The 72089-nt window shown below is 37.8% G+C and overlaps 2 protein-coding genes and 1 non-coding gene across 3 annotated transcripts; 2 read left to right on the forward strand and 1 right to left on the reverse strand.

Annotated features, from left to right (window-relative positions):
* The first annotated feature begins 25063 nt into the window (after positions 1–25063).
* Positions 25064–26751, forward strand: LOC132603498 (uncharacterized). The gene has a single exon (XM_060316598.1). The coding sequence runs from the start codon at positions 25139–25141 to the stop codon at positions 26327–26329; it is 1191 nt and encodes a 396-aa protein (XP_060172581.1). The 5' UTR covers positions 25064–25138; the 3' UTR covers positions 26330–26751.
* Positions 26752–41186: 14435 nt separating this feature from the next.
* Positions 41187–41675, reverse strand: LOC132601554 (uncharacterized). The gene has a single exon (XM_060314633.1). The coding sequence runs from the start codon at positions 41673–41675 to the stop codon at positions 41187–41189; it is 489 nt and encodes a 162-aa protein (XP_060170616.1).
* Positions 41676–48604: 6929 nt separating this feature from the next.
* On the forward strand, positions 48605–48708 carry LOC132604787 (small nucleolar RNA R71). Its single transcript, XR_009568887.1, has one exon. It is a non-coding gene; the product is annotated as a small nucleolar RNA R71 (small nucleolar RNA).
* Positions 48709–72089: the final 23381 nt, after the last annotated feature.

The raw sequence follows: 72089 nt of genomic DNA on the forward strand, positions 1-72089 counted from the left end.
TGTCATACCTTACTTAGCTCTAGGACATGCCAAAAGAAAGAAAGGGTAAGCCTTACATATCTGTGCCACGCCTTATGAGCTACGCTTATTTATCCAAACTTGTTAGTCTACATTCAAGAAAGTTGACATAATCATTAGATTCATCGGCATATACTAGTCTTATTCTTTCAAATGAATTCATTTATATTCTGCCGAAATTTCGGCAGCATTTCCCCTGTAAATACACCATCCCCGAGAATCTAACTCGGTCAATTTCACAACAACAAATCCGAGAATGGAACTCGGCCACATTATCAACAATAATACCAACAATTACATTCAATCCAACCGCATACGATCAAGCCAATATGGTTGCTCACATATTCAAGTATTAATCCAAAACCATTCGAACGATACTCACGAATACTTCAAGCAACTCACACAATATTTTAAACGGCCTAGCCAACTTACAACATAGTTCGAAATCTTCCAACTTCAGCAAGGACAACAACAACACATTTTCCTTATTCTAGATTCATAAACTATATCAAAATTCACATGTTACAATACCGTCCATACAATTATAAGAATTCATGCTAGTGTCGCATTGACCTCTTCAACAATCCTACAACGATTACAACTTCATTTCAAGCCATCAAACTTTCATTCTCATCGTAGAATCCACATCAACAACAACTAGAATATCAAATGAAATCAATTCACCATAACTTACCAAAACAACCCCTTATTCGGCCACAACAACAACATACATATTTTCATGAATTTTCATCTATTTCTATACATTACAACAACAATCTAAATACTAAGTAAAATTAATCCATTCTTTCTACACCACACCACTTCCATTCGGCCAACACATATACACACATATTTCATGAATTTAATCCTTTTCTACACACTTCAACATACATAAATCATCCATAACATATAAAAGGAAATTAATTCTTACCTTTTTCCTTCAACTTCTTCACTTGACCATGGTTATGAACTTGCAAGAATAGATGTTTTTCTTGCTCCAATAGGTACTCCACTTTGCTAGGGACCTTCCAATTAGTAGGAAAATAATTTTTGAACAAATTTTTCTCAAGGTTCTTGTTGGGGTGAACATTGCCGAATGGCCTTCAACTTGGGGCTTCTCCAAGTTTCTTGATTTTTTTTAAGGAAAGAAGATGAGAAATGTGTCTTATTTATCCTTCTTTTTCCATCATCTATCCTTATTTGTTTTTAAGTCCCTCAAATAAAAGTTATGGACACATGGGTCTTCTCCCCTTTTCTAGAATTTTCTTAAAATAACAAATACATCCACTTGTCTTGTTGTATAAACTTTAGTCCCTTAAGTAAGAACATGGACACATGGCTATGGGTGGGGCCCACTTTTTATGTCACATGGCCAAAGTGACATTTCAAGAATTTTCTTGAACACTTTGTGAAATTCCCATTTTACCCCTAGCCTTTCCACAATATTACCATAAACTCTTTTGTGAATTTCCATTTTTACCCTTAACCTTTCTCAATATTTCCATCCCAATAATACTCATAATAACTTGTATTTTAGAATAACTTTGGAAAATGGTCTTGCCCTTAACTTCTCGCAATTATCTCGAATTATCCGAACGTACAAAATGCAGGATATAACAATCACATCATATATATATATATATATATATATATATATATACCGTACCCGACCCTCTAGTGAGGGACTCGGTGAACAATGCAGTGAAACTGTGCACGAAAACATACCCGGCCCTGGACTCGGTGAAAGATATATTGAGGCATGCACGAGCAGAGTAGTGAGCAACCATATGCAAACTAAGTCATATCTGAGACTCGATAGAATAATCAAAATGAACTATCATTTGAAAATCAAGACAATAATCATATCAAGTACCCTTCGAATGTCACAATGGATTATATCAAAATAGGACGCCTGAAATCATAGACACGTATCAAGACATAATAAAATAAGTCCTGGGAATCAAGAACATTAACCATCCTAGTGTCTCTAAGAATAGGAGCTTCTTTGGAGTCATATACACGTCGTCTGTTTGTTTCATCAAGATCATGCCAAAAATAAAGAAGGGTTAGCTTTACATACCTTTGGTGCTTAATCCGTAACTTGATATGTATACGTTGCCCAAGATATCTCAACCTATATTAAGACGTCAAGACTATGGTTAAGCTACGAAAAGGCATAAAACATACTTCAATGTTAGTAGCTTATTTCAAGACAATTGGGCAGCATTTCCCCTGTATCACTCACTTTCCTCACATTTACGTCAACTATACAACAACCAACATAGCAACAACCAAAGCACGTCTAAGTTATTGCATTAAGAACTAGTCGAAACAAGATCCGAGGATACCCCAAAACATCCCACATAATATAACAATGCCCAATACACCTCACATATCTAAAATATTCACTCAACAAGCCACCTACGCTTCGCATACGATATTTTATACGTTTGTTTCTTATCAATTAGTGATTCACATTAACAACAACACAGCAATGGCCTCAACTCCTATATGCAAATTTTTTTTTATCTTAACATTAATAAGTCCTAAAGCAGCCCATCAATTATAACAACACAATACGAGCCTTAACTACACTTAGTCCTCCAATTTCACAAGAACAACAACACATATACCCACTTATAACTATATTTCCATTCCTTTCCACACAACCAAATCATTCTCGAATACAATACAATTATAACCTTAAGCATCAAATTCTTTCACTTTCATCACACGATCAATGACAACCATAATGACAACAACATCAAAATTAATTCACCATTTTTAAGTTAGAACAGCCCCCACACACGGCCCAAACAACAACTTAGCATCATCACACACAATTCTTTACATCCAATTCCACATTTACCAATTTATACAAAGTCCAAACCACCTCTAAAACATGTTAGAGAGAATTAAATCTTACCTTAACAAGCTTGGCTCCTTAACGTTGCTAATCACTTGGATGTTTACCATACCTTAGAACTTTAATTTTTCTCCCCTCCAACCTCAAGCTCGGCTAGGAGCAGCCATAGCCGAACACTCTCCCTCTCTAGCTTAACTTTGCCTCTCTCTCTCTAAGTTAATTTTTGGTTGAAGATGACAATGTGCTAAATGACTAATCTTAGTCATTAACATGCTATTTATAGGCATCCTAATAACCCTACATATGCCCACCATAATGAATCATCATTTTATTATATTTGTTTATTTATTTATTTTTAACTAAAGAATTCGGTGGGGCCCACTTAATTGTCTAATTAACTAACTTAATTAATATTAGTTAATCACTAATCCCTACTTAACAATCTAATCATAGTTAATTACTCCCTAATCTCCATCAATATTTCTATACTAATTGGAATTTACAAACAAGTCGTGCCATATTAAAAATCGGGATTGATAGTCCTTGTCTCATATCCCAAAATAATCTCGTCCTTAAACTTATGTCGATTAGCTTACGAATAATCCAACGTACAAAAATACGGGATATAATAGGTGGGTCGTGACAAATTCCTCCATAATCATAGTCATAGTTCACTATTGCTTTCACTCATATACATTGTTTATCCCATGTTCTTAATATCATTTATAACGTGATCATAATCATAACATATCAAGAATCATGACTCAATCCAAGCTACTACTCAAAAATGACACTATTCCCACATTCATGACCCATTTTCTATCTCCTTCTACAATCCAAGTCTTTCAACCTCTCAATACCTTAAATAACATGGAAAGACCATAAACCTTACCTTAGATGGCGTAGGAATAATCCTTGGGTGGAAATACTTCACTTGAGCCAAAACCCTAGTTCACCTCCAATGCAATTTCTTGACTTGGATGATCTCTAATGAGTTTCTTACACTTGGTTTTCTTAGTTTGATGAAGTTGATCATAAATTTCTCTTGAGTTCTTATGGATGAAGTGTGGAGAGAGTTCTAGAGAGTTCTTGAAGTGTTGGGTGAAAATGAAATGAAATAATGAACTTGGTCCCCTTTTTAATAACTTAAAAATCTGATCCGTTGGAAGAATATACGGACACTTATACGGTCTGTGTAAACTTATACGGTCCGTATAAGTGACCGTGAAATCACCGCTTCAACATCTCGCTTCTGTGACCATTATACGGTCCGTATAATTTTATACGGTCCGTATAAGTGACCGTATAATCCCATCAGTGAGGGACCTTCACTGTGATGATTCTGCGGACCATTATACGGACCGTATGACATTATATGGACCATATAATCGGCCGTGTAACCCATCTTTTCTCTGATCTTGTTCTCGTCACTTCGTTTGATCTCCAATCCTTGTGGAACCTTCTTGATACTTGTTTAACACCTCATTAACGATCTAAGGGACGTTATAATTCTTCTCCAAGACACTATTAAATCATCATTAACTTATTACTCGTAAATCCTTTCCGATATACATCGTATGCCTTGCCCTCTCTTGGCAAACTTTCTCCTCTTACTCTGAATGTCCTTGGTAATCTCAATTAGGGTCATCAAATGTCATTTCTCACTTATTGCAATACCGTATATGTTACACCTCAGAAAATTTTCCATTCATGCACAGTGAATAGACTGACGAAGGGCGCGACGTATTCGATGTTTTGATGAGTAAAAAATAACATTTGATGATTCTAAATGAGATTTCAAAGACATGTGAAGTAGGAGACGGAAGTTGTTGAGGAAGGCAAGGCATGCGTTATGTATCGGAAAGGAGTTACGAGTAACGAGTTAATGATGATTTAATGATGCTTTGGAGAAAAGTTATTGTCATGACCCAACCCGATGAGCCATGACTAGTGGCCGAGCTGGATACTCATATACGAACCTGTTAGATATAGTCAGACTGAAACTAAGGACAGTATGGAAACTTGTAAAAGCAAACTATAGACTCATAACGCCATATATCATAATGAATCTGTCTCTTGAGGAGTCACAGCTAACCAAAACATAACATAATATGCAAGCCGACAAGGCTGCCACCATATACGGAAATACCCAAAATGAACCATATCGACATAGCTGACCAGAACCTATGTACAACCCACACATGTCTACAGACCTCTAAGAGTATAATAGTGAAATATGACGGGACAGGGCCCCGCCGTACCCCTGGATATGCATAAGTCTATATCAAAGGATCTGTACCAAAATGACTTAGGCTCCGGAAAAATGGAGCTCTCTAAACAGCTGAGCAGAAGTCCTAGACTGGAAGATCACCAAACTGAGTGTCTGTACCTGCGGGCATGAAACGCAACCCCCGAAGAAAGGGGGTCAGTACGAGAAATGTACTGAGTATATAAAGCATAAAATACCATAAAGAAGATCAAGACTGAATAAAAGATAACAGAAGGAAAGTATGATAATCAAAGATACCAATGCACCTGTGCCTTACGAGATGAGAATCATGCATTTCTATATCATATACCATACCCGGCCCATTATGGGACTCTGTGAATGAAGGCATATACATATATACCGTACCCAACCATCTTGTGAAGGTCTCGGTGAAATAATCATATATATATACCGTACCCGGCCCTCTAGTGAAGGTCTCGGTGAAATAATCATATATATACCGTACCCGGCCCTCTAGTGAGGGACTCAGTGAACAATGCAATGAAACTGTGCACGAATACATACCCGGCCCGGGACTCGGTGAATGATATATTAACGACATGCACGAGCAGAATATCATGAGCAACCATATGCAAACTAAATCATCATCTGAGACTCAATAGAATAATTAGAATGAACTAACACTTGAGAATCAAGACAACAGTCACGTCAAGTACCACAGAGAACTAGAATTCATTGGAGTCATAATGCAAGTGAGACTCATAAAATTATTTCTGAACTCCTTGAATAACCTGGGAGCACCCTTGAATGTCACTATGGATTATATCAAAATAGGACTTCAGGAATCATAGACACATATCAAGACATAATGAAATAGCTTCTAGAAATCAAGAACATTAGCCATTCTAGTATCTCTAAGAATAGGAGCTTCTTTGGAATTTATACGTTCATCGTCTGTTTGTCTCATATAGACCATGCCAAAAAAAAGTGATAGCTTTACATACATGACAATCTACCTAATCACCCAACGTCTACTCCCCGAGTCGGTATGTCTACAATCACGACGATAATATCATGATTAGACCATTTACACCACTTACTATCTAATTTGTATACGAACGGAACTTAATGAAATTTGGGCAGCATTTTCTCTATAAACTGGACAATCCCGAAAATCCAATTCAATTAAATCATCAACAACATCAACAACAATATCAACCATTAATATACATCATAACTCAGCTAATCCCATCCATTTAATTCAACTAAAACAGCCCCCGATCCATAAATCTCAACAAAACAACAAACGAGCTTATAACGCTATTTTCTCCGTTCTAATCCGTTAAAACTCTAAATAATCTTATTAACAATGAAAAAGGGACCTTAATCTTACCTTAAGTATGCAGCAACCACGTCAATACTCTTCCTTTTGGCTGATTTTTAGCTCAAATTGAAGGCAACGCGACGTACAACGCTTTTCTCTTCATGAGCTTCGGGATTCGGGGCTCGGATTTTGATCAAAATGGCTTTCTTAGCCTAGAAGTTCTCTCCCTCTCTCTCTAATGTTTTGGAAGCTCCTAGATGCAAATGACCAGCCCTCAAATGAATTTTCCATATATATTAATGTTAATGGGCCTCATGGGCCGAAATATACTCATGGGCCGAAATGCAAATGTTTGGGTCGGGTCTCAACTTGCTGCCCCGCCAGCCAAACTTGCATCGTCCATAACTCCTTATCCCGATATCATTTTGGCGAGAGGTTTGTTGCGTTGGAAGCTAGACTCGATGAACTTCATTTTAGGCTCTTGAAACACCTTAAAAATCCTCATATACTAGGAGATATTCCTCCAACAATATGGGCTAAAAATCTGGTTCGAGATTTTACTGAAGGCTTTCCGATTCATTTTGTTTAACTTCTAATCCTCTTCCAACCCTCATGTAACCTCTTATACATATATATAAATACTTATATACATCTATAAGAATCCATACATGTGTCTCGAAGGGTCCGGAGAATCACAATAACCTTAAACACAGATAGAGAACTCACAAAGCTTCGACGAAACTCCAATCGCAAAAGTATATTCATATCTTTTGTCCATCTTCTATATCATTACTAATAATCTCAAATACTTTAAAAGGGCACCCACATTACCTCGTATACGTACTCATGACACTATTTCAAATCCTTAAGGTTGCCATGTCACCTCGGGATACTTAAGGCAACAATATATATATTGCGATATTCTTACTAACTCGATTAACTTCCCTTGAACTTTCTTAACTCATTCATTTTGTCTTAAGTCAAGTAGCACGGACACTTACGGGGTGTAACAACATAAATACTTATAACCTCAAAATAATCTTATCCTTGAACTTATGTCGATTAACTTACGAATAATCCAACGCACAAAGGTATGGGATATAACAGTTATAACATCCCATAGATTGTTAATGAGGTGATAAACAAGTGTTAAGAAGGTTCCATAAGGATTGGAGGTCAAACGAGTCGACGAGAACGAAATCGGAATAGCTGGGCATTATACGGCCCAACATACTGGCCGTATAAATTATACTGGCCGTATGTTAGGCCGTATAGTTAGCCCAGATGGGCAACCTTCACTGGACCAAACATACGGCCCGTATAAAAGATACGGACCGTATGTTGGTCCGTAGAAACTGGTCGGGTCAGATTTTGTGTATTAATAAGGGATCCAAGTTCATTTCATTTCATTTCCCCTTCACTCTTGTTCTCTCTAAAACATCTCTCTACATTTCTCCCAAAAGAATTCAAGGGATATTAGTGATCAACTACATCAAACCAAGGAAATCAAGTGTAAGAAAACCCATTAAAGTTCATCCAAGGCAAGGAATCCAAGTGAAGGTGAAACTAGGGTTTTGCTCAAGTGAGGAGTTTCCACCCAAGTTTCATTCGTACACCATCTAAGGTATGATTTATGGTATTTACATGTTGTTTAAGGTATTTGAAAGTTGAAACACTTGGATTGTAAAAGAATATAGAAAAAAATGGGTCATGAAAGTGAGAATAGTGTCATTTTGAGTGATAGCTTGAATTGAGTCATGATTCTTGATGTGTTGTGATATGGTTATGTTATGAATGATATTAAGGGTATGGGGTAAGCATTATATGTGAGAAAACATACTAGTATACTATGACTATGATTATGGATGAATTGAAGTTGAATTGTGAAATGAGGGTAATGTAGATGAATGACGATTGTTGGTTGTGATATTGTGAACATTATTATAAATGTTTTGGAGTTGATATGCAATATGGGGAAGGTTGTATAAACAAAGGAAATGCTGGCCAATTTTCTCTAGCTTTAGTAAGCACGTTCATGTAATCGATAAGCTAATATGAATGTGAATTCTCTTCAAGGTAGAGACGTGAGCATTGAAGGAGAACAATCAAGCGATGAAAATTGTTAAACGAAAGAGGTATGTAACGCTAGTCCTTCCTTTCTAAGGCATGAATCTTATTGTATGAATCCTCCTATCTTCCCATGATTTTCCAACATATCGGGAATTATGAATCTACGAGTATAAAGAGCTTCTTATGAGATAAAGATGAAGAATATGTCATGAATATGATAATAATGATGATAAGTTTAAGCCTAGAGATTCAAAAGAAAGAAATGATGTCTATGAAGTTAATGACCCTATTTACGACCCCTTGATGTTGTTCATGGTGTACACTCACCTTAAATTGTTAGTTCCTTCAAGGTGAGATACGATGAATATGATTACTCCATAATGTAATCGAGGGTTCTCGACCTTATGTCACCCCGACATTGTTATAGATTGTCTATAAGCTCTAATGCATGTCCTATGACCAATGTTCCGAAAAGGTTACGAGTCTATGTTCATAGGGGGTTCCATATGAGATAAAGGTAAGAGATATGCCACAGATTCGATGATGGTAATGATGAGCCTAAGTTAGAGATTATAAAGTCTATCATGCGATATGTTTACGAAGTTCATGCTACGAATATGATACGATTTTCATAGATTGTCTTTAAATTGAAATGCATGCTCTATGAAAAGTTATGATAAGTTTATGAGATATATGTGATGATAACGACGACGATGTTGATAGTGATGATGATAATGATGACGATGATAATAGTGATGACGCTAAAGATATTTATGGGTTTTATGTATATGTGCCTATGTATGGCTATTATGAAACTTGGAGCTTATATGGCCGGGTAGAATATATATATATATATATATATATATATATAAATACAATGATGCGCGCGCACCACTGCAGTTGGGTACGGATACCATTGAGACTTGGTAGGGCCAGGCACGGATACCACTGAGCCTTGGTAGGGCCAGGAACGGATATCACTAAGCCTTGGTAGGGCCAGGCACGGACAACACTGAGCCTTGGTAGGGCCAGGCACGTATAACACCAAGCTTTATTATAGCTGGGCACGTAAGATACCAAACCTATATAGTCGGGTACGATACTACTATAATTATATATATGAAATATGTATGAAAAGCCCGGAAGATATGTATGTGATATTGTCGAGCCACTACGTGACCGAATACGGATAACGTTTAATGTGTATGAGCAGATAGGATATTATGATATATGTATGATACGATGATGTATGCGCTATGATGATACATGTACTGTGATTATATATACGATATAGGCATGAAAGGTATCCCCCCTTGAAAGTTATGCAGGTTATATTTTCATCTTATGTCTTATGATTTCTCCATTATGTTCATTGCATTCATGCCTTACATACTCAGTACAATATTCATACTGACGTCCGTTTTATTTGGACACTGTGTTCATGCCCACAGGTAGACGGGGAGGCGACCCAGATTTACAGAAGCCGATAAGCAGACTTTTGAGAGCACTCCATTATTCCGGAGGTGCCATTGATTTACTGTTTAGTGCACATATATGATTTGGGCACGATGGGGTCCTGTCCCGTCCATATGCCTAGTACTCTAGTAGAGGCTCGTAGATACGTATGTGTGGGTACAATGGTCTCACGATGTTATTATTGTATGTATATTGTTTTGATAGCCGAAGGACTTATGTGTATAAAAGTATTTATGTTTCGAAATGAAAAATTGTTTTCCTATGATTTGAGCATTAGATTAATGAATGAGCTCTTGATGTGTACGTTGGGTAACGGTATGAGTGGTGCTTGGTGGTTAGCCCCGGGTACCCATCATGGCCCCTAGTCGGGTCGTGACAAAAGTGGTATCAGAGCAGTTCAGTCCTAGGAAGTCTCTACGAGCCGTGTCTAGTAGAGTCTTGTTTATGGTGTGTTGCGCACCACATCTATAAACAGGAGGCTACACGGCATTTAGGATGGTTACTCTTCTTTCATCTCTAAGATCGTGAGATAGAGCTAAGCCATAGGAAATGAGATTCCTTATACTAACCCCCTGATTGCAGCAGAAGAACTGTATTGACCGAAGAAAGAGATTGATGATGTTGAAGTTACGGAGGTAAGCCCCTTCGTTGAGGCTACGTTATCGAAATATGTATTTATATGATAATGAATTGATTGTCATAGAGGTAAGTCAGTGTTCATATGACGGAGAAATTGATTAAATGTTTCTCTTGATGATAAGTTCAGTTCTAAGTCGAGGACTAAGTAAATTGAATGAATCAGAACAAAGGTAAGCGACGGTACGAAAGATGTGTGACGAGTAAGATAATAATATTGAGGTATAATTGAAATATAAAGCTGAAGGATGCGAGGGAAAGTAAATAGGAAGGGATAACAGGGCAGATCGCTAAAGGATCAGGTACATTTCGAAGTGCGATATATGAGGTAAGTTTCGACATTTTTGAGATTTTACTTGAAAGTGGGAGCCCTGTGTGGCTGAGATATGTCGTATATATCTATATATATTGGCCCTGTGAGGCATTGTTGGTACTTGCTGTGTGCAGGTTTTGAGATAGTAAGAAATTTAGAGGAAACTCTACCGAAATTTTCCTAGAGTCTAAAGGAGATAAGATATAAGCTTGTGGTATGCCCTAACGGGAAAAGATGTTGTGCAAAAAGTAATGGCAGGACGAGATTAAGTTAGGAGTATCGTTAACAACTACAAGAGATTAGTTAAATACTATTGAATTGATAGTAACAGTAGTTATAAGATCGACATTGATACGGTAAAGAGAAATGCTTGGTAGTACTAAAACGTGACATAGAAGAGAAAGGGTAACCCTAATAGAGTGTGATACTGAAGTATTGATTGGATGGATAAGTACAAGTAAAATACGACAAGTTCATTAGCAAAATAGAGTAACAACATGATTGAGACAGAGGTGTGAAGTACAAAGGGGTATAACGAATGAAGATACCTTGAAAAGATGACTTATATGGTAAGTGTAATGGGGCTGATTAGAAAAGAGTAACAGGTTGAATATGCTTACTTCGCAAGGTTTATTCTATTTTACGAGCAGGATTGTGAACGAGGTAAAGAAGTGGCACTCTATAGCGTTGACTATGACCAAGATATAATGAGAACATGGCAAGAACTGTAATACAATGTAAGTAAAGTATAGTGAGGGAATGACTAAAGACATGACCTGTTCTATATGAATAAAGAATGAAGGCAAGTGTGAACCAGCAAGCGAGCCATGGGGCAGTAGATGAGAAAGCTTATAAGATCTTGTTAGAAAAATTCAGCATAGAGGTTTCGCAATGACAGAAATTATAGCAAGCGAATTTGAAAAAGAAACTAGAGAAAAGTGATATGGCAGAGTAGTAGTAGTAGTTTGTGATTGATATTATCAAGAGTATAAGTGACATATTTAGCTGGATGTAAAAGATCAAGACTACAGAAAGATGAATAACGAAATAGGATGATTGTTAGAAAAAGGATCAGCGCAATCAGGATGAGAGGGGATGATCAGAATGAACAGAATAAGTTTTGAAAGCGAAGAATGGATTGTACAAAGGTAGTATATTCTAAAAGATAAAGCGGTACTAAGTTAAGAATAGGGTTCCTCGTGCGAAGAATAAAGGATTGATCATAAAACAGGAGGAAATAAGATAAATTGAGGGGGAAGGAATGTAAAGGAATAAGAATGGGAATAGAAAGAAAAGGAAAATGCGCTGCAAAGTATGCGCGCTTAAGAAGTAGTCGTGTTATGGTTAAAGGAAGATGCATCTCCTGTGAATATCCTATACCAAGTTAGAACGGGTAAAGTATATGAAGTAATGAGCTGAAGAGAAAAAGATGATCATGAGTTATGAGTTTACCGTACGACGATAAAGCGATAGAGTAAAGCTATCATCAACGATAAATACAATACGATTATGTATGCTTTTGAAATCAACATTGAGTGCAACACAAGGGTAAAAGAGTATGAGGCATAAGGGGTAGTAGTTGCGCATGAGACTTAGGCCCTGGAAAATAAGGATGACGTTACAAGTGAACTTTGAGCACCGCAGAAGAGGGCAAGTGACATTACATGGATGGTATGGATAACTAGACATACTACTATTGTGAGCATCCCTATGGGATGAAAGTTGTTAATTGAAGCGGATTCAGACATTGACTCATAATTACCAGGTGAGCTAAGTAAAATACATCCTTGTTTGGATTGCTAAGTCAGTTGTATTACTTGATTACGAAACTGCAATATGAGTGTGTTAAGACTTCATACATGAATTATCGTAGCTATAAATTATGGGAAACGACATAAATGAGATGCAGTATAGTAAGGGATATATGAATTCAAGATTTGAAGGTGAGGCAGCGGATTTGAGAATGGTACAAGTAAAACCCTTAAAGGGGGAAGGGAGTAAAGAGAATAGAAGTGTAGAGATTGAAATGATGGACCCTAAGGTGTGATAGATATAGACTCTAAAACAAAGAATGAGAGTTACGCAGAAATGAGTCTAATAACTAGTAAATAAAACGAACACGAATTGAGCAAGCATCTGAGACTGTACGGGAAATCATTCATAAAGACCTTGAACCACGTGACATTGAGAGCGAATGACTCGAGGGATATTGTAAAGGATAGCGATGCTATACTAGAGGGGAGGCAAAGGCACTGATGTTAGAGTCGTTGTTAATGATATTGCTATTTATAAGGGACAATTAAGAAAGTGACCCTAGGTTTTCTATAGTAGAACATAAGATATGATAATCAAGGGAAAAATAAAGGAAGGAAGAGAGCATGACGAGATAAGTTATTACAGATAGAAAAAAGAGTTTAGCTATATGTAATCACCGAGCCTAGCCATGGTCGGGCACGCGAAACACCGAACCTTCGTGGTTGGGCATGCTATGTAAATGATATTTATATGAATATGACTATGGATACGATATGTAAATGAGTACGATTATGAATACAGATACGGATATGGATACATGTATATGTATAGATGTGTATGTACACGAATCACGCAAGAACGATTATGTAATTTGCATGTATTTGTGCGTCGCCAATGAAACCAAGTGGATACTTAAAAAGAGGAGTAAGAGGTAAGTAAGAATAGTGTGGTCATGATACTTCGGGTCAGTTAAAGGAAAATATATGGTGAATTGAGTTGAAATGTTGAGTTGGGATTATCGTTAGGGATAAATAGGATAATTACTGGGACTATGATAAAAGTTCATGCTATATGCTTCCTATGGTAGCCCTGGGGGTGCGACAACTTACGAATGTAATAATATCATTGAATGATGAGGGGCACGACATGATAGATGAGTCCTAGTTAGAATTGATTCGTTATAAGATCATCATAACAAGTATACTTGTACAGGGTCGATTCAACATTCGAGGATGAATGTTCCCAAAGGGGGAAGAATGTTACACCTCGAAATTTTTTTCGCTCATGCATAGTGAATAGACTGATGAAGGGCACGACGTATTCATTGTTTTAATGAGTAAGAAATAACATTTGATGATTCTAAATGAGATTTCAAAGACATGTGAAGTAGGAGACGGAAGTTGTTGAGGAAGGCAGGGCATACGTTATGTATCGGAAAGGATTTACGAGTAACGAGTTAATGATGATTTAATGATGCTTTGGAGAAGATTTATAACGTCCCTTAGAATGTTAATGAGGTGATAAACAAGTATTAAAAAGGTTCCATAAGGATTGGAGGTCAAACGAGTCAACGAGAACGAAATCGGAATAGCTGGGCAATATACGGCCCAACATACTTGCCGTATAAATTATACTGGCCGTATGTTAGGTCGTATATTTAGCCCAGATGGGCAACCTTCACTGGACCAAACATACGGCCCGTATAAAAGATACGGACCGTATGTTGGTCCGTAGAAACTGGTCGGGTCAGATTTTGTGTATTAATAGGGGATCCAAGTTCATTTCATTTCATTTCCCCTTCACTCCCGTTCTCTCTAAAACATCTCTATACACTTCTCCCACAAGAATTCAAGGGATATTAGTGATCAACTACATCAAACCAAGGAAATCAAGTGTATGAAAACCCATTAAAGTTCATCCAATGCAAGGAATCCAAGTGAAGGTGAAACTAGGGTTTTGCTCAAGTGAGGAGTTTCCACCCAAGGTTCATTCCTACACCATATAAGGTAAGATTTATGGTATTTCCATGTTGTTTAAGGTATTTGAAAGTTGAAACACTTGGATTGTAAAAGAATATAGAAAAACAATAGGTCATGAAAGTGAGAATAGTGTCATTTTGAGTGATAGCTTGAATTGAGTCATGATTCTTGATGTGTTACGATATGGTTCTGTTATAAATGATATTAAGGGTATGGGGTAAGCATTATATGTGAGAAAACGTACTAGTATACTATGACTATGATTATGGATGAATTGAAGTGGAATTGTGAAATGAGGGTAGTGTAGATGAATGAAGATTGTTGGTTGTGATATTGGGAACGTTATTATAAAAGTTTGGGAGTTGATATGCAATATGGGGAAGGTTGTATAAACAAAGGAAATGCTTCCCAATTTTCTCTAGCTTTAGTAAACACGTTCATGTAATCGATTAGCTAATATGAATGCGAATTCTCTTCAAGGTAGAGACGTGAGCATTGAAGGAGAACAATCAAGCGATGGAAATTGTTACACGAAAGAGGTATGTAACGCTAGTCCTTCCTTTCTAAGGCATGACTCTTATGGTAAGCATCCTCCTATCTTCCCATGATTTTCCAACATATCGGGAATTATGAATCTACGAGTATAAAGAGCTTCTTATGAGATAAAGATGAAGAATATGTCATGAATATGATAATAATGATGATAAGTTTAAGCCTAGAGATTCTAAAGCAAGAAATGATGTCTATGAAGTTAATGAACCTATTTACGACCCCTTGATGTTGTTCATGGTGTACACTCACCTTAAATTGTTAGTTCCTTCAAGGTGAGATACGATGAATATGATTACTCCATAATGTAATCGGGAGTTCTCGACCTTATGTCACCCCGACATTGTTATAGATTGTCTATAAGCTCTAATGCGTGTCCTATGACCAATGTTCCGAAAAGGTTACGAGTCTATGTTAGGGGTTCCATATGAGATAAAGGTAAGAGCTATGCCACAGATACGATGATGGTAATGATGAGCCTAAGTTAGAGATTATAAAGTCTATCATGCGATATGTTTACGAAGTTCATGCTACGAATATGATACGATTTTCATAGATTGTCTTTAAATTCAAATGCATGCTCTATGAAAAGTTATGATAAGTTTATGAGATATATGTGATGATAACGACGACGATGTTGATAGTGATGATGATAATGATGACGATGATAATAGTGATGACGCTAAAGATATTTATGGGCTTTTATGTATATGTGCCTATGTATGGCTATTATGAAACCTCGAGCTTATATGGCCGGGTAGAATATATATATATACGATGATGCGCGCGCACCACTGTAGTTGGGTACGGATACCACTGAGCCTTGGTAGGGCCAGGCACGGATACCACTGAGCCTTGGTAGGGCCAGGCACGGACAATACTGAGCCTTGGTAGGGCCAGGCACGTGTAACACCAAACTTTATTATAGCTGGGCACGTAAGATACCGAACCTATATAGTCGGGTACGATACTACTATGATTATATATATGAGATATGTATGAAAAGCCCGGAAGATATGTATGTGATACTGTCGAGCCACTACGTGGCCGAATACGGATAACGTTTAATGTGTATGAGCAGATAGGGTATTATGATATATGTATGATACGATGATGTATGCGCTATGATGATACATGTACTGTGATTATATATACAATATATGCATGAAAGGTATCCACCCTTGAAAGTTATGCAGGTTATATTTTCATCTTATGTCTTATGATTTCTCCATTACGTTCATTGCATTCATTCCTTACATACTCAGTACAATATTCGTACTGACGTCCGTTTTCTTTGGACGCTGTGTTCATGTCCACAGGTAGACGGGGAGGCGACCCAGATTTACAGAAGCCGACAAGCAGACTTTTGAGAGCACTCCATTATTTCGGAGGTGCCATTGATTTACTGTTTAGTTTACATATATGATTTGGGCACGACGGGGTCCTGTTTCGTCCATATGTCTAGTACTCTAATAGAGGCTCGTAGATACGTATGTGTGGGGAGCATGGTCTCACGATGTTATTATTGTATATATATTGTTTTGATAGCCGAAGGGCTTATGTGTTTTTAAGTATTTATGTTTCCAAATGAAAAATGGTTTTTCTATGATTTGAGCATTAGATTAATGAATGAACGCTTGATGTGTACGTTGGGTAACGGCACGAGCGGTGCTCGGTGGTTAGCCCCGGGTACCCGTCATGGCCCCTAGTCAGGTCGTGACAGTATACTTCGTGCCTTTCGTTAGTCTGTTCACATTGCATCAACGGGGAAATTTTCGAGGTGTAACAGTGATAGGCTGATAGGACGCAAATATAAGAATATGGAAGTATCAAATGTAATGCAATGCAATGCAAATGCGATGCGAAGGCCAAATTCACACTGTACATACATGCTAACTGATGTCATTGCTCAGTAGTCATGACCTGCAGGGGACCCATGGCGTCCATGTACCACTCGTTCCGAATTCACTCCTCGGACCCGAGTCACATTCAAGACCACATCCTCACCCCCGGTCAAATGTGCCTTTGCATATATGTAAATATGCCTACCTTTACATTGCAGCCAATGATCGACTGTCAAATAATACCTCGTATTCACCCTAACTCGGCCATACAAACCGAATAACACAACTGGCACTTACTCAGACTTTCTTCTCCATGTATTACATCATAACCACATGCAATGTATGCAACGATGCTAATGAATGAAAACAATGTCATGAAATATGCCCTTAGCGGCATACACTATTATGCCATCTCTTCAACTCGCCCAATGCAGCCATTTTACATTAACAAGAATGAACAACCACATGGATATTGCAGTTTACTCAACAATTAATACGGAGACTAAATATACTTGGGAATAAATACTCTAGCTTCGGAATAGCCCTTCCTAACCAAGACAAATAATCACTTCCTATTCCGTAACGCATAAACATCAACAATAGTAGCACTCAATACTCAATTATATACTCGTTGTACCCTAGTTACAATTTACACATAACTTCCTGTTAAATTATGAATATATCCATCCAAACTCTGTGTCCGAAGACCTAATCATGCAATCTCCCATCAACTCTATATGTATATATGATTCACTGATCAAAGTTCAACTCAAGTAAACCGTAACCTACCTCGATGACGAACATCTATTTGAATTTCCATGAAATACTCGCCCTCCTAGCCCTTATCCGAATCCATGAGAGATGATAGTTGTAGGGAAAGATGTGGAGAATGTTGGAGAAGCCTCTTCTTCTTGGTGTCAAGGGTTTTTTCTTCTTGTGAAACCTAATAGCAGCCTTGGAGTGTCTTTTATTAAAAAGGAGGGTGAAATATAAAACTAAGTATAGAAAACACGTCCACTGGTCCGTGACATATGCTGCGGGGGACATCGGTTTGCTACAGCGAGACCGCTGCGGTGGAACTCTGGTCGCTATAGAGGACCATGTTTTGCCCGGGCCCACGATTTTCAACTCTTTCCGAAACTGATTTTTCCCACTATTAATCATTTAAACACCCCATGGGGCTTACTATTTAAGGTCGCAGACCTAGATTGGGCATGGGTTCACGACGTATTAAATAACGACCGGGCGGGTCGTTACACCCAGACATGGCAGACACCAGGGAAGGCTTAAGCTTAATCCCCAAGTGCTATTTTGCCTCTCCGTTTATGTGTTAAGTTCATAGTATATAGGAGAGGGAGTGTTCAAGATTTAAATACTAAGCTTACAATAAGAAACTAGCTATAATTATCCATACATACGATATACAATCACATACTTAATCAATTAAATTAATATGGCACGAAGGCCTGGTCCAAAACACAAGTGGCCCAACTGGACCGAAACTTAAAGAAATGAAGAAAGTAGAAAGGCCCAAACACCAACCACAGAAGAGAGCAGCAGAGGCAAGCAAATGGAAGCCCAATATGTTAGAACAAATAAAAGGCCAAGCCCAACTGAATACTAGTTAAGGCAAAAGAAAGATTCCTAATTCATATGGGTGATATACCTACTTATACTAAATATACAAATCCTGGTATACCAGAGACATATCAAGCTGTGTATACTTGGTATACTGGGGTATATCCCCAGCCCAAGGCGCAAGCATAAATTACACATAGCAGGTAAAAGCGGGATTTTCATAGTTGTTACTCAATTTACATATGACAAACTAAGCTAGTATATATCCAGGATTCAATAGAGAAAAGGAATGCCAATATTTCCAACTTACAGTTACTACTTAGACAAATAAGACCTTCTTAATAGGGCAAGGTTTTTATCCTCCTAGAGTATGACATAAAGTTATCAAGAGACTTGGTTTTTTTTTTTTTTTTTCCATAAGTCAAGTATTAATCTTCAAAACAGACTCAACTTACACTTACTTTAAATATAGCAACAAACCACAAAGAAAGGCATGATTTAAAATCCAATTTGAAACAGTGTACTGGGCTGATTCTTTAATATGGTTACTGATATTAGTTGATTGCTTGAGGTTCCTTATTATCATGTATATGACTTATTTATCCTGACAACTTCCAAACAAATGGACTAGTGACCAAGTAATACCAAATGAAACTCATGACTTAATTCAAAACACTTAGACTTGTACAAAAAGTGGAACCAACTTCTTTTTACAAGCTTGAATAGTTAGACAGTTCATGAGGACAATTTAGAGCTTCCAAGGAGCCATATTTTATCTTCAAAATCACACAGAGGCATAAACAGACAAGAGGGTTAAATTAAATTGGGGCAATATACCTTTCTAACAGTATTCTAACAATCAACCACAAAAAACTCAAGTTCAGCAAAGATACATGAAGACTAGATAGAACACAGAACTAAAGCAAATAGTTGTAAACAGAGATACCAGACAAGGTTTAAACAGTTCAAACCATGCTTAAACTCAGCAAGGCCAATAACAAGTTCAAGGTAGCCTGGACACTCAATACTAACAGGTTTAAACTATTTTTAGTGCCATTATTACATTTAGCCAAACTATAGGGCCTTATCTATTAGTTAGACAAATCAGGCTACAAACAAGACCATACTACATACTTCAAGAGGGTAATATGCAAAGACAACTAGGCTGGCCATGCTAAAATCAGATTTTTAAAATTAATAATGCCTAAATCAGGTAATTACCACCATGATAATCAACTTAGCTAACTCTAACTAAGCAGATTAAACTGGACTAACCATATGAAACATGATCAATCAAATAAGCTAAACTAACATATAAGCATGTCTAATTAAGACAGATTAAGCCAAGCATCATATAACTATGTACTGTACTTAACAAACTAAACTAGGCTAACATATACAAATATGTTTAATTAAGAAGCACTGCCACCTCAGGTATTAACAATTACAAATAGCATATTTCTTTAAAACAGGCATGACCTAGATGAGATCTAGGCACACTAATCAGGATCAAAACATATCCCCACATGACACAATTTTTGGCCTTCTTAAGATTAAACAAACAACTTAATGTAGAACCAGTTAATGCCACACAACCATAGTTAATTAATTTGTTAAAAGAGTTATTGTCACGACCCGACTAGGGGCCGTGACGAGTACCCGATACTTGTACCGAGCACTCCTTATCTATCATATTACCCTTACCTCTTAACAAGCCGTGTAAACAGAGCCATATTTTTTTTTTGAACATTAACATTAGCAGCGTCATTCTGAACATAGGCTAATAAACTTCGTTAGCACTTTATACGACAACATTAACATGCCAAAACACCATATATCTAACTATGCTTGACCGACTGTACATAACTGCCTACGAGCCTCTAAACATAGTACACTTATACATAGAAAAGGGCTGAGTACTATCGTGCCCGAGATTATATATACACAAAATAGTACCACTGAAATAAGGCTCCGGAACGACTGGAGCGCTGTAGAGTACTGCTGGCAGAGCTCCTAAGGATCAAGTCCACCTGTCTGCTGACCTGTGCGGCATGAAACGCAGCGTCCACAAGAAGGGACGTCAGTACGAATAGTGTACCGAGTATGTAAGGCATAGAAAATAATACAAGAAGTAACATAGAGTACGATTAATAATATCATGGAGTCACAGGGCATATAACGAGGCGAGAAAGCAACCTGTGCATAGGAAGGCCCCTTTTTAGGCCGGCTGTCATGTAGGCTTGCCCTTTCGTCTTTGAAACGTTTCTTTTCATAAGCATAGGAATTAACATTTATATATTACTTATTCTCGTGTACAGAAAACAGTACATTTCAGTAACGGTACCTTTTGCTCACATTTACAGACGCCGAATACAATCGGCTCCACTCCCACGGTGTCCCTTATTCTTGTATACAGAAAACGGTACAATTCAGTAAACAGTATCTTTTATTCACATTTACAGACGCCGAATATATCGGCTCTCCCAACCCCCTCCCCAACGGTGTCCCAACACATTACATCATATATATGTATCATACATTATATAAATATACAGACGCCGCGTACGGCTCTCCCATATCCCGCGTCCGGGCATCCCGCGTCCAGGATGGAATCCAGCTGAATCAGGTGGTGATATAACAGTGGCCCTTCCCCTTTCCCCATACACATATACATATACATTTGCTTATATTTTATACATATTCACGTCTCATATACAATTACTTATCTTATTTATATATACATATCCATACACATATACCTGTTTTATATACATATATCATATAAGCACACAAGCGCCAAGGAAAATCATGTATCCATCAGAGTGACGTAAGGTCGGTGACCTCCGATTACGTTATGGAATGCTAGTGATAGCTTTGTCTCACCTTGAAGGAACAAGTATTTTAAGGCGAGACTATCAACGGAGAATAGTATTACAGTAACCGTAGAATGAAATCGTGGGCATCATAGACGACCGTCATAGGCTTTGGAATCAGAGAAAATAAAGATATAGCTAGGAAATATAAATACGATTCAAAAATTAGTGTATCACTTTCATGTTTACGTAAGATACTTAGCTTAGTCATCTTAGTCATAGAGTCGTACCGGTCGTACTTATCAAAAGTACATTCTTTTGTCTAACATTGTAATTATCATTATCCTCATAGAAACATTCTCGTTAGAGTAGTCACAGTACTTATCATTCGGTAACGAGATTGGGATCAAAAGTCCCCTTTGGATTTACTTCAAGTAAGTCAACCACGACTATAGGAAAATCCGAGAGTAACGGGCCCACCTCGGGCCGGATGAGGTAGCGTATACGATTTACGTATGTTACGTGTCATAGCGTCACTTGTGAGGGTCTTAGGGTAATCGGGTCCCATTTATACAAGTTCTAAGGGTGTAGGAGGTTTTTCCAACAATTGGAACACTTTCTAGTTCAATTCTATTGAACAAAAAGTGGAAAACTTTAGGTGCGGATTCCGGGGAACCGAGTTGTCCCCGAGGCTCGTACCCAACTTATTACAACTAAGACATGCCATAGAAAGAAGGGTGAAGCCTTACATACCTCCTTCCGCTCCTTTTGCTATTCCAAATTCACGTCACAATTTCGTCAAAATCTGCAAATTGGTCGTTTTTACCAAAACTCTCATTAGTATACTTAGAGTTGAAATCTTAAGGTAATACTTGGCTACCGAAATTTCGGCAGCATTTCCTCTGTAAATATACCATCCTCGACATTCAATTTAGTCAAATTCTCATCAAACACAATCCGGGAATTCAAACCCGGCCAAACTATTAACATAATTCAACAACAATGCCAACAACAATACTAACAATTTCCATATTCAATCAATTTACTTCTTCTTCCAAAAACTTTCCAACTCCAATAAGAACATTATAATTCATATGCCAACAATACCATACTAACAACATTATCCTCCATACATACAAGAACATAATATTCAATTTAAATACCTCAATCACAAGTCTCCAACTTCTACAACTTCACAAAATTATTATGCATTCCTTAACAACATAGTATCCACGATACAACAACAACCCAATGCTAGACACAATAATTAAACATAATTTCCTACATCTACCTAGGTACACACGGCCACACCCTTACATTCTTATTCTCCATAAATTTCACTCATTTTACACACTACAACATGCACAACATCCATAACACATAAGAAAAGGATGAATTCTTACCTTTTTGCTTCAACTCTTCACTTGGCTATATTTTGTAGCTTGAAAGAATATAAGCTTTTCTTGCTCCAACAACAACTCCACCTTGTTAAGGACCCTCTAATTGGTAGGAAATGATTTTGAAGAAATTTTTTGAAATTTTCTTGGAATTTTTTTCCTCTTGGCCGAAATGCCTTCTTGTTTTTCTCCTCTTCTTTTTGTTCTTCGCTCTCTTGAAATTTCTAGAGAAATAATGAATATTGGAATAACTTTATACAAGTCTTCCACCCATTTTTTCCCATATTTATGAATAAGTCCCTCAACACAAAAATATGACTACATGACCCCTTCCATTCTTTTCTAGAAAATTCCTCCTTTTTCTTGAATTTCCTTAAGTCTAAATAAGGAAGACTAATGTCTTTCCATGCAAGCTTTGGCCCATATAATTTTTGTAATTCACACTTAGCCCTCCTTTCTTTCTTTTCTAAAATTTTCTCCCATTTTCTTGAGTTTTCTCAAAAATGAATAAAGAAGACTAAGTGTCTTCTTATGTAAGTCTTAGTCCACATAGGGTACACCACCACTATGGCCTTTCAAGAACCTTCATGAACACCTTGTGAAATTACCATTTCGTCCCTAACCATCCACGTTATTTCCATGATACTAATGTTGTAAATAATATTTATAATCCACTTGTACATTGAAGTACATTTGGGAAATGGTCATTCCCTCAACTTCGTCACGACTACCTTGGAATATCCGAACGTATAAAATACAGGATATAACAGTTATGTCCAATAGTTATAGCACTCTATCATCTAACACACCTCTTGATCTCATGGACATGATTCAAAAAATAACCTCATATAAACTGTAACAGAACCAATCTATACAGACTAAGCACAACTTCATAACAATACTACCATATTAAATTAAACCAGGGAAATTGAACAGAAATAGACTAGACACAACTAATCATTATATTAAGTTAACCAAATAAATCCAATCACACTAAGCATGACTTATAATAAACTATTATATTAAACCAAATAAGCAGCTAACTAGATTCATTAGGAGCATCAGACTATTCTTAGATTCAACATAGACTCACACAGAGCACCAGCATCCAATAGGGATATTTGTATCAGAAAATGTACACACTTAACAAGTACAGAGGTAGGCTATTATGTTCAAATATTGGAGCTCATCTCTTTGTACCACTTTCAACACAATTCACACATATACACCTAGTTCTCAAGCTGGCAATTTTCGCATTAAAGCTTAAAAACATACCTATCATACTAGCACATAACCAAACCCCAGCCTTCTTCACTTAAACACTCATAAAGGACACCTAATGAGATATCAGACCCAATCTGGATGACTCAAATCTTCCCTTAAGTTAATATTAAGCATAGGATCCTATTATAGTTCTCCTTATTATATATCCTTACCAGTTGACAAATTTTCAGTTTAAAACTCAAATTAGATAGAGACATGGTATATTTCATCAAAACCAACTGCCCATTAGTAAAAAAAAAAAAAATCTTAACAAGACACATGATGGCTCACGGTCCCTTTAGTCATTATAAAATCCAACCTATGTGAGTTATCAGCTATGGTATACTACCATTATTCATTTAACATGCAGCAACAATCATTACTAATGGATTAAAAGTACAAATAGAGTTTAACAGGAGAGATATTACTACTATATTGATACAATAGGGGTCAGGTTATTAAGTGTATAATGGAAAGGTGCAGCTAAGCAAGACTTGAACTAGGAGCACACTAAACAGAAGCTAAGTAGGCATTAAGTGCTCTTAAACATGATTGAACTAGTGAATGAAAAAACATAACTAAACATGACTAACTTAACATATGTAAGCCTAATTCAAACTAAAACAACAACATAACTATCCTAGCAGTTTCAACGCATATAAAAATACAAACGAACTACTGAAAAAATGAAAGAAAGAAGTTTACCTTTTGCAAGTGTGGACTCCGTCGAGAATTAGACTTGGAAGAACTCTTTGCTTCCACGATCCCAACTCAGCCAACACACAAACCCCAAGAGAAAATAAGAGCATAAAAACTCTTTTAAAATTTTTACTTAAACTCAGAAAAATTAAGGATTTCTAATACTTTGAAAATCTCAGGTATTTTTGAGTTCTTTTGAGTATATCAAAAAAAATTCTCTTCTCTATAACAAAGAAATAGGGTCTTTTAACTCAGATCACAAAGGGGCTCAAGGAAAATTGAGAAAGAGATCTGATGTACTTGCTTGGGGATCTTAATTATTCAGATCATGATCGCTGTAGAGCATAAAGATACTATGCATACGAACTGTGAGGCATCTGTAAGATGCCTTCAGAATGCACGCTATCCCCATAATCTGCACTACAGTAGGACTGCGGTCAAAGTCTTACCGGAGGCTAGTGATGGAACCTATATTCATCCTGGTGGGGATAGCTTGGACTGCACATTGAGTGGTGAACCTATCGAGGCTTCAAAAGAATCTCCGAACCACACTGTCTATCAGCATGGCTTTGGTTTATGGTCAGCCTTTTATCCTAACTCAAATATGCATCTGCGCTCCGTGAATGCTATTGAAAGCCAGCCCTATCCATATTCAGTGGATAATCACTACCATTACAGCCTATTAAACATGTTCCCTCAAAATTATCAGTATGATTATCGGTTCCAAGATTTCCAATACTTTGTTGTTATTGACTTTGAGGCAACATGTGATAAAGAAAAGAATCCTCACCCTCAGGAGATAATAGAGTTTCCATCAGTAATAGTGAATAGCACAACTGGCCAGCTGGAGGCTTGTTTTCAAACTTACGTGAGGCCAACGTGCAATCAACAACTGAGTGATTTCTGCAAAGATCTGACTGGTATCCAGCAACTTCAGGTTGACAGAGGTGTTACTCTAAGTGAAGCTCTCCTTAGGCATGACAAGTGGCTTGAGAAGAAAGGGATAAAGAACACGAACTTTGCAGTTGTCACATGGTCCAGTTGGGATTGCCGTGTGATGTTGGAATCAGAATGCCGATACAAAAAGATCAGGAAGCCTCCTTATTTCAACCGTTGGATCAACTTGAAGGTTCCTTTCCGAGAGGTTTTTGGAGGTGCAAGGTGCAATTTGAAAGATGCAGTCCAAATGGCTGGCCTAGCATGGCAGGGCCGTGCTCACTGTGGTCTGGATGATGCCAAAAATACAGCCCGCTTGCTTGCTTTTCTCATGCACAAGGGTTTTAGATTCTCTATCACCGATTCTCTGATGTATCAATCAAATGATGAACCCCTTACATGGAAGCTTCCCCCAGATCACCCATCATTTCCCTCTTCTTTTCAACCTCAAAAGATGAGGGACATGCCTTCTCCAGTATTGCGAAATCATCCTTACTGTTTCTGTGGAGTAACGAGCAGCAAAGGGATGTTCCGAAAACCAGGTCCAAAGCAAGGAAGTCTCTTCTTCCGGTGTGGGAATTGACTGCTGCTAGAGGTGCCTGTTGTCAGTATTTCGAATGGGCGAAGTCCTGAAGGACCAGAGAAATGACGTAACTTATTCAGCCTTGTTCATCGTCACATCTCTCTCTCTCTCTATGTAAAAAGTGAAACGAAAAGACTATTTGAGGAAGTGAATCTACACTTTTCTTGTGGAGGTTTTCACTTCCTACCAAGTAAATATGGACAGTTCAATCATAACCCTTTGTTTTCTGTTAATGCTTGTGGGCTGCGGTCAACTTAGGGAATGAATGATGGAATGATCCAACCAGTTTAAAAAACTGACTTGTTGACAGTGATTGAACTCCATGGAGTTGGGTAATGGTGTAGCTAGAAGCATGCAGGGACATGCACAGACTTGTTTTATTGTGTTAAAAATAACGTGTGGGCATTTTCTATTCAAAAAAAAAAAAGAAAAAAAAGAAAAAAAAAGAAAAAGAAATAGGGTCTTTTAAATAGAAATCCCCAAACCCCAAACCCTAATTTGATTTCAATGTAGGGCAACCTGCAATTCTTACGAATTGGCATATCCTCACAATAATCAAAGGTTGAGATTAAACCAAATATGTATCAAGGGCCTGACCCAAAAGTGGTCAATCCACTTAGTTCATCATGAACCAATCAAAATCCACGAATTCAAACAAATACAAACAAAACCTATTAAGGATTTATAGAGTTTTGACCGTTGAATATGCAAAAAAGCAAGAAAAAAAGGAAGTTAATACCTCGTCTGGGTTGATATGTGGTGGAAATAGGTGAGGAATGGCAGAGCATTTAATGCTCTTACCATTCTCGGTCAATCTCAACACTGTAGAAAATATGAGGGCCCTCATCGTTGCCATTTCCGGCAAAAAACGTGAGAGAGAGAAAAGTAATTCGCAAGGCGGCTAGGGTTTTGACCCTGAGAGAGAGAAGAGACCTTAAGGGTTGTTTGGTCGAACCAAATGGGGGGAAAGGGGCATTATCCCCCTTTAGCAACCGAGTGGGCCGGGTCATGCCTTTCGTTAGGCTGGCCTGGTCTAGATTTAAAAAAAAAAATGGGGCAGCCCATTGTATACATGTATACTTACATAGATCTCAAGTTTGGCGAACATGGCCTCCATGGCCGGCGGCCAGTCCACGATGGAGGCTGGCCAACCCTCACTAACTATGACTGTTCCAAATACCAATCCTAATCCATTACAATATTCAGATCTGTTCAAACCAAAAACCTTGAATGATTCATTACATAGTCAGATACAATCACCACCCCAAATTCCAATGAAACTAGTAACTTTCCTACATGGGGTGCCATACATTAAATACACTGAAGCAGAAGTTGATCAGATGAATGTCATTGAAAATCTTCAGTATGCTGTGGTAGGGAAGTTCTCATATGGCCAGCCAGATATTGAACAATTTCGTTTGATAATCCCTGCACAATGTGGAATAAAAGGTGAATGTAGAACAGGTTTTCTAAGAAACCGCCATGTGCTTATCATATTAAGTCTTTTTGAAGACTTTGTGAATTTCACATCAAAGCCTGTATACTACATTCAAGATAGAGAGGGATACTCGTACCAAATGAGACCACTGATCTATGATTCGAATTTCAAGGTTGATGAAGAAACATCAAAGACAATGGCATGGATTTCCTTCCCAAATTTATTGCCTACATACTTTGTGAAGGAAACTTTTTTTTCAAGTGCATCTGCAGTGGGTATTCCTATACAATTGGATATGGCTACCAACAAGACTAGACCTAGTTGTGTTAGGGTCAAGGTTTTAGTAGATTTGTTAGCGGATTTACCCAAAACAGTGAGGATGGATATTGAAAATGAAAAAACAGGAGCAATAAGGACTGTTAATTTTCAGATTCATTATGATTACCTTCCTAAGTATTGCAAGGAATGTAAATTACAGGGACATGATGAGTATGATTGTAGAATTATAAATCCAGAGCTTGCTCAGTATGACAATGAAAGGGAGGAAATGCCAAAGGAGAATGACAAGACAAAACTTCAGAAAAGCTCTGATGAAGTGCACAATAGTAAGGAAAGCAATAAAGATCTTCAAGAGGATAAAGAAACTGAAGCAAAAAAGGCCAAGAGATTACAAGCAGAGGAGGAACATAATAAAAAGCAGGCTAATGACAAGGGCAAACAAAAGCAAGAGGAGGGAAACCAACAAGGACATGAAGGGAAAAAGAATTATGGGAAATACAATTATAGAGGATATAATAATTTGTACAATTATTCTGCTAGAGTGTTCGCAGGTGGAAGAGTGTTAGGAAATTTGGGAAATTGGAATCCCATCAAAGACAACAGAAACTTCAATGCTGAGAAGGGAAGTGAAAATCATAGCAAATAGAAAGAGACAACAGTCACTGCTACATGCAACAAATTTAACACTTTGGTGGACTTGGAGGAGGAACAAGAAAATCAAAATGAAACGCAAAAAGGAAGCACACATAGTAGCAATCCTGTTAAAGAGACAGCTAGGCCATGGGTGGATGCCGCCTTTGGGAAACAGACAGAAAATAACAAAGCTATGAAGGAGCAGGGAAAGATAGATAGCAGACAAGAGCAAGATAATAAGAAGGAGAAAGGGGTAGGGGATAATCAGTCAGAGGAGATAGCCATACAAGATTCAGAAAGAATAATTACAGATATCGTGGAAAATGATAACAAAAAAGAAGATGATAACAAACAGATTCCTGAAGGCCAAGACGTACTTCAACCCATAGAAGTACAAGACAGTGTTAATTCAAGCTCATATCAGCAAGTGGAATCAGCTGGACAACAAGTGGATCAAATGAAGGACTTACCTGAAGAGCCACCTGATGCAAACAATATGGGTGAAGGAGATACAACATCATCTGCAAATAAGGAACAAAATAATGAAGCCAGGACACAAAATAATTAAAGGGCAACACAAGCAAGGGATCAGAGAGATCAAAACAGCAAAGATACAGACATAGAAAAGCAAGCAAGTTCAGGAAATCATAAGTCTCAACTGGTAGCCAAAGATCATGAAAACACAGCACAAGAAGAAGTGAATCAGAATAAAATAGATATTGGAGAGGAGGAAGCAGGTGAAACTATTAGTTCTGATTTAATGGAGGGCAACAATAAAGGAGATATTTCCCCTAAACACTTGACAAAAACTAAAAAGGGTCACAAGGCAAGGGATAAAAGTGTTCCTCCCAAGACAGTGGGAGGAGTACAAACAAGGAAGGCTTATTCTAAAGGAGTTTCTCAATGAATAGCTCATTAATATGGAATATAAGGTCTGTAAACACTCAACAGGCCTTTGAGAGGGTAGTACTATTGCATAGACAGAAACATTTTAATTATGTTGCCTTACTGGAACCTTTCCAGCATGTTAGACATATTGACATGTACAAATTGTGGCTAAATATGGGGACATCTTGGCATAATGTGAATGGGAAAATTTGGATTTTTGTGGATGCAGAAATTCAAGTAGAAATAATGAGAGATACAGAACAACTGTTATCTTGTAGATTCACTCATTTGGGTGATGGGCAGGAGTTGGTGCTTACAATTGTTTATGCGAGTACTGATAGAAGTGAGAGAATAGCTCTATAGGAGGATCTATATGACATGTCTTCACACATCACCATCCCATGGCTTGTGGGTGAGGATTTTAATGTCATTACAGATGACATTAAGAAATTTGGGGGTCTTCCTGTACAGTTTGCAGAAACAGAGGATTTTAGACAATGTATAGACATTTGCCAACTGATGGATCTTGGTTTTACTGGAAGTATGTTCACATGGTGGAATGGGCGATCTGATGAGGCTTGTATATTTAAAAGATTGGACAGATGTTTGGGAAATCAGGCTCTGCAGAATTGTTTTCCTAATTTGGAGGTAGAGCATCTCATTAAACAAGGTTCTGACCACTCTTCTTTGCTGGTAAATATAAGAGCAGACAGTAGACCAATTAGGAAATCTTTCAGGTTTCTTAATTTTTGGGTGGAGCATGAATCTTTTCTAGATGTAGTCAAAGAAAATTGGGTGGAATCTTATGGCTCAGACCCCTTCTTTAACTTTCATAATAAGTTAAAAAAGGTGGGAAGAGCTTTCTCTAAGTGGAGTAGGGACACTTATGGTGGTATCTTCAAGCAAATTACAACTCTGGAGGAAGTGGTGCAGTTGCATGAGCAGGAATTTGAACAGAATCCTACAGGGCTTAACAGGGAAAGGCTACAAAGGGTACAGGCTGATCTGATCAGGTTTTATGCTATTGAAGAAACATTTTGGAGACAAAAATCAGGGATGCAATGGTATCAGGATGGAGATAGGAACTCAAAATTCTTTCATGCTCATGTCAATGGAAAGAGATGAAAGTTGCAGTTACAGAGAATTCAAGACCATACAGGTACATGGCTGGACACTGAAGAGGAGATTGCACAGGAAGCAATCCGATTTTTCTCAAACTAATTCAAAGAGGAAAATATCCCTACAGATTTCTCTATGCTTGATAAGATTCCTAAAATGGTTACAGAAGAACAAAATCAACAGCTCTATGAAATGCCAGATGAAGCAGAGGTGAAAAGAGCAGTTTTTTTTTAAATAGAGACAGTGCAGGGGGTCCTGATGGTTTCATAGGAAGATTTTTCCAAGCTTGTTGGGAAATTATTGCAAATGACTTGGTGAACATGGTGAGATCTTTCTTCTATGGGCATGAACTCCCAAGGTATGTAACTTGTACCAATTTGGTTTTGATACCAAAGAAGAAAGAAATTAATACATTTTCTGATATGAGGCCAATGAGCTTGAGTAACATCACTAGCAAAGTTATCTCAAGAATCATTCATGAAAGGTTGATATATCTGCTGCCTGAGATCATTTCACCTCAGCAATCAAGATTTGTTAAAGGCAGGAGTATTGTAGAAAACATTCTGTTGGCTCAGGAAATTGTACATGATATTAGGATTAGAGGAAAGCCTGCCAATGTTGTCATTAAGCTTGACATTGCAAAGGCTTATGACAGGGTATCATGGTTATTTCTAACTAAAGTCCTGAGGAGAAAAGGGTTTGGTGAATTTACTATTGATCTGGTGTTTAGAGTTATCTCAAATAATTGGTATTCCATTCTGATTAATGGGCAACCTCATGGTTTTTTCAAATCATCTAGAGGAGTAAAGCAAGGAGATCCACTATCCCCTACTTTATTCATTTTGGATGCAGAATGTTTGTCTAGGGCTCTGAATGCACTGCATACTGAGGCTGATTACAAGGAATATGAGATGCCAAAATGGAGTCCATATGTCAATCATTTGGCATATGCAGATGATACTATCATTTTCACCTCTGCTAATGAACAGTCTGTGAGATTAGTGATGAAGACTTTGAGTAATTATGAGAAGGTGAGTGGTCAGAAGATCAACAAGTAGAAAAGTGTTGTTTATATGCATCATTTGACATCTCATAACATTAAGGAGTTGGTATTTTCTGTCACTCAGATTCCTGAAAAGGATTTTCCATTCACATATTTGGGGGTACCAATTTACTATAGGAGAAGAATGAACATTCACTACAAGGAGATAATAGAGAAGATTCAGAATAGACTGAGCTCATGGACTGGTAAGCTGTTATCTATTGGAGGAAGGACAACACTGATTAAACATGTTTTACAAAGCATGCCTATACACCTACTATCCGCTTGTGACCCTCCTAGTGGTGTACTGGCTCATATTCATAGATTGTTTGCTAAGTTATTTTGGAGAAACTCTGTGGGAAACTCAAGTAAGCACTGGCAACTTGGACAACCTTATGTCATCCACAAGAAGAAGGTGGCATAGGGTTCAGAAGCCTACAAGATATATCTAAAGCCCTCTTTGCTAAACTGTGGTGGAACATGAGAACCAAACAATCCTTATGGAGAACTTTCGTAAGTAATAAGTACTTAAAGAATTTTCATGCTGTGATAGCCCCTAGCAGATCAGGTACTTATGTGTGGAAGAAGATGATTAAACACAGAGATGAGATGGAACATGAGATATGGTGGAAGCTTCAACAAGGTAATTCTTATTTTTGGTTTGATAATTGGACAGGACTGGGAGCCCTATACCATATTACTCCACCAAATTTTGGGTGTGATCCCACAATCATCCTTGTAAAAGAAATTGTAGAAGTGGGGCAATAGGATGACCAGTTGCTAAGAAGAATCCTTCCTGAGGATCTAGCAGGCCATATTATGCATCACATTAATCCACCAGATGAAATGGCCAAGCAGATAAGGCTTTCTGGAAGTTAGATTCGAGGGGGAAATTCACAGTTGGGTCTGCATTTCAATTGCTCAGACAAAGAAAAGATCCCAGTAATTTTTATAAGCAGATGTGGATTAAAGGACTACCAATAAAGATATCTTTTTTTATGTGGAGATTTTGGAAGTTCAAGCTACCACTGGATGATAAGTTGAAGAAATGGGGACACCAATTCCCTTCCAGATGCTATTGTTGTCAACATCCAGAAGTGGAAGATACCTCCCATGTCTTTTTACACTCACCAACAGCTTAAGCTATCTGGAAGTATTTTTGTGGACCAGTGGGAATAAATATTGAGAATTTGCAAGTTACCCAAATAATTAACAGATGGTAGGATATGCCTAGTAGACTACATGTCAAATGCATCAACCAAGCTGTCCCTGCTATTATTATTTGGGAACTTTGGAAGAGGAGAAACACTATGAGACATGAAGGGAAGGTGTCAATCACAAAACTCATTTACCAGGTGATGCATACTTTGATTCAATTCATGAAGGTGAGAAGGAAATTTTTTAGATATGCACCATATAATTGGAGTGTGATTGTGGAGTCATTACAGAGATATTCTCCAAAGATAAGAGTAACACCAGTGACTTGGAGAACTCTAGATATTGGATGGATAAAAGTCAATACTGATGGAGCCTCAAGAGGAAACCCGGGTAAGAGTTCATGGGACTTTTGTGTAAGGGATGAAAGGGGAGATGTGATACAAGCACAGGCCAGAGAAATGGAGGATCTTCAAAGCACCAACACCGAGGCAGAGGCCCTAGCCGTTTTACAGGCTCTCAGGTATTTAAAAGACAATCAGTGGGATCAAATAATGATAGAGACGGATTCACTATTGCTGAAGAACATTATTCAAAGGACATGGGAAATTCCTTGGCAAATCATTACTATGGTGGAAGAAATTTGGAGAATAATTGAGGAAAAAGTGGTGGTGATAGAGCATACCTATAAGGAAGGAAACAAATTAGCAGATCACTTGGCTAATTTAGCTTTGGACACAGGGGACATACAATTCAATTCCTTTCATGACATGGAGAGCCACTGTAAAAGAATTGTGAACAGTGACAAATTACAGCTGCCCTATCTAAGAATCAGATCATGTTAAGGAGACTGAATATAAGGGAAGGTGGGAGAAAAGGAGGTCCTCACACTCAAATCCTTTGGGAGGAGAATGTGAAGGATTTGGTTTACACTAACTGTTTGCTAATGGTTGCAGGTACACAATCTAACATAAATGGAGGATTTTTAATTCAACAAGTACCACAGAACAACCACACTGAAGGAATACCAACAAGCAGCGAACCACAGTGTAATCAGGATACGGGAAACAGAAAAAACAAAAAAGAATACAGATGCATAGCAAATATGATCAAGATCCAACTTAGGAAAGCCTCAAAGGGGATTTTAATTAATATAAGGTTGATCGATGTTCAATTCGTGGTATTAGCACCAAGTTGTGCTCAATCGAATGGACAAAAGTCAATTTTATATGGGTTAAATCACAAAGAGGAAGATACATATTTGCTCAGCCAAGCTTTTCAATCGAAACATAGAGAAGACAGAACAATGGAAATTACAAAACAAGCAAGAATCAAATGCAGAGATACAGAGAAGGTAAATATAACAAAGAGAGAGGAAGGGACATACCAGATCGAATAGGAGAAAGGCAACAACAAGCTCAGTGTTCATACAACAATCTCAGCATCACAAACGAGCTGGAATCGAAACAAGAACTTCAGGAGCGGTGGTGCAGATGAATTGATCGAGGTGGAACTCAAACAACAACAAAAATCGAAAATACGCAAGACCAGAAAAGAGCAATTATGAGAAGCTTAACAGTCATACAAGAAGAATAAAAGGCTAAGAAGGAGCAGAAGATTACCGAGCTAGAGGAAGAAGAGGTTGGAGCCGGAGAGCAGCCATGGACAATGGTGGAACTTTTCAGGTCTATGACATCAAAGAGGAAGAAACGACACTTTTTTAGGGATTTAGGATCAACTTTCCTAAATCATACAAATATTAGTTTACTTTTTGCACTTATGTACTTTTGTTTTGCTTTTTGTTACATTGGACCCTTTGCTTTTTAATTATAATAAAATCTGCCCCCTTGGGGCTTTAATTAAAAAAAAAAAAACATGTATACTAGATATACACATGTGTATGTATATATTATACACATGTGTATATCTGCGTATATATGTATATGGAGGGTCATATATGCAATAAGTAGCCAAATTAAAATAATGTCCCTCGGTTGGACATTTAAATTAGGGCCATATTTAAACTAATTTGCTAATTTTTAAAAACAAATTGTAAAAAGTGACTATAATTGAATTAGGCCATGAGTTTGGCTATTTCAGTTATTGCCATAATTGGCTAATAATTGATTATTTCAATTATAGCCATTTAATGGGAAATTTTCAAAATCAAATCACATTTAAAACTTAATTAATTATGACAAAATTCTAATAAATTGACTAAATAAGAATTGAGGGGTAAAAATGGCTAATTTACTTAATTAAGTAGATTCCTTGCATTAACCGAGCAAAATACTTTGCAAATTGATATTTTAACAATTTAGACAATTAAATGAATAATTGGTAAATTATTTTCTCTCTTGGTTAATTTTCGCAAAAGTATTATAATTTTAAAAATACTTAAATTAATTTATAAAAAATTATTTTATCAAACAAAGTTGGTAAAATAATATCTAAATAATTTTATAAAATTATTTTGACTTCTGAAAATACATATTTAACTCTGTTTAATTTTCAAGAACGCTGAGTAATTAAACAAATTATAGAAGGTCAAAAATTAGATGTCAACAACTGCCCCTTTGGTGTTCGGAGATGGCAGGACCATCCCTGAGCAACGAAATTTGATTAACCCCGATGTTTGACTGACCCAACTTACATTACTTTTCATTTTCATGCAATTTTCAAAATATACGACCGGTCCCTGGTCTCTGGGTTTCCTACATATCTCAGGTTTTATGAGAATTCAAGCCACTTTTAGGTCGACTCTATGATGACTTCTAAATACAAATTTAAACAAATCTCGAATTTCCCGATTATCAAACTGGAGAGTCCGGAGTGATTGATTGGAGTTGTGACTGACTCTATGGCATTGAGTCCGCCTGCATATCCCTGTTTTTGGGAATCAAGTCACTTGTAGTTCGACTCGATCAGAAGAAAAGTGTTATATCCTGCATTTTATGTAATCGGATAATTCAAGACAATCGCGGGAAAACAACAAGCAAGGCAATATCTTATTTTGTTTGGCACATGAGTTGCTTATGAAAAGTCTAGAAGTGGAAATATGGAGAACGACGAAGGGTAAAATTGGAAATTGGAAAAATACCTTCCATGAATTACAAGAACTAGCCAATACAATTGGGCTTGAAATTTCAAGTAGAAAGGAGAGGCCCAACCGGCCATGTACATGGGCTAGGCCCAAATTGAATAAAATTGGTGAATAAAAAATATGACTAAGTCATCCTTATCACCAAACTCTCTAGAAATTTCAAGAAAGCAAAAGAGAGAAAAGAAGGAGAAAAACCCCAAGGCCTTTCGGCCAAGAGAAAAATTGCCAAGAAAAATTGATAAAAATTCTCTTAAAAATCACTTTCCACCAAGTAAAGGGTGCTTAACAAGGTGGAGTTGTTGGTGGAGCAAGAAAGATTCATAATCACTCAAGTTGCCAACTTGTAGTCAAGTGAGAAGTTGAAGAAGAAAGGTGAATTTCAATCTTGTTTTATGTGTTATACATGGTTTATATGTGTTGTAGTATGCTAAAATAGATGAAATTCATGAAGGAGAGAAATATGGTACATGGCCGTGCATATACATATGTGTGTAGGAATCATGATTCAATTATGTTGTCTAGTGTTTGGTTGTTATGGTTGTAAATGATATGTGGAAAATGGAAGTTGAATGAAATTGGATAGAATGTAGTTGTGTGTGCATGATATGGCCGTGTAGTGTGTGGTGTGTATGTGGCCGTGTATACTTGATGTATAGTCGTGTATATTGGTGAGTTGTGAAAGAATAATGAGCGAGTTGTAATTAATATCTTAGTCGTTGTGTTGTAGATGTTATATCGCAAATAAAGACTTGATAAGTTTGGTGAAGTCTTGGTAATTGGAAGGTTGTGTGAATGGAAAAATAATGTTCTTGCATGGATAGCATGTAATGATATTAGTATGATGTCGTTGGAATGTATACTATAAGGTTGCTATTGTGTTCATTGAAGTTGGAAAGTTTTGAAGAAAGTAGCAAAATTGGTATCATGTGTCTTGGATTAAATGTGTGAATCGCTAGTGTAGTTGTTGAATTATGTTAATAGTTTGGCCGGGTTTGAATTCCCGGATTGTGATTAATGAGAATTTGGTTATGTTGAATGTTGAGGATGGTATATTTACAGAGGAAATGCTGCCGAAATTTCGGTAGCCAAGTGTTTCCTTAAGATTCTAACTCTAAGTATCCTAATAAGGGTTTTGGTAAACATGACCAATTCGCAGATTTTGACGAGATTGCAACGTGAATTTGGAATAGCAAAAGGAGCGGAAAGAGGTATGTACGGCTTCACCCTTCTTTCTATGGCATGGCTTAGTTGTAATAAGTTGGGTACGAGCCTCGGGGACAACTCGGTTCCCCGGAATCCGCCCCTAAAGTTTTCCACTTTTTGTTCAATAGAATTGAACTAGAAAGTGTGTCAATTGTTGGAAAAACCTCCTACGCCCTTAGAACTTGTATAAATGGGACCCGATTACCCTAAGACCCTCACAAGTAATGCTATGACACGTAACATACGTAAATCGTATACGCTACCTCATCCGGCCCGAGGTGGGCCCGTTACTCTCGGATTTTCCTATAGTCGTGGCTGACTTACTTGAAGTAAATCCAAAGGGGACTTTTGATCCCAATCTCGTTACCGAATGATAAGTACTATGACTACTCTAACGAGAATGTTTCTATGAGGATAATGATAATGACAATGTTAGACAAGAGAATGTACGTACCTTTGATAAGTACGACCGGAACGACTCTATGACTAAGGTGACTAAGCTAAGTATCTTATGTAAACATGAAAGTGATACACTAATTTTTGAATCGTATTTATATTTCCTAGTTATATCTTTATTTTCTCTGACTCCAAAGCCTATGACGGTCATCTATGATGCCCACGATTTCATTCTACGGTTACTGTAATACTATTCTCCGTTGATAGTCTCGCCTTAAAATACTTGTTCCTTCAAGGTGAGACAAACTATAACTAGCATTCCATAACGTAATCGGAGGTCACCGACCTTACGTCACTCTGATAGATACATGATTTTCCTTGGCTCTTGTGTGCTTATATGATATATGTATATAAAATAGGTATATGTGTATGGATATGTATATATAAATAAGATAAGTAATTGTATATGAGACGTGTATATGTATAAAAGATAAGCAAATGTATATGTATATGTGTATGGGGAAAAGGGAAGGGTCACTGTTATATCACCACCTGATTCAGCTGGATTCCATCCTGGACGCGGGATATGGGAGAGCCGTACGCGGCGTCTGTATATATATAATGCATGCTACCTATATATGATGTAATGTGTTGGGACACCGTTGGGGAGGGGGCTTGGGAGAGCCGATGTATTCGGCGTCTGTAAATGTGAATCAAAGATACTGTTCACTGAAATGTACTGTTTTCTGTACACGAGAATAAGTAATATATAAATGTTAATTCCTATGCTTATGAAAAGAAACGTTTCAAAGACGAAAGGACAAGCCTACATGACAGCTGGCCTGAAAAGGGGCCTTCCTATGCACAGGTTACTTTCTCGCCTCGTTATATGCCCTGTGACTCCATGATATTATTAATCATACTCTATGTTACTGCTTGTATTATTTTCTATGCCTTACATACTCGGTACACTATTCGTACTGACGTCCCTTCTTGTGGACGCTGCGTTCCATGCCGCGCAGGTCAGCAGACAGGTGGACTTGATCCTTAGGAGCTCTGCCAGCAGTACTCTACAGCGCTCCAGTCGTTCCGGAGCCTTATTTCAGTGGTACTATTTTGTGTATATATAATCTCGGGCACGATAGTACTCGGCCCTTTCTATGTATAAGTGTACTATGTCTAGAGGCTCGTAGGCAGATATGTACAGTCAGTCAAGTATAGTTAGATATATGGTGTTTTGGCATGTTAAGGTTGTTGTATAAAGTGCTAACGAAGTTTATTAGCCTATGTTCAGAATGACGCTGCTAATGTTAATGTTCAAAAAAAAGGAATATGGCTCTGTTACACGACTTGCTAAGAGGTAAAGGTAATATGACAGATAAGGGGTACTCGGTACAAGTATCGGGTACTCGTCACGGCCCTAGTCGGGTCGTGAAAAAAAGGTCATCCCTTATGTGGGAGTGCCTTCATGTGTGCTGGTGTGCATCCGATCGGTCGTGTAATAATAAAACAAACAAAGCACATAAGCAAATAGGCAATCTTGTATGGTTGAGCTTGGTGAGGAGTGATCTTCTGAGTCCTTGCTGGAGAGTTTGACTCTTATGGGCACGTTATCTCGACCGACTGCATAAGAAAAAGTTTCACGTTAGCTCCGCAATCTTTCTAGATTTAACTTGATCAACTTGCTCTGTTTGGCGGCTACAAATTTACTTCCATTTGCTGAGTAACGTTGATTTTTTGGGTGACGAATAATGAGGTCATCTGACCGGGTTTACATCGTCCTGTCTTTTTTAGCGAATAGTGTGGTCTCATGACCGGTTTTACATCTCTTTGTCGTCTTGCTATATCCAGTAGTTTACATGCATAGCCCTTTCACAATTGAAATGAATGGCCCTCTTGGCATGTTTGTATGAATGACCCTCTTGGCATGTTTGTATGAACGACCCTATTGGCATGTTTGCATGAATGACCCTCTTGGCATGTTTGCATGAATGACCCTCTTGGCATTGAAAAAATAGATATGCAATGGCCCTCTCGGCAAATAAGAAAGAAGTGATGGCCCTCTTGGCAAATAAGAAGAAGTGATGGCCCTCTTGGCAGCAGTAAAATAGATATGCAATGGCCCTCTTGGCAAATAAGAAGAAGTGATGCAAATGACAGATATGAACCCTTTGGCTAAATCATCTTTCTTTCGTCCTTTATGCTGGTTGTGGCCCTTTTGTTCAAGTATGCCGTTCGTTATTGTTGTGAACCTTTTGGCCAAACATTTGCCTTTGCGGCAATTTCAGTCATTTTGTAGCCTTTATGGCTTAATATTTTGTCCTTTTGACATTTTTATCCTTTCATAGCCCTCGTGGCTAAATATTCGCCCTTTTGGCATTCAAAATCTTACAGCCCTCGTGGCCGGATATTTTGCCCTTATGACGTTCTGATCTTTTATAGCCCTCGTGGCTGGATATTTTCCCTTGGTAGCATTTATAACCTTACAGCCCTCGTGGCTGGATATATTTTCTAAAATCCTGATCCTAGTAGTGGTCCTGATCTTCTTTGGCGAACCGTTTCCTGCACATAAAGCAAAGTTAGGAAAAGGACCGTCTTCCGACACCTGGGACCTGCGTCAGAAATGGATTAGTTTTCCCCAATTTAAAGTTGATGCGTGTCGCCGGTGCTGTTGTATCTTCAGGTTCCTGGACTCAAAACACCCTCGGCTCCGGTATTTGAAAGACAAATTTATTTTCAGTATGCAGAAAATCGTTTTGTAAAGGTATCTAATTTGTAGGAAGATAAATGCATTATTTCGAAAGTGGTAAGATTAATTGTTATGACATGTGCTTTGAATGAGGGTTATCCCTTCTTTTGTGACTGGGGTTCTTTGCTTTCTTCGCGCGGAATTTTTGAGACCATTTCTCAAAAATTCTGCCCCAGTTCGAATCTTGATTGACGAACTCTTATGCTGAATCTTTCGAGTTGCAGGAAATTTTGAGGAGACCTCAAAATTTCTGCCCCAGTTTACAATATTGAATAAATGAGAAATTTTGAGAGCTTCTCAAAATTTCTGACCCAGTTTGAAACTCCGGGTTAGCTGACTCTTTGTAGCGGATTGTCGGGGCGAATTTTTGAGATCTTCTCAAAAATTTTGCCCCAGTTGGGTGTGCAGTAATCCTTGCTCCTTTGTGAAGTCTTATCTCTGAGGCTTTCTAGGGGTTTCTTGGGTTTTTCTTTTGGTGCAACCGAGCTCGAAGAGCCCCTATGTATCCTGTCGCAGCAGCAATTCAGGTCGAACGTAGTTTAAAATAAAAGTAAAGGAGTTTTTGGTTTTAATAATAGTGTGGCCGGGTCCCAAATGGACTGCCTACGTATCCCACTGTGGGGAAGTCAGGTCGTTGCGTAGTTCATATTACAAAAGTTGTTTTGGTCTTTCCTACCTATTACAAAACGATTACAAGCAAAGGAATTGACTTAATACAAGCAAATAGAAAAATGATTACAAGCAAAGGGTACTATTACAAACTGAACAACTTCTGTCTTCGCGCATATTAGCATTTGATTGCATCTGAGTTGATTAGCTTCGGCCACTCTTGTCCGTCCATTTCTGCCAATGTCACCGCTCCTTCGGAGAGTACTTTGCAGACCACATAAGGCCTTGCCAGTTGGGAGCAAACTTCCCTTTGTATTCATCTGGATGTTGGAAAATTCTTTTGAGCACCATTTGCCCAATTTGGAAAAGTCTACTTCTGACACGTTTGTTGAAGGCCCTTGCCATACTTTGTCGGTAAAGTTGACAGTGACATATAGCAACCATCCCTTTTTCATCCATTAGAGCCAATTGCTCATATCGAGCTCGGATCCATTCAGCATTGTCCAATTCTGCTTCTTGAATGATTCTCAAAAAGGGTATCTCAACTTCAGCAGGTATGACTGCTTCAATATGGTAGACTAACAGATATGGAGTCGCTATTGAAGTTCTGGCCGTAGTACGGTATCCCAGTAAACCATAAGGCAACTGGTCGTGCCAACCTTCATAATTGTCAGTCATTTTTCTCAATATCCTCTTAATATTTTTGTTGGCTGCTTCCACGGCTCCATTCATTTGCGGCCGGTAAGCTATCGAGTTTCGGTGAGTGATCTTGACTTGCTCACAGTTATCCTTCATCAGATGGCTATTCAAATTTGCTCCATTGTCTGTTATGATGGACTCGGGTATACCGAATCGGCATATGATGTGGTTTCACACGAAGTCAGCTACCACTTTCTTTGTTACTGATTTGTGAGACGTTGCTTCCACCCACTTGGTGAAGCAGTCAATGGCAACTAAAATGAACCGGTGGCCATTTCATGTTGCGGGTTAAATGGGTCCAACAACATCCATGCCCCAAGCAATGAAACGCCATGGTGAACTCATAGCAATAAGCTCACTTGGAGGGACCTTGATTAGATCACCATGGATTTGGCATTGATGGAACCTTCACACATATTTGCAGCAATCACTTTCCATGGTTATCCAATAATATCCAGCTCGTAGATTCTTCTTTGCCAGTACAAATCCTTTCATATGTGGTCCACATGTCCCAACATGTACTTCTTCTAGAAGTTTGGAGGCTTCGCCGGCATCTACACATCGAAGCAGACCCAAATCCGGCGTCCGTTTGTACATTATATCCTTGTTTAAGAAGAAGCCATTTGCCATTATTCTGATGGTCTTCTTTTGTCCATTTGTAATGCCTTTAGGATATTCCCGTCTTTCTAGATACATTTTGAAGTCATTATACCATGGTTTTCCATTTGGCTTAGCTTTCACGTGGCAACAGTGGGTGTGCTCTTCTTTCAAGCTTATCCTTAGCGGGTAGATGTGACTTCTTTCATAATGTTGGATCATTGATGTTATTGTGTCCAGTGCATCGGCAAATTCATTCTGAGCCCTTGGCGTATGTCGAAATTAGATCTTTCTGAATTTCTTGCACAATCTTTGTGCCAAGTTCACATATGGTAAGATCTTCTCATGCACCTTCAAATGCTGAGACGCATAAGCAATCACCTTATTTTCCTGCATCAAAATAGAGCGCAAACCAGAGCGTGAAGCATCACAATAAACAACAAAATCCTTGCCCTCTACGGGCAATGCTAGAATCGGTGATGTAGTAAACAATGTTTTGAGTTTTTGAAAGCTCTCCTCACACTCATCGGACCACTGAAACGGTATCTCTTTCTGAGTTAAGCGGGTAAAATGAGAAGCAATAGAGGCAAACCCTATCACAAACCGAAGATAGTAGCTAGCCAGACCCACGAAACTACGAATCTGGATCACTGATGTAGTCCTAGCCCATTCCCTGACTGCCTGAATGTTTTTAGGATCCACCATACTCTTTCGAAATAACATGCCCCAAGAAAGACACAGATGGAAACTAGAATTCACCTGTACGACAAGATTGACGAACCTAAAGCTCTGATACCAACTTTGTCATGACCCAACCTGCCATGACTGGTACCCAACTAAATCCTAGTGGGCGAACCAACACACACGACATCTATCCATTCAAATCCGATTTTATATTAACCAAGCTAATCAGTTATTACTCATTCAAACATCAAATGAACAAAATAAGTCATGCCATAAAATACTGAAATAAGTGCGGATGTTCTAACTATTACAAAATCCCCAAAATCTGAAAGTCATCGTACAGGACTCTAATCTAATACATGTCTAAGGAATGAAATCTGACTAATAAATATCCATAATGTCTAGAGTAAGAAAAGACATCATAAGAACAAGATCTTTGGGCGGCCTGACATGGGACGAAGCTCACGCTACATCTATCAGCAAACGTCGTCCACACTAGATGTGAGGACGGGAAGCAGTCTTCGTATCACAATCTGCACTCAAAAGAATACAGCAAGGCAGTATCAGTACAAACACTATGTACCGGTAGATATCATAGGCCGACTAAGATTAGTATCATGCATAATTCATAAAATCAATAGAATAAACAAGCCAGTCAACAAACATGAATATCAATAAACCACAACAATTCAACCAAGGATAATCACAATCAAATCACAAAGAATGTCAAGAATCACAATCACGTAAGCCACAACGGAAATAAGTTTACCACAATGACTACACTCACTGTACACACGTGCTAACTGATGTCATTGCTTAGTAGTCATAACCTGCAAGGGACCCATGGTGTCCATGTACCACTCGTTCCGGAATACTCCTCGGACCCGAGCACAAACCTCTACTCCAGACGAACCTCGGACGCGGGACATATCAACGTACCTCTCATTTACGGAACTAACCTCAGACCACGAACCATAATTTAGGTCACATATGTGCCTTTCCATGCCTCTTACAGAACAATGTTTCTTAACTTCTCAATAGCAATACTCAAATCATCATTCCATGTCACAATACCGTCGAGAAGATCATATTAGCTTCTCATCACAATACATTCACTGCAGAATCAAACACAGGAATAGTGGCACGAAGCCTACACAATCACTCAATCACAATCACATAGTAATTCAGCCACACAATATCATGCATGAACACAAGACATGCTTTCTCCTAAAGAATTCACAAACATACAATCAACTAACGAAAGTCTAACTCAAGTAGACCGTAACCTACCTCAATGTAGAACTGGGAGAACACAAGTCACTCCGTTACAACCTTTCCTTTCCTTAAAGCCTCAGAACGCTCAAAGTCTAGAAATAGAAGACTCAATAAGTCACAATTACTCAAATCACAAGTACCAATGCAAGAATACTTTTCCATTTACCCCATTCCAAAGGGTGATGATTTCTTAGGTGTTAAGAAACTTATCAGGGGCCTTAGTAATCATTAATCATCAAATTATAGCAACATTCTATCAATATTCCCATTACAAGCAGTTTTTAGGGTCAAGACACCATTTTTATAGAACCCTAGGTCTTCATTCACTTAGTTTATGACACTAAGTGTTCAATTCATGATTAAGAGAAACTAACCCAAGCCTTTAGATGATAGCTAAGGGATAATAACCATAACCCATCAATTTTAGAAGGATTATTAATATTCTAGGGTTTCTATTTTAATTTTACCATTAAAGACTCACGAAGGAGATAACAATCATGAAGGAGAATGGAATGATAGAATGGAATAGATGAAACTTACCTCTCAAGAGTTTCTTGCCGTAGCTTGGAATTTCACCCTAACTGCTTGTTGGGAAGTGTGTTGGTGTTTTGTGAATAGAGAATATGAGACAAAGTATAAAATTCTTGGGCCACTATTTTTCATCGACCGCTACAACGGTCATCAGGCCTCTGCAGCGGCACCGCTATAGCAGTCAAGTGACCGCTATGGCGGCCTGTCCACCGCCCGCCATAGCAGCCACCGAAGACATGGATGGCCGCTGGCAGCGGTCAAGCTGCCACTATAGCGGTACCGCCGCCGCGGTACTTCCACCACCGCAGCGGTCCATTTTGGGTAGTGAGCTTGACTTTTTGACCAGTTTTTGCCCCTATCACCTAACATTTCATCGGGGCCTCAAAAAAACAAAACAAACATGTACATATACATAAAGACACCTTACGAATCCACCCGTGGCCTTGGAATTCCCAACAGAGTTCTAATTTTTGACGTCACCCCCCCCCCCCCCCCCGACGGACTCAAGGAAATCAAGTAACAACCATAAACAAGTCAAGTTACAGCTCATAAGCTTATACGATTGAGTTTCTACTGGCTCGTTCTACCCTTGGAAAGGTTACATTTGGTGGGGTGATCCTACATTTCCCATAATGACCGGAAGGGTCGTTACAGCTAGAGGAGTTGTTCTATTTTCCAGATCAAGATTGAGTTTCTTTGGGCGGTAAGAATATGAGCCTGACCCAACAAGCGAATTAACCGTCTCCACATAAACCTCTAAATCTTCAGCATCAAAATTGACAAGAATACCCGCAAGAGCTTCTCCCAAACTTTCTTCTTCCATCTTGAACTCCACAGATTCATAAACAACATCAAAAGAATCAATCATCAAAATGCTCTCGTAAGCACTTGGTAATTTCATCCCTTTACGCGCCTGAAAAGTAACTTTTTCATCATTGACTCGGAATTTTATTTCATTTTTTGCAGAATCCGTAAGAGCTCTTCTCGTAGCAAGGAAAGATCTCCCTAGAATAATAGGAATATCCCGATCAACAGTACAACCAAGAATCACAAAATCAGCGGGCAACATAAATTTACCCACCCATACAAAAACATCATTAACCACGCCAACTGGCCGCTTAATAGATCTATCAGCTATCTGTAATCTCATAATAGTCGGCCTTGGCATCCCCAAAACTGATTGCTTGTAGATAACAAGTGGCATAAAATTTATACTCGCCCCATTATCACACAGAGCACGAGCAAAATCATGGTACCCAACAGAACCACGAATGGTGAATGCTCCAGGATCTCCTTTTTTTCTAGACTGTAGTTGTTGAAATAATAAAACTCACAGTGTGAGTCAAACTCACGGTTTCATGTTGCACCGTCTTCTTCTTGGTCAACAGGTCTTTCAAATGCTTAGAAAAACTGGGCATCTTTTTGACAACACCTAAGAATGGAAAGTTCAGAGATAACTGCTTCAACTGATCATAGAAATTTTCAAACTTAGCATCTTCCTTCTTCTTCACCAACCTCTGAGGAAAGGGAGGTTTAGATTTGAAAAGCTGAGTTAAAGCGCAAAGAGCCCCCTTTACAGTCTGCTTTCTCTTTTCATTAGCCACCTTCAAACTTTCTGGAATGTTAACAACCTTTTCTTCACAAGAAACCTCATTAACAATAATTGGTGCATCAGATTGCACCTCTTTCTCTGCATGAATTGGCTCGAGATCAATACCCTTCTTTTCAGCACTTTAGAGTATTTTATCACTCCAAGTACTAATAGCAAACACATGGTCAACACCGCCTCACCCATTCTTTGAATTCGGAATTGTGTCACTGGGAAGTCCTGCCTATTTAGGAAGGTGCTGCTCTCTAGATATATCTCGCATCTGCGACTCCGACTTTTGAATAACCGTTGTATGAGACCCCATTGTCTTTGTTATCTCGAATAACGTCTTTTCAAACTTGGTTTGATTTGCCAAAACCTTCTCAAGCATTGCCTTAACCCTCGAACTACCTTGATCTTTTGACTTCTCTTTTGGTAGAATATATGGATTGAAACTCTTGTTTCCAAAATTGTTGTTGTAGTTCCCTTGATTCGCGCCATCATAATTATTATTATAGTTCCCCTAACTATTGTTGTAAGTACATTGGCCCCGCTGAGGTCTCCATTGATTGTGATTCTGGTAACTCCCTTGGTAAATTTGCCTTTGATAACTCCCTTGAGAGTTGTTCACATAGTTAGCATCTTCAACCTACATAGGAGGTCCCTCTTGATATGGACCCTCTTTGACTTAGTACATCCCCTTCGGCATACCTGAGGCATCTTCGCAAACATTTACCTTCTTGATCTGGTTCTCATCAAACGTCTTGGTCAGTAAAGAAATATCTGTTGCAAGCTGAGCGAATGTCTGCTGAGTATATTGATTCTCCTTTACCATATTCTGGATCATAGCATTCCCGTAGGGTACAAAATCAGCATTGTTCGAGTGCCAAGCCTGACTGTGCGTAGTCAATCTGTTAAGTATGTTGGTAACTTGAGTGTAAAATACTCAAAATACCCCCCAACGTTTGAACGAAATCCCAACTACACACCTAACCTTTGCGTTGGTCTTATTACCCCCCTGGACAATTTTTTTCAGTATTAAAATGCCCTTTTTTGCTGATGTGGACAAGAGCGTGACCACACCGCTCAGTGGCGCGTTATAGCCTTTAAAAAACAACATTTGACGTGTTTTAAAATGCCAACTGGACTACCACATAGATGCCACATAGATAAATTTAAATTCCCTTCATTTTTAGGCTACTTCATCTTCTTCTTCACCCTATTTAATACCCATCTCCATTTTTTTTGTCAAACTAATACCCATTATAACTTCATAAAACATAAAAATAATACCCATCCCCCGAAAAAGTACTATATAGCAAATTAATAGCACTAAAAGAAAAGATCATCTAAGATCTCATAAAATAAACAAAAAAACTAATTTCAAGACCCAAATTCCTCACAAATCTTAGCAGATCTTTGAAGTCTCTTGCTTTTAGGCTTTGTCTTCAATGATTGAATCAAAAGAGAATCTTGATACTTAGTAGGAACAGTTTTCAATCTCTTCTTTTGTTGTCTTTTAGGCAAAGAATCAACAATAAAGAAATTATCAAAACTTAGAACTCTTTTTTTCCTTCTTGTAATGACTCTTTTTTGAATGTAAGGAACATCCACAACAGAGCTATTAGTGACTTGATGAATGACTTTAACGAGGAGATTAAGGCCTTGATATCTGTGGGTTGTGAGTGATGAAGAAGATGAAGTTGATAAAGATGAATCTGTTGATGATGCTAAGGAGGAGTTGTTTGTTAAGGAAGAGAAATTGTATAATGAAGAAGATGATGATGATGATGTTGATGAAATGAAGAAGATGATGATGATGATGTTGATGAAGATGAAGGAGAATGGGTATGGGTTTTCGGATCCTCATACTAAAAATGGAGTATGGAAAATTGAGAGATTTTTTTTTTAAGAAGAGTAGATGGATGGAGGAAGGGGGGAAATTAATAAAAATTGGGGGGGGGGGGGGGGGGGGGGGGGAATTAAAGATGTGGCACGTGGGCCAGGCGCGTGTGGACAAGCCCCTGTTAATAATTGGAGGTTGTCATATTGGACAGCTAGATCAGCAAAAAAAGGGGGCATTTTAATACTGAAAAAAATTGTCCATGGGGGTAATAGGACCAACGCAAAGGTTAGGTGTGTAGTTGGGATTTTGGTCAAACGTTCGGGGGTATTGAGTATTTTCTCAGTTTTATCTATAAAACAACCATCAACTACATTGTTTGCAATTGACTGTGTCATAGGATCCAGCCTTCGGTAGAACTTCTCCATTAATATGTTCTTCGAAAAACCATGAGTCGGAAATTTCTACAGGTATTCTTTAAATCTCTCCCAAGCTTCGTATAATTGTTCCCCTGATCACTGCTTGAATTCATAGATTTTGTCACGTATCTCAGCCTTCTTGCTAGGAGGATACCACTTCTTGAGAAAGACTGCTACCATCTCCGCCCATGAAGTAATAGAATTCCGGGGCAGATTCTCAAACCACGTTCTTGCTTCTCCAGCTAAGGAATATTTTAAAAGCCTCACCCGAATAGAATCTTGTAACACATTGTTTTGGATGTGATGAGAATATACATCCTTAAAGTTCTGCAAATGTCGTTGAGGATCATTCTCAGTAGAGTTCCGAAAGTAGCCCTCAAGCTTCAACAACTGGTAGAGAGAGGAGTTAATTTTGCAACTAGCAGCTCCAACCTGAGGATGAACACAATCGCAGATGCATAGTCTTCCTCTAGTACAAGATCAACGAAGACATTCTCATCATCCATTTCATTCACGTGATCATTCAATTGACCACCCTGGTTACCAGCTGCTGCACGTTGGTTTCGCTGATTCTGATTCATGTTCACCTAATTCATAAGGAATGGCAAACAAGGTGTGATGGAATAAGAAACAGACTTCAATCAAAGCAAACACTATTTAGAAATTTCAAAACCGTGCTCCCTGGCAACGGCGCCAAAATTTGATACGCACAAATTACACCTTTTATTAGCGTAAAGCAGATGTTGTCAAATATAGTAACCTAATAAGGTTGGGGTCGAATTCCATAGGGAATATGGTGTGAAAAGGTTACTAAAATTGTAGAATGCTTTATTTAGGTCTAATGTCTTACTCCGATGATTTTGTAGAAAGTTAGTTGTTTATGATTAATTGTTAACTAATTGCTTTGGATTGTAATATGTGATAAAAGAAACCAAGTTTGTGTCCCCTTCAGATAAAGTGTATGATCATGGGTATTGATCTTGATATATTTCTAATGGATCGTTATATGAATGCACTTAACCTCTATGTGAATCTCTACTATTTCCCAATAAATAAAGATTATTTCTTTCTAAGATTTTCCCAAATATAAGAAACTTGATATAAATAACGATTAATTATGCCAAGTAAATTCTTCTTATTCCTAAGTGAATTTAGTAAACAAAGTTTAAAGCTTTGAGTTCCTGCTATTTATTCTTACCCAACCCTAAGTACTTTTCCAAGTTAAATAAAGTTGATGGCTTTAATTAATGTTTGCAACCATTAATTATGAATGAACAATAAAGAATAAATAAACCCTAACAATCCATTATGCATGTATCAATCCCAATTCCCAATCACAAAACACTTATCTTTGGGTTCACAACAATTAGTAAAGAATTTAGCTACCCATAGAAGAAGAACAACAACAATAATAGATAATTGAGATCATAATACTTACGAATGATTGATTGGAATTGAAGAGAAAATAATTGCAATTGTTTGTAATCCCAAAAAGCTCCAAAAATTATGAGTATTCAATGCTAAGGAAATTAAGAATGAAATCTGGTCAATTGTAGTCTACAAAAACCCTACATCAGGTATTTATAATGGTCCAAGTCGTGAAATATAAGTTGACAAAATTTCCCCCGTCGGATCATTATACAGATGGTAAATATTAAATGGTCCGTAAATTTCCTGCTTGCGACCGTAAAATGGCTATCTGTCTCCTGAATCTACGCCTATTTTTACAGACTGTAAAAAATTTACGGCCGTATATCTTGATCGTGAATCCAGGCTTCTATCATGGACTTGCTGTTGCTGATCTACGGTGGGTTTTTATGGACCGTAAATATTATACGGTCCGTACTTTTCTACCATCAATCCTCTCTTCCCATCTGGTATTTCTGTGACAGTTCTATGCCGTCATTGACAGACCATAAAAGTTATACGGACCGTCTTTTACTTTGTAAAAGTCTATTTTCACTTTTTGCACATCTTTTGCTGCGTTTGTTACTCATTTTCCCGACTTTGGCCATAAACACACTGAATACCTACAACATGACAAAAACACATCAAAACGACACGAACTTGCTTCAAAACAAGCTAAAACTCTCCATTAAAAGCATTAGATGTGCCGAAATTACGCTGCACATCATATGACCTGGTTGTTCTTTGTGGAACGGGTTTCTTTTTTGCGCGTAAATCAGGGCGCAGGGAGTCAACCTCTCATGGCTAGTGCAAGTGGCCCTCACACTCTTAAGTTTCTCAAAAATTTCCTCGCATGTCACTTTTTCTGTGAAATGCGGTAAGGGCAAGCGACAACCTTGAGTGCAGTTTCCCACCAAGTTGGTGAACAAACTCTATCTGTACTTCAGGCTCTTCCCTTTGGTTTGCAGAGGCAATAGAGGCGTCCTTTTTAGATGGCCAAGTAGTTTCTTAAGGGTCATATTCCACTTCATAACCTTCACCCTCTTCTCCCTCAAACAGAGGCATGTACCAGTGAGGTATCCCTTTGCCTTTGTCCGAAAGGCCTTCTTGGTGATGCCCTATCTCAGTGGGCTCCTTGGACAGGCTTTCCGCTGAGTCCATCAACTCGTCGGCCTCTTTCATCTTAGCCTTGATTGCCCAGATTTTCCTTTCCAGGTCTTGAATCTTTCTACTACGCGATCCTTCGCTTTCCCTTTTGATGGCAACATAATCTTGCGTGCTCACAACATCCATTTTAACCTTTGGGGAAATATAGCTAAGGTTACTATGGGTTTGTAACTATTTTGGTGTTTTTTCTTTGCTTTTCTTTGGGTAGTGGGCGGTACTCGAGATCAATCAAGCATTTAAATGAAACATATGAAACAATCAAAAGCACATATAGCAATATTAATAAGTATGCTACTTGCGTTCCTAAGGTTTTCTAATCGTTGAAACATAATGTGCCATTTGTACCAAATCATTTCCCCATAATCATAAATTTCATTAATAATATTCTTCCCCAAAAAAGAATCAACAAAAATGTCCTCCAGTAGCTGATAATGAAGCCCTATCGGTCCTTGTCTTCTTGGCCTTTCGGCGAGCGGTCTGGATGTAGAGGTGGGCTGATATCAATATGGCATCCATCAAGAAACCCTTCTCTGTGAAGCTTATTGGGGAAATGTCATCCAAAGTTTCCTCATCCGATCATCGAGCTCAGTCAAACAGTATGGGTAAATTCAAACTCATGCTTCAGGCTCGCTATGGTAGCTTGATCTTACTTTATCTTCTACAAATACTTAGCATCCCTATCATTGGCCCTTCTCTGAATAAAACGGGCTTAGATCTTAGCTTTGGAGTCCTTGTCTGAACACAACTGTAGAGGATGGGTTTGGGAGTGAGAGTGCCTTGTATGTCGGCCCTCAACCAATCTTTATACTCTTCTTCACAACTCGAATGAAACCTGTCGGGAGCTAAAGTGTCTGGACCCCAATATTTGCGACTGTTCCACTCATGAAGACAATCCTCGGTCCTCGAAACCCTACCACCGTCATAGTCAATGATGAAATCCCCATGTTTCCAACTCGGGGTATGATTTGGGTTCTCCCAAATGCCTTAAGACTCTAGATAGTGCATAAGGGAGAATCCCTCGAATCCCCATAAGTGGCAGGAATGGATACTTTCTACCTTTGACTACAACAGAGTCGGATACAAAGTCATCGAACATCCACTGCACGCCATCCTCCCTAAGTCTAGAAAAAGTGAAGGTCCAACTCCGTTTGGTCTGATCCCTAAATTTTAGACAGAAGTTAAAAAGTCCATCATTTTCTACCGACTTACTCAAATATTGGATACCTTTGACTGTGATCATGTGTTTGAGGATCCACCATTTTAGGAGTATTTTACATCCTTGGAAGTATTTATAGAGGTTTCTACAAAGGCTTAGGGCTCGGTATATATCGGCTAGGATGATGGGGGTTAAGTCAAAGTATTTGGTGTCTTATTGTTGGGTTATTCCATAAAAGATTGCATGGGTGACTGAGATGATTTAGGCGTCTATGGCTAATGTTCCATCTTTAGCAAAGAATATGAGTCCCAAAAAGAAAATGGCAAAGGCTAAGTGTCGGGTGGCTTCCCACTTGGCATAGGTTTCGAATTTGGCTAGGTGTTCCACAAATTCACTTGGGTTACCGAATCATTTGTACAACTCTCTAAAGGGTATGGTTTGTCCATGTGCCCAATTGGCATGGGATAAGGAAAGCATTTTGAGTATTTGGTGGTGGGTAGGCTTTTCTGCGATTAAGTGTAACACCCCGTAAACTTGAACTAGGTGTGAATGTGTAAAAATCTAGTATTAAGATGATATTATATCTATATGAAACCATTCTTGATGAATTCGGGTGGAAGATGGTCGTTTTGAAGTCAAACCAACTAGTGAAGTTCTTAAGGCCTCTTAAATTCGCCTAAGTTTTGGTAGGTCTGTCTTCTGAGTGATTTTCATGACAATGTGTTGCGAATTTGGAAACACTTCCTTCATGAAAGTTGTAGATATTTGAAATAGCTTTCCAACGGTAGGTCGCCCAGCCCATGAAACGTTATGTACAAGACGTTATGTCCATTTTACCAAACACTGTGCAGAACCGACACACGTCGCTTTTTCAGGCGCGTGGGGGCGCTTGCGATGGCCCCGCATCGCGGGTCGATCGCGCAAGTCTGAGTATTGAGTTGCATAACATCGCGCGATGGCCCCGAATCACGGAACCATCGCGTAATAGGTCGGGTTCGGGTAAAAAAGTCGGGTTTACGCGTTTTAAGTTATATTTAAGATTTGGGGTTTATTTCCCCAACACCCCATTCACGAAAAATTACCCTAAAGTCAGGAAGAACAAGTCCCAAGCCTCAAGAACCCTTCAAGGTAAGTTTTATCATGATTCTAGGTTGAATTCAAGTTCCTAATCCCTTTCTAACATCAAACCCATGATTCTTAACATGATTTTTGTGACCAAAACCTAGGGTTTGCTACATAATTGTTCCCAAAGTGATTCAAGCTAGGGTTTGGGTGTTCTTCATTAGAAAAGTGATTTGTTAAATCTTGTTTAACAAATTAAGGTATGTCTCCCTTTTAAAAACCTTATTTTGGATGTATGTCTCTTTTGAACATACTCTTTCTATCGGTTTTTACGAACTTTTTGGTTGTGATTTGTATGTCTCTTTTGAAAATCCTTTTTGACTATGAAGGTGATTTGTATGTCTCTCTTTTAAAAACTTATTTTGAATGAAAATCACTTTTTGAAACTATTGTTGGAAGTATAAATTTTATTCAAGATTCTTTAATGAATGAAAGGAAAAGCAATCTTTTCATGTTTCCTTGAACTCCAATTCATGCCTAAATGGTGGTTAATGTGTGTGAGGGGACAAACCCACATTAAACCTAGATTGTAACAAACCCTATATATGTATATGATATTATGAATGTTTTCCTCTATAAGAGATGCTTAATAATGAAGGATAACGATTGGTAATGATATTGGAATTCTCTTGATGGATAATTTAACTAGTTACTTGAAAGGTTGTTGACTCATAAAAGTATGTTATCACGAATTGTGGAAATTGAAACTTGTTTAAAGAAGTGAAACGTTTTCAAGACATTCTTTGAAATGATTTATCTTTACGATATGGCATAACGAACCTTAATGGTAAATGGTGATGTGACTACTTTAAGATGAATTGTAATTTGGCTTTTAAGCTATGAACTCTGTTGATGTGATTTTTCCTAGCCATTCGGGAGGATGAGTGGTCACCGAGGATTTCATATTCCGGTGTATTTATGCCTAGCCATTCGGGAGGATGAGTGGTCACTGAGGATTTCATATTCCGGTGTATTCATGCCTAGCTACTCGGGAGGAAGGGTAGTCACTATGGATCCTAGTGTGGTAATTGCCTAGCTATTCGGGAGGAAGAGTGGCCACTACCGGATTTGCTACCCGGGGTGTGATTCAAGCCTAGCTATTCGGGGGAAGGATAGCCACCGCTGGGTTCGCTACCCGGGGTGTGATGTATGCCTAGCTATTCGGGAGGAAGGATAGCCACCGCGTACTACATAGTCCGGTGTGATTTATGCCTAGCTATTCGGGAGGAAGGATAGCCACCGCGTACTACATAGTCCGGTGTGATTTACGCCTAGCTATTCGGGAGGAAGGATAGCCACCGAGAATCATATGTTCCGGTGTGGTGCGCTATGCGCGATATGATTGATTCTTGGGCCTGTATTGGCATGTGTGATATTCTCATTCTCTCATGGAACTGTTGTTGACAATCATGATCGATTTAAAAGGAATAATTGAAGCTATAAATTAACAAGAGGCTTTGTAATTGGTTTTGATACTTATTATTGAGATACACCTGCTGAATACCTGTTTTTATATTGATTAATGGCTTTGTAAACTGTTTAACAAAAGATATTAAAGATCACAAAGTGGAATGACTGTTTTTATATTATCTTATCAGAACTGATTTCTTTATGTATTATTATATTTTATTTTTATAATACTTGTTGTCCCGAGGCACTCACCGAGTACGAAAGTACTCAGGCATACCATTGTTGTTTTTTATGGTATGTTAGGAAACGGAGAAGAGCAGGTTCGTGATACTCTCGACGCTTAGGAGAACTTGCTGCTATTGTTGATTTGGTGAGCCCACATCCTCGTTCGTAGGACACTTTATGTTTCATTTATTATTCTAGATTTTCGGGCTGCGTCCCGAAGTTAGACGATTGTTATCTCTCTTAGAAGCTCCATAGATAGTTGTCAGAATTGTGGGTAGATTGTCAAAGTCTCGTACGACTTAATGGGTGTTTGCCACGTTTATGACTATTACTTATAAAGACTTCCGCTGATTTAATTCATGTATTCATGATTTGTTACATTTAATTTATAAACTGTTGGAGGCGAATGTTGAACCTGGCGGGTTCAAGTATCATTATTGTGTTGTTTAGGTTCTTCCGATGTTGTTCATGACGTCGGATGCCGGTCACGTCTAGGGTGGGTTTTGGGGCGTGACATTAAGACATGGTCGTCGGGTTTCTTTCTTCGTTTTAGACCCAACCCTACACTGGTTATGACATCCTTCAATTCCTCCAAAGTCGGGGCCATTTCTACATTATCCCCAAATGGAAAGCCATCCTATCTCGGTCCCAAAACCTAATAATTACCTGTATCAACCTACAACCCTTCATTGTCATTATATAGGTTAGGTTTTCTAAATGGCAAGAGATCTTTTTCTTTTCTTCTTGACTCATCCTACCCCACCATATGTGTAGCAAATCTGGTGTATCAATAACCATGTCAAACTGTAAGTTGATCGACATCTATAAAAATAAAGATAAGGTTAATGCCCCCCCCCCCCCCCCCCAAAATATGTAATGGTTTGGCACATAGGCATATTACACGTTTCCCCTTAGCACATAAATGAGATGTGGTGTCTTTCAGGTCATAGATCGTACTTGACATGAGGTGGTCTTTCTATCGGGTTTAGATACGTCTCAAATATCCAAACCCATCTAGTTCATCTTTGGATTTGGCTTAGCTCTAACCTATGCATATGCAAGAGTGGTTTTTTCGAACTGACCTTGGACTCGAATGGACTACTCAGGGTGAACCGTTGTCGGTTGTTGGGTGACTGCACACCAACTCCGCGTTCAATGTGTTCCAAAGAAGATGTGTTTCAGATTTTTTAGTGAAGGCTAGACCGCGAGCCTGTGTGTCCCCTTGAAATCATGCTTTTTCTCAGGAGTGGCGGAATTTATGATATGAAATGCATAAAAGTTTATAATTGAGAAAAAGTAAGCAATTAAGCAAATAATCACAATTTAAATCACATTATATTCAAACTGTTATGGTTAGAACCTAGAAAAATCCACAACAGAGTAGTTATCTGTTACGGTTCACTTTTACGCTAGTGCATAAATGCTACTAAGAGGTTGTTGATGCTCTAAATGGATTTTAGTATTTTTTAGAGTCGCCACCTAATTTATTAAGAAAAATTAGGAAAACCAGGTTAAAAAGGCTTATCAAGTAAGAGAAAAATCCTTTTAGGACTAGAATTCGAGGTAAGGGTTGTGGTGATCCCCTAGGGAAGGTTTTAAGCACCCTAGTATTAAGGATCCATAGAATACGGTTGACCTACGAGCTTCAATGTGTGATTACAGTAATTACTTTCTTAAAAATGTTTGTTGTATCGCAAATATGGTATGCTTATCATAAATTCGAAATTCCGACAAAATTTCCCCTTAGAAAAAGGGAGTTTTTTGGTTTCAAAAATCTATATGAGTGTTCAACTCACTTCATTTTCGGACCAAGACACACACAAAATTTCTCCCGAGTAGAGTAGTTACTATTTTGGTCCTAATGATATGAGTTTAGTTCTTATAGGTTTTTATTACGTATATACAATAAAATAAGTGGAATATATCTCCCTTTTTATAATATAAGTATATAATGGAAAGTTTATTAAGTTTATTTTTAGTCCCATTGAACTCAAAATAGGCCAAGTCATATTCTACACCAAAGCCATCTCACTCTCAACTTGGTCCAAATGTAATTCATCTTGTTTTTGTCCCTTAAATTTGAGCTTTTGGCCCCAAAACAGTTTTGTTTTATTTGTCTGAAAAGTCGGCCAAGTTTTAGGCAAATATGGTTCATTTAAGATCATGAAAATTCCAAGTCCTCAATATGGTCAAAATTTTAACCTTCATTCTAAAAGAGTTTTCCTTATAATCCAAAAATCTTAAACCCATTTCGATTCAGTCTGTCTCAAGTCTAACAGTTTGGTCTTCAAGTTAAAGGAGGCCCTTTGTGGGCTTAAGGCCCAAATCTACCATTATCTCTAAAAACTTTCATTTCCAGAATTCATAAGTGGGGGCAGAAAGCCCAAAACACAATTTAATTCCAATTTCCAGAAATTGTTTTATACTTAACCATATCCAAACCAATTTTTAAACTTAAGGCAACTAATAGAAAATGTTATACTGATTTCATGCACAAGTTAGGATTTAGCCATGTTTGAAAATTGTTTGGGCGACATTCCCAATAATACTAGCGTTTTCCTAAGTTCTAACACTTCACAAGGGTTTCAATATTTATGCAAGTCTTTAAAAATACATAACGCATGACTAGAATGAAAATGGAGAAGAGTTTAGGCTGGTGAGCCTACCTAAGCCCACCAGATACTTATTTTCACTCATAGGTGGGCCTTTAATCTATTTGCTTTCCTTTCTCCTCAAACTCGATCAAATAAATAAGAGTTGGGCCTTGGGCCCAACGGGTTTTGAAAGTAGGAATAAACAACCCAAGTGGCCTCGACAATTTCACATGCAACACAAAAAGGAGAAGAAAGGTATCGAATTAGAAGATGTCTAAAACTTAATGATTCATCTAATATTAGCTAAACTGTACGAGTATATACACAAAGCACATATTACAATATTCTCAAACAGTTTATCATACATAGAGAAAAAATGCAGCCCAGACTATAAATGCGAGAAAAGAAGTTAAGCCTACAAGCCCAATTTTAAAATAAGATGATGAGAGATGCAGCCCTGATAAGGAAATAAAAACAAACTCTCAATAGGTACAAGAAAAACCCAACAGTCATGAACCAAAAGAATTGCCCCAAATCAACACGACTATAGCAAAGAAATATCAATTCTAAATCCAAATAGGTGATATACCATACTTATACTGAATATACAAGTGTCTATATACCAAAGATATGCAGAACTGTATATACCCAGTATATTTAAGCATATTCCTTGAATATTCAAATAGAATTCAGCACCTAGACTCAGAGAAAAAACAAGTCTTATTGGACTTATCATGCTATGACACTATTAAAGGTAATCAGAAAACGAATCCCAAAAAAAGATGAGGAAAATATACTTGATATACATAGTCATTCATATTTTAGAGATGCACAAATGTAGGATCATACTATTGCAGGATAAGGCATTATATATCATTTCCAATAAGGATGTTTCCACTCCAATCATTATTCTTATTTTTTGACGCCTTAACGCAGTATATGCAGAAGTTTGATGCAACAGAGGGAAACATGCAGACCATTTTCAGTTATGTGTATGAGTTTTGAAGTGTCCAGCATGCCATCTATCTTACTTTTTAGATCTAAGGGGGTCCCATGGTGTAGGAATCACACATGGGGGAACCCCAACAGCTTGGAATAAAGGGGATTGGATTGAGTTTGACTAGAAACTCAAAGCCCTATCACCCTCCTTCCTGGCCCTGGGTAAATCACACCTATGGCATTTATACTCCAAGTGACAGCCTCACAGTACTCTTTTATTACTGAAGTATATATCACACAAGTTCTTAACTAAGTATGCATTAAGTGTAAATGCACAGAACAGATATTGCAGAGTCACAAAGAAGCAAAGATGCACAATTCTCATGTTTTTGATTATGGACATAACTGACTAGGTGTGAACATACAAGAATGCTAGATAGATTTATTTATCTTTGTTTGACAAGGCAGATATGCACACTAAATGATCTATATATTATTAAAAGGAGAGGAAAAAGCCCTCTAATTAAGCCAAGTGGCATAACAATGAAAAGCCAAGTGGCATTATTAAGACAAAACAAACTACATATCTAACTAATAAAATTTTTGAATTTAAAATTGATAACTGTTGAATTTGAATTAAAATTTCTGAAAAAAATCGTATATAACCGTGCACATTCAAAAAAATAAAAATTCCCTAACCTGCATATTAACTACCCCACGTTTCCCTATTCTCCCATTTCCCTGAGTGCACCTATGGTCGTAGTTTCAGCATACTCTGCAAAATCTTAATGGTGCTGTGTTTGTTCTGAGAGTTCTCTCTAGGTAATATAAGTAAGTTGTTGATTTATAATGGTGCTCTTTTTGACAATCTCTATTTTCTTCATTTTGGCTACTCTAGAAATTGTTTTTCATGTACCGTGCTTTACTTTATGTACCATGCTGATTCATGACTAGCGCAGGAAATGCTTTCCATAACCATAATCGATAGATTTCCATCACTGCCTCACCTTTGAATTTTTTGACATAAATTAATATTATCCCATGAGCTATTTAGAATGCTTGATCATCATTTGTTGTATCTATTTGTTCAATCGACTTCTTGATTTCTGCCTAACACTGCTTAATTTCAAAACTGTACGAGTTTGGTGTTCTATTTCCTCTGCATTTTAAAAAAAAAAACAATTAATGTTTTTCTCAGTTTTTCTAATAACTAAGAAATTATCAATTTGCAAGGACTAACTGATACTTTGACAAGCTTTCTTGAGAAGATGAGAGTTGTTAAACAGTAAAGGATAAGAAAATAGTGGTTGCAGCAGAAGTTGATAAGAGAGAAATTTGCACTGCCCCTGCTCTTATGCTACATACACAGTGTTAAAAGGTTGGGAGATCTATTCTGTCTGTACTGCCATAGCATTGGCAGGTCATGAGATGACGAAAAGTAAGTGATGCGTCGGACTTAGAAAATCTTAGGCCAAACTAAATGTTGATCAGTGAAGACAAGAAAGCTTTTAAGTGTAGACGACTCCTTGATGTAGGCTACGCTAAGTTTGTTTTAATACCTTATGTTATTGTAGGATCTAACTATTACATAGTAATGACTACGCAATGGTGAAATTAGCTCCAATTTACAAGCGCTACCTGAATTTGAAGACCAAGCCAACCAACATGTATAGGCCCTTAGAGTTGGGTGTTTTATTTTCCATTGTCATTTTCTCATTAATATGCTAAACCATACACAACTTTTTGAGAGTTTGAAAAAAACTTTACCCAACATAATTAGAAACAAATTCAGAACTTTCAGCTGAAAAAGATTCCAAATGCTTCCTCAGTATTTGCAAAGCACACAAATGAATGGCGTCAATTTATAAAGTAGGAGCATTTGCATCCACTGTGTTTTTTTTAATTCAAAATTGCCAAATTTGGGTATGCGACAATAAAGTGCAGTAATTGATTTGTCCAAACAAAGAATTGTCATTTTTGGAAAACCTATTTCTCCTCTCCCATCGCAAATTTCACTAATGGAAAGGGCAAAACTGTTTTTGAGATTGAGGGATAAAAGAGGTGTATGTTTGGATGATCTATCGTCTCTGGCTTAAGGAAAGTAAAGGTGTGTAGAACAGTACTCTTTTCATCTTTTCGTCTTTGTGAACCAAAACAATGAATTTTAAATGGTTGAACGCACAATATAATTTATCAACCTAAACACCAATAGGGTACCCTATCCACCTAAGAACATAACCATCTTTTTTCGCATACTAAATTGTAGGAAGGTTTTAAAGATTAAAAATGACCTGATACATATCACCAATCCCTATTTTCATAACCTTGAATTCATGATACTCTATATTAATGGTTATCTTTTTCTTCTAGGTGCCGAACTTTCTCCTTTTTTTAAACATGTTTTACAATTTATTTTACTCGATTTGCTCGATGGCTACTGCCTCTTTAATGTGAAATAGGTTTTGCACATGGTAACCAATAATTATATGGAGGAAATTTGAGCCACCATTAAATCATACTCTACTGTAAGTTGACTGTTGTAAGCAATTAGTAGTGGAATTGAATCACCAAAAGCAAAAGCCCAAGCCTGTGCTTGAGTGCATGTTCCTTCTATGAACCAGAGCAACCAAGATAAAATTTACTTGAAGGATGGATTAAGCTAAACCAAAAGCTTCCCTTTGTACCAACGAAGGAATGAAGTCTTTGAAGATCGCTAATGCCTTGGTTCATCGAGACTTTCACTACTATGAGAATTGAAGAATTTTAGGTACCTTAAACATCACCGGATTTCTCATAAATTTGATGTTTTGTGCGTGGATGAATTTAAATATGTATTTTTTTATTTCTCAAGGAGATAAGAATCATGCAGAAACAATTGTTATTGTGAAAAATAACAGTAGTTTGAACAATAGGAAAGTGTTCATATAAGTTCAACTGGTATGTGATCCGTCTGGTCATAACGAAATTACATGAGTTAGGATTATATTTGATGAAACGACTTTGTAGATGACCAAATAACTTTAAATTAAAGGATTATATTTGATGAAACGACTTTGTAGATGACCAAATAACTTTAAATTAAAGACTTAAAACACAAATCAGGCTGACGTGTACTTATGAGTGGTTGACGCTTTTTGGAAAGAAATTCACAAATGGGTTGTGTCCCTTAATTATAGAGTGACCTTATGGTGTTTTGATAAATGGATTGTTTTGGTAGAAAGATATGGCGTAACATTTGAAACAAGCTTATCTTCTTTTCTTGCCATTCATTTGACCTTTGTCTATTCTAGAAACAGTGTTTTGAATTCTTAAATTGTAGTTAATTCTTCATTCAAATGTGAATTGCACATGGGTATAGTGTGCTCATAGTGCAAGGTGTGAGTTTACAATGTCATTATGTATCTTTCGGCAAATATGTGTAGGATTCACTTTGAGATATATGGTAGTCCCTTTATACAAGTGTCATACCCTAACAATGGTAGGGCATGACGGGCACCCGACTCTCATCAGAGTCGAGCGGACCCTCAGACATTCGCTCTATCAAAACTTGTCATTTCAAAAACTTTTAAGAATATAAAACTTTTCCCAATAGAAATCATTATCTTTATAACTATTATGAAAACTTTCAATCAAATAAGTACTTTAAACCGATTGAAATCATCTAAAATACATACTCCATTAAAATCCACAAATGACTCAACTGACATCACTTTGTCGACATCTCGACAAACATACCACAGGACACTGTCTACAGAAGTCTGTAAGAAGTAAACTGAACATTATGAGTTCGGACAGGGCCCTGACATACCCATAATCATACATATCTATACATGACTCAGCACAGCTCCAGAATGAGGTGGAACTTGCCAATTCCAGCTGACGTTCAAGCACCCTAACTATACACTTAACCTACTAAACAATCTGGGGCTGCGGGCATGAACGCAGCGTCCCCAGGAAAAAGGACGTCAGTACGGACAATGTACTGAGTATGAAAGGTGGTAACAAGTCATAATCATAACTTCACTTAGGAGAGAAGAAATCACAATCTAACTCAATACTTGCAGCCTTCGCTGGAAGAAACATAAATGTGCACACGAAGTCTCAAAACAATCTTTAAGTAAATAATGCAATCAACACACATGCCGCTTCCGACATGTTAACAGAATGGTCCCTTCGAACAACCGCTTCCGGCTAGTATCACAATAGTCCCTTCGGACGGCCGCTTCCGGCATAATAATGATGGCCCCTTCGGGCAGCCGCTTCCGGCTTAATATCACCATCATATCAACACAAACTCAATCCACAAATATCAATTTCAATTCATATCATAAGTCACTAATCAATTCATCACAATCCAGTTATTAGCCTTAGTCTCTCATAAGAAGTTATCAAATTTGTATCTCACTAGACTTAGGAGGACATACTTCCAGGTTTGGGGGTAGAATTGTTATGAAATTCTTACTACTTATATTCTACTCAATTTCATCTTATTTCCCTACCCAAAGAATAAATGATCATATCAATACAAAGGGATGATACTATAGAATGTAAACATAAATCGTAAATGAAATGAAGTAGTAAAATCTCGCACCCCCTTTGGAGTGGTTTTGAAAATCAAACTTTATATTTCCTTCAGTATAAAACTCATTTCCTCGAAATCATTAGTAAAACCATATACACAACACAACTTGGCACCTTATGGGTGTTCTCTTCAGAACAGATTAGGAGTACAATATCAATCAGCCATCACAAGAAATATTTAGACCTTACTCTTCTAAGAATGGAATCATATGGAGTACATATAGAATGAATAACAACAAGAATCATGCCAAAGGAAGAAAGGTTTGCCTTACATACCTTTGCCGCTTTCCAGCTAACCACATTCCATCTTCGGGTCACGCTAATCTATCAACAATATCAATTTACCAACAATCTATCCAATATATATCCTTATAATCAAACCCTTAAACATATCTCTATTTCTAACGGAATTTTGACAGCATTTCCTTTATAAACTGGACAACCCCGAAAATCCAATTTAGCTAAATTATCAACAACAACAGCAAACAACAATATCAACAATAAATCTACATCATAAATCTGATATTTCCATCCATTTAACTCCACTGAAACAGCCGCACCTTCATAAACTTCCCAAAAATGTCAAACGAGCTTTTAACATTATTTCCTCCGTTCTAATCCGTTAAAACTCTAAATAAACACTTTAACAACATAAAAGGAACCTTATACATACCTTCGTAGCAGATCAACCACGAAATATCATCCCCCAATCTCAATAATTAGCTTAAAATGACGACGACAACTCGTACTACACGTTATCCTTCACGAGCCTTGAGATTCGGGGCCTCGAACTTGATTGAACCTTTGCTTTATCTCTCTAAACTCCCCTCACTCTCTCTCTAAAATGTTATAGACCTTTTGGTATGAAATGAGGAAGATAGGGGTGAAAACCTCCCTTGAATAGCAATGGAAGTGGGCTTGACCCGACTTGGAGTCGGGTTGGGCCGAGCCCACTACCCAGTTTGACCTTCATGCCTTAAAATGTCTATAACGTTTTATCCCTATGTCTTGTGATGGCCCAAAACCTATCGTTAGAAAGGTATTTCAATTATCTACAACTTTCATTTTTTGTATTTTCCCGAACTCTAAACTTATAATGGCGTGTTGCCCTCGTAAAGCTAGATCACCCGAAAACGTATCCTTAAATCATCCTTTTGGAGTGCTTATGCTCATATTTGGCTTAAGTATCCTTCTTAAGACTTGCTCAACTTCCCATGTACTTGTCATATAAATTGTCATATGCCCTTTATAAAATCCCGACATTTGAGCCCCACCTTAACTTACGGTTACGAGGGCTATATATCTTTTAACGTATCATTCCAATCATATTGTATGAATTCCAAATATCATACTCATGCTATCCTCATGCTAATACAGTAGAATTTCATCTTTTATACTTGTAATATTTGCTCCTCCTTGAGCTCACATTAAGCCGGTTGCAGCCTTAGTAACGTGAAATTTTCTGGAGTGTAACAACAAGCTACTTTGTCAGTTAGTTCATGTGTCCCATGGGAATTTATTGGTGATGGAGTTTTATCAACTACTATGATTTCTTGCCAGGACTGAATCAGCTTAATGTCATTGTTATCAGTAATCCAGGTAACATTTTATGATGAATACTACCCAAACTGATTTAGTTAAAACATTTGTTGTAGATGGATAGCATTTTCCGATATTTCTTCAGTAGTCACGGGCTGTTTGACATTGCCGTTGCGCGATTATCATGACGATTGTCTCCCAATCCCATATAGAATTGCAAGATCCCTGACACTTATTGTGACTGATCAATTGGATAGCTAAAGTTATGTCTCTTAGAGAAGGAAAAGCGAAGAAATTGTGAAAGGGCCAGAGGAACGAGTTAAATTTAAGACATCCATTGCTGATGGTGCTTATTTCCAATTAACCAAACTAAAACTAACACCAAAGCATGTGGTGCAGCGGATGGACCTGCTCCTCTCCTAATAAGAGTCCCGGGTTCGAGCCCTGGGTATAGAAAAATCCTTAGTAGGGAGTACTTTTGTCACGACCCAACTAGAGGGCCATGACGGGTACCCAGTACTAGCCTACCGAGCACCTCTGGTCTAACATTCCATAAGCATTTCTAGGTGGGCCACATAGGAAGCTCGTGAATATCATACTTAATACAGTCATCAACAGCTATGCCTATAAGTGTAAGACAACAAGGCTACAAAAATATTATACAACAATAAGAATTGATGACGTTTAAGGAACATCTAGCTACATACATCTGTCTACGAGCCTCTAAACAGAATACATGGATCCATAAGGACGGGGCCGGACTCTGCCATACCCAAGTGTGTATATAAAAGAGTAATACCAATAAATGCGGCCCCGAACAACTGGAGTGCCTATGAGATTTTGCTGATGGACCTCCTAAGGATCAGATCCGTCTCACTACTTCCCTGTGGGTATGCACACAGCGTCCACAAGAAGAGACGTCAGTTCGAATAGTGTACTGAATACATAGGGCATGAATAGTAACATGACAAAAGCACAAAAAATAACGGAAGATAAAAGAACCGTTTATATCTCATAATACCTTTCAAGACATTCGTCATACTTACTTACCCTTTCTCTAGAAGAACATTTCATACATCCACATGCCTACCTATACAATACCATACGATACAATACAACACCGTACCCAGCCATATAGGCTCGTTATTACCCATACCTGACCATAGTAAGATTAGGTAGTATTCGTACCCGGCCATAGTAAGGCTCGGTAGTATCCGTACCCGGCCCTTTCGGGAATCGGTAATATCCGTACCCAGCCCCTTCGGAACTCGGTGTCACACATGAATACATATATACATATATAAGAGTACATAAATAAAAGCACATCATTATCTTAGTTATCATTATCACCACATCTTTCCTTAGAGGATCAACTATCGTAAGATGAGATCAATAGTGTCGTGAGAGTATCAAGAACGCTGAACTTAGATAGCATTAGAAATGAAATTATCATCGTCGCTATATCTCACCTCGAAGGAACAAGTATTATGAGGTAAGATCAACAACAATGGATAATCTCAAGGAAATCATGAAATAAGCTCAATAAACTCATAATAGCATCAAAACCATAAGCTTTGGAATCTCCAAAAATGGAATCATTTTCATCATCATTTGCATTATGGAAAACATTTATCTTAGCATCATAAGAACTTTGAGAATCATAGACTTCTAGATTTTTGGGAATAAGGATATTATGGAAGTCATGTATGGGTTCATAAGAAAAGAATCATGCCTTTAGAAAGAAAGGGACCAGCCTTAACATACCTTTTCGGTCTCCAACTAATTACATTCAAGAGAAATCATACTACTGTTAGACATATCGTCATATACCTATCTTAAGTCTTCAACTGAACCTCTTTAGAATCTGCCAAAATTCGGGCAACATCTCCCCTGTTTATATCCCTAGCCAGAAATCACAATACCAAGAAAACAACAACAATAGCAATACTGATATCAGCAACATCATCATCAACACTGATATACTCCATAAAACATCCCACACGATATTTTTCCCAATTTCTCAACTAATAATAACAATATCCATAATACCATAATAAAAGAATTATATTCAATTTAATCTCAAATTAATCCAAAATCTCTTTTCAAATTCATTTCATAGTCATCATCTTCTCTTTAATACTTTGCAACTTCTCTACCATGATTCTCTTCTTTTATAGGACTTGCTTGTTACACCTTGGAAAATTTCCCATTTACGTACAGGGAATAGACTGACGAAGAATACACGTATACGATATTTTAAGAAGAAAGGAATGACGTTTGATGACCCTAATTAAGATTTCAAAGGCATTTGAGATAAGAGAAGAAAGTTTGCCTAGAGAAGGCAAGACATACGATGTGTATCGGAAGAAATTACGAGTAACGAGTTAATGATAACTAGATGGTGCTTTGGAGAAGAGTTATGACGTCCCTTAGATTGTTAATGAGGTGATAAACAAGTACTAAGAAGGTTCCCTATGGATTGGAGATCAAACGAAGTGACAAGAAAAAGATCAGTGAAAAGATAGGTTATACGGTCGATTATACGGACCGTATAATGTTATACGGCCCGTATAATGGACCGTAAGAGTGTCACAGAATGAAGTTGTTGAGGGGTTGATTTCACGGTCAATTATACGGACCGTATAAAATTATATGGCCCGTATAATGTGCCGTCAAATTGACACAGAATGGGATGATCACTGGTGCAGTTTTACGGTCACTTATATGGACCGTATAAATTTATACAGACCGTATAAGTGTCCGTATAATGACGTCGGGACAGATTTTAAGTTTTAAATAAGAGACCCAACCACATTTATTTCATTTCATTTTTCTTCTCCACAACTCAAGAATTCTCTAGAACTTTCCAAACTCCTCATATACAAGAATCCAAGTGAAATTAATGATCAACTTCATCAAATCAACAAAGATAGGTGTGGGAAATACATTAAAGATCATCTAAGCCAAGAAATCTCATGGAAGGTGGAACTAGGGTTTTGTTCAAGTGAAGTATTTCAACTCAAGGCTTATTTCTACACCATCTAAGGTAAGTTTTATGATATTTTAATGATGTTTAAGATATTGAGAAGTTGAAACACTTGGATTGTAGAAGAATATGGAAAGTGGGTCATATATGTGGGAATAGTGTTATTATTGAGTAGTAGTTTGGAATGAATCATGAATATGGATATGTTGCGATTGTAAGTAGATTATGAATGACATTTAGAACATGGAATGAGCACTACACATGAAAGAACGTAATAGTGAATTATGGGGAAATTGAAGTGAAATAGTGAAATGTGGATAATGTAGATAAATGATTATTGTTATGTATGATATTATGAATGGTGTCACAGATGTTTGGGAGTTGATATAGAATATGGAGGAAGTCATATAAACAAAGGAAATGCTGCCCAATTTTCTGTAGCTTTAGTAAGTACGTTTAAGTAATCGATTAGCTAATGTTCATGTGACTTCTCTTGAAGGTAGAAATGCGGGCATTGAAGGAGAGGAAGCAAGCAATAGATTAGTTAAACGGAAAAGGTATGTGAGGCTAGTCCTTTCTTTCCATGGCATGAATCCTATGGTATGATTTTCCTTCTTCTCTATGAATTCTCTATATCCCGGAAAGCCAAGAGTCTATGATCATGAATAGCCAAATGAGATAAGAGATGTGTTATGAGTTCGATAATGATGATGATGAGTTAAGTATAAAGATTCTAGAGTTCATGATATGATATTCCTATAACGCTAATGATGTCGTACGTTGTATACACTCACCTCATACATAAGGCAGAATACCATAAGGCTAATGAAGTCATTTATTGTATCCACTTACCTTATATCCTATTTCCTTCAAGGTGAGGCAGAATACTATACAGTTAATGATGTCAGTTATTGTAGACACTCACCTTATATACTATTTCCTTCAAGGTGAGGCAGAATACTTATAAATGCTCCATAATGAAATCGGGGGTTCACGACCTCATGTCACCCCGACATAGCCATAGTTGCTTTCAAGTTTTAATGTATGTTTTAATGATAAATGTGTAATGATGCTAAGTCATGATAAGTCTACAAAATGATCAATAAAGTAAGTTGTAATATGCCTATGCTAAGTATGAATATGTTGAATTACGATGAGTATATGATGATATGATATCACACCGTGCCTATATGGACGGGCAATCAATCACACCACTATAGTGGGCAGCTTACATCCCGAACGCGGGAGGCCTGGACGCAGGATAATTATTATCACACCGTACCTATATGGACGGGAAGCTTATGCTTGTACACTTATACATTATTGCATACATGAGATGATGATGATTATGAGTAAGTCAGCAAGTGTTATTTCTTCTACAAGTTACAGTCATATATAGTTGCTCCTTATTGATGCTTCATCTATCTCATTGACTTATTTTCATTGTTATGCCTCTCATACTCAGTACAATGTTCGTACTGACGTCCGTTTTCTTTGGACGCTGTGTTCATGCCCACAGGTAGACGGGGAGGTGAGCTTGATCCAAACTCATAGGAGCTAGTAGCTGATTTGAGAGCACTCCATTGTTCGGAGGTGCTTATGATTATTCTTTTGTGTACATGTATATTTTGGGCATGACGGGGTCTTGTCCCGTCCTTATGTCTAGCACTCCAGTAGAGACTCGTAGATACGCAGTGTTGGTTATATGATCTCACAAAGTCACTACTGTATATATGTACATATGTGTATATTATCATTTTGATAGCCGAGAGGCTTATGTATATAAAAGTAAGTATGTTCCCAGATGAAATATGATTTTCTTATGATATGAGTATAAATCTAGTAAAAAAGCGTTAAATGAGTATGATGAGTAGTAGAACGAGCGGTGCTCGGTGGTTAGCCCGGGTACCCGTCGCGGCCCCTAGTCGGGTCGTGAAATTGCTAAACCTTCAAATCAACTTAATCATGAGAAATAGGATGGAGAACATACCTTACACTAGAAGAACTTCACCCTACTCAACTTCTTCCAAGACAAAATTCATCACAAATCAACTTCTTCCAAGACTAAATTCATCGCAACATTAAGTAGAGACAAGAACAATCCTTCTCCATGAATTAACTTGGGTTTTGGAGTTTAATCCTCTTTTGTGATGGTATAGAATATTTTGGAATGGTGGAGAACCTTCAAGAACACTTTTATAATGGAGAGAGAAGTTTGGGAGATTCTAGAGAGGTGTGGAGTTTTCAGGAGATTTCTAGAGGGTTGTGAAGTTGAAGAAAAATGAATAAAATGAAGTGCAGAGGCCCTTTTATAGGTGCCAAACTTGGATTGGGCTGGGTCACCACATAAGTGGGCTTTTAAGTGAGCTTCCCGGATTTTCCGCCCAGGTTCGTATTCCTCTTACTGTCCGTTTTAAAACTCACATAACTCCGTATTCCGATGTCGTATTGATGAACAGTTTGTTGAATTGGAAAATAGACCCGACGAACTTCATTTTAGGATTTTGAAACACCCTAAAACTCCTGATATACCCTGAGATATACCCCTCCAAAGTTGACCCAAAATTCTATCCAAAAGTTTGTCAACTTTTTTCAAATTTTCGACAAACTTATTTTCTTTGATTTGCTTGGTCCTGGAATATTTCGAAACTCTCCATACATGATATTTATTATTAATCATACTTGATAATGGTCATGTCCTTTGATTCCAAGGTTGTCCTTCCTGGTTACGACTTACAAGATTGTAATTCATCCTTTACTTCATTGTTACCTACTTCCTATAGCTTGTACCTTCCAAAATTTCATGGGACGTCTCCGATACTCCATTAATAAGGTGAAGTACGTGGCATGATCATGCTCTGAAAGTATGAGGTGTAACATTCCTCCCCCCTTAGAAACATTCGTCCTCGAATGTTAAGTTGTTAGAGATCTTATAGAATTTTCGGCAGAGTTTCCTCTGTAGCGGTATCACTACCAACCTGAAGGTTACAATGTCTCAATATAGATCTCCTTTAGTAATGGAGACAAATGCGGATACCTGGATCTCATATCTGTTTTAACTTCTCAATTCATCTCTTTTACCTTCACATTCCTTCCTAGTACTATTACCAAGGCTACATTTCTGGTTTTTAATCTGCAATCTGGAACTTGGTGATCTGATAGGGTAATAAAACTTTCTCGAACGACAATTTTTCTGAACCCTAAAAATTATCAACTGGCAACTCTCTACGAATTTCCAATACGTTTGCAAGGCATGGACATATAAAAGACTGGATGTACAGATTTTCAATCTGAATTTGGCTCATCCTGCGCATAATCTCATATTTTTTCCCATTGCTATCCTTGACTACACTACGCTTCTCCAGTTGAAGCTCTATAATAATCATGACAAGCTTCTCATAATCGTATATCATCTATGTGATATATAATTCTATGTCCTTCTGCTACCTCCCAGAATGAACGTATCCATCTTGATGCTAGATTTACCCTTATTCTTCTTAATACAACCAAGCCATTTTATGCGAAGTTACTCATCGTCATCCTTCTTCATTACCACTACCAGTCCTTAGTTCCTCATTTAGGTTTATCTGTTCCACCTTATTGCAATCGTGACTTTAATTCCATTACCTCCTGAATCTGCTGTACCTAAGATTCTTGTATCATCTATAAGCTCTTGCTCCCATGTTGTCATACTCAATCCTTCTTTATTTCTTCATTATTGGACCTTTTGTTGCCTCTTTGTCTTGGAACTTCGGGTAAGACTTTCCTTGGAACCTTATCTCCCAACCTTATCCTTTTTGAGGTGGTTCCCGATTCCTTTTTGTTGCTATCCTTCCAGCTCCTAACAGAGCATACTCCTAATCCAATACTTGTTTGTCTCATGCTCCCCCCTTAGGGTGTTAGCCTATTATTCTACATTCAACATCCCATTAGCCCTCCTTTTCTTCGCTACATGAACACTCGGTCTTTAGACAAGCCTTCCTTCAATTACAAATTGATTTCATTAATAAAGGGTTTATCTTATATCAACTCGCGACTTCAACCTTATTCATCTACCACCATATAGCTAATTCCTTCAAATCATCATCCACATCTTCCATTAGCTATTCAACCTTGTGTTACTAACTCAGTAATCGTAAGAGAATTTTCGGAAGAAAATTCTTTTGTACATTAGTCCTACCTTTGTCTTATATTCATGTGTCCCTATACTCGTACCTCCGTACAACATCCTTGCTATTATATTTTATATGATAAAAAGGCTCTTGTCGATATCTGGCTTTTTGGTAACGTACATCGTTCTCTTATCTCTTCTACCCCTTTTTACTCATAAATCATTAGTATGTTTATACTTAAGGGTCACATTTAAACATATACTTATCCCTTC

The sequence above is a fragment of the Lycium barbarum genome, chromosome 7 (assembly GCF_019175385.1).
Source record: "Lycium barbarum isolate Lr01 chromosome 7, ASM1917538v2, whole genome shotgun sequence".
NCBI lineage: Eukaryota > Viridiplantae > Streptophyta > Magnoliopsida > Solanales > Solanaceae > Lycium > Lycium barbarum.

Coding starts and splice junctions, on each gene's coding strand:
- LOC132603498 (XM_060316598.1), top strand. CDS start 25,139: ATGATCGCTGTAGAGCATAAAGATACTATGCATACGAACTGTGAGGCA.
- LOC132601554 (XM_060314633.1), bottom strand. CDS start 41,675: ATGAATGGAGCCGTGGAAGCAGCCAACAAAAATATTAAGAGGATATTG.